This window comes from Cynocephalus volans, chromosome 4 (genome assembly GCF_027409185.1).
Source record: "Cynocephalus volans isolate mCynVol1 chromosome 4, mCynVol1.pri, whole genome shotgun sequence".
Classification (NCBI taxonomy): Eukaryota; Metazoa; Chordata; class Mammalia; order Dermoptera; family Cynocephalidae; genus Cynocephalus; species Cynocephalus volans.
In genome coordinates this window covers 117163262-117224209 of record NC_084463.1, presented here as the reverse complement: position 1 = coordinate 117224209, position 60948 = coordinate 117163262, and the positions used below count along the sequence as shown (strand labels likewise).

General features: G+C 37.8%; 2 protein-coding genes across 5 annotated transcripts; one reads left to right on the top strand and one right to left on the bottom strand.

The window, feature by feature from the left end:
• Positions 1-5125: 5125 nt before the first annotated feature.
• On the bottom strand, positions 5126-45314 carry NUCB2 (nucleobindin 2). 4 transcript variants are annotated; one of them, XM_063094406.1, is made up of 14 exons: positions 45208-45314; positions 41555-41710; positions 25325-25468; positions 24669-24776; positions 20979-21105; positions 16215-16318; positions 15122-15307; positions 14835-14925; positions 14222-14280; positions 14028-14120; positions 10541-10630; positions 6035-6205; positions 5663-5735; positions 5126-5233 (listed from the first exon to the last, which is right to left on the bottom strand). In XM_063094406.1, the coding sequence occupies exons 3-14, from the start codon at positions 25466-25468 to the stop codon at positions 5226-5228; spliced, it is 1254 nt and encodes a 417-aa protein (XP_062950476.1). In that variant the 5' UTR covers positions 41555-41710; positions 45208-45314; the 3' UTR covers positions 5126-5225. The 4 variants fall into 4 exon arrangements, with proteins under 4 accessions (XP_062950476.1, XP_062950478.1, XP_062950477.1 ...); XM_063094408.1 differs by having other exon boundaries at positions 5663-5732; XM_063094407.1 differs by lacking the exon at positions 45208-45314 and adding an exon at positions 43078-43151.
• Positions 8466-8786, top strand: LOC134376886 (large ribosomal subunit protein eL31-like). Its single transcript, XM_063095460.1, has one exon. It carries the CDS (start codon positions 8466-8468, stop codon positions 8784-8786), a length of 321 nt encoding a protein of 106 aa, XP_062951530.1.
• Positions 45315-60948: the final 15634 nt, after the last annotated feature.

The following is a 60948-nucleotide window of genomic DNA, read 5'->3' as shown; positions in this document are numbered from 1 at the left end:
ACAAGGTGAGTCACCAGCAGAGACAAAGAAAAGAAGAGGTTGTCTCTCTCCACAAAGCCCATTTCAGAGTGACAGAAGACGCATCTGCTCTATGATAATATTGGGGGACTTGATCACACCTCTTGGCATTGGAGAGATCATCTAGGCAACAAATTAACACAGTAACCATTACTCTTTCAGAAGGAGAGAAGTAATCTAGGGTAACTAGAGGGGGGAGGAGGGAGGGAAAGGGGGAAGGGGAGAGATCGGACAAGGGGCATAAAGAATAATTACAATTTGTAACAATATATATGCTAGTAATATTGATTTAAAAAAAATAAAAATAAAAATGCATTTTGGATTATTAGGAAAAAAAAAAAGAAAAAGTAAACTTTGTATTTTACTTAATACACCTTACTCTCCCAATTCCAACAAAAACAAATGAATTTAAAAAGCATTAAGTTGAGGCACCAAGTGGTTAAGGGTGAAGGTGGACTTCTCTAGCAGTTTCTTCAGAGGATAAAAATCTTGCACGAAAACGATGAAGCTCATCATTTAATTCTGGCTCTCCTTCAATTTCTTGTTAAGGGCACTGCACAGCTGTAAAACAAAGATTAAAACTTATGCACTAACTGGAACTGAGCTTGTCAAAATTTCACCCTAAGGAAAATAGATTTCTTATCCCCTTTTTTATTAGTTAGGCTATTTTTTAAATCACATTATCACAAAACATTAAAATTTTCTTTACATTTTTCCTTATGTGAAAAACAGATATGCATTTAGGCTTATAGTAATGCAAATCTGTTTAATTAGCATAAAAATAATGCTGTTGTAAACACATCTTGGTAAAAAAAAATGTACAGCCATGTCTCAGAGGATTTTTTTACCACTTCTAAATTGCAGTTTTCTTTAATGACAGTTCAGTATTCCAGAGAACCATCATCATTTAAAATCTAATTTTAATTATATACTAAAGCATACTATAAAATTTACATGCTTCATGAAAATTCGTATGTGAAACAAAACTCCAAATTATTAATACATACCACTAAGTCAGCTAAACCAAAGACAATTTAATATCTAAAGAAATATGAAGAAGAATGGTATAAATTAAAAACAGGATAAATACTTCATAAGAGAGCTTAAATGAATACTGTTTGCAACTTTCTCAGAAATATTATTCACTCATACATGCCCAGTGCTCATAAGAACTGGAATTCCTTGAGTCCATAAATACAAGGATACTTCAAAAAGTTTGTGGAGAAATAGAACTAAAAGATAATACAAATCTTTCCATGACCATTTTGAAGTACTCTTTTAATTTTAGGGTTAACAATTCTTTTTTGAATAATATAAATTATAATAAATTTGCTGAAAACTGTGAGATATTTCTACATTAATATCCATCCATTTGGATTAAAAAAGCTTTTCAAGAAATTGCTCTAAGTTCTCCTCTAACTACTTTCAGATTTAACCCCAGTTCACCATCTAAAAAGGTTTACCTAAGAAAATGCCTATCTTATTGGTTTCTGGTCACAGAAGTCATCAACAAAAGGATATTCCAAACCATTTTTCTACAGTGCCTACAATTTAAACAAGAGATAGGAATTCTACTCCATCTCTAAAGAAATATAGCACTATCACTGTGTTGAGTGGTTCCTGTGAGTTTTTTTTTTTTTTTTTTTTAAGCTGTATATAAGGAAAACTTTTCTAAATTGCTTTATTTAACTTTGGGATCTCTGGAAAAAAAATTTTTTGAAGTGTGTTTGAAGGAATATGCAGTGATTTTTAAAATTTTATAAAATAAGGGCTAAGTTTTAAAAATTATTAATGTAAAGAGAAACAACATAAAATTATGAGGTACTAGGATGGACTGGTTCGCTCAACAGCTTTTAACATGCATTCCTGTAACACAGAGGTTGAAAAATTAAACACTCTATTTCCCACCCTCCCTTGCAGCTAGGGTTCCAGATATGATTGGTCCGATCAGTCAGATGTACTCACCTGAGACATTTACTCAGTTATACGGAAAGAGAGGCAGGACATGAGGTATCCATTTTCGCCAGCACAAAGTATGGCAGAGGTGCTGTGGCTCTAGAGCTGGCAACTGTTTACGGCTTCCTATTGCAGCAGGCAGCTTCCTGATTGTTCCAAAAGTAGCAGCTCCTTTGGCAGCCCCCTCTTGTGATGTAGTTCTTTGAAGCTCAGCCTGGGTCTGTTTCTTCAGCCCTCCCAAAGATTCTGTAAGCTATATATACTCCTTAATCAATTCCTTTCTGTTCAATAGCTAAAGATTCTGTTACCTACAATCAAGAATCCTGACCTATACAAAATTTGGTAGCTAGAAGTAAGGTGCAGCAAGTAAAACTAAATACGGGTTTGGCTCAGTAGAAGAGGTAGGGCTTTGGGCAGTGAGACCTCCCACCAACTACAATTAAGATATCAGAGAAAGTGGTGGTAGAACTCCAGAATGCTAGCATGTGTTGGCTGCTCTTGTCTCTTTCAGCAAAGACCTACAAGAAAAATGTGACTCAGGCTATGGTTAACAAGTCCGCAGAGATGCAAAGGAAATAGCTCTGCTGATGAAATTGCTCTCTATCTACAACATAAATTGACAAAGCCCCAAATCTGGAACACTGAAGAACTGAGAAAGTCAACCGCTACTGTACTCCAAACAGACAGTTATAAGCAAAGGCTCTGAGGAAGCTGCTAAAGCTTCTTCAACCTTCTTCAAGAACCTTTCCTAAATTCTTTTCTGTCAACTAATATGAGCCATTCCAGGAGAAAAGACCAGATTAAGATTGTTGCCATCCCATCTGAGCCTACAGTTTGAAAGGGTCTCAAGTAGGTACCATTCATTTAAGACCCAAGGAGATGAAGTGAGCACAGAGGCCAGCAAGCAAATGTCTCTGACTGTGGTCACTCATGGGAATGATTAAAGAAAACAGACCAGAAATTTACTCAGTTTTTAGGGAAACATTTGGCCAAAAAACAAAACAAAAACAAACAAAATCCCAAACCTGGCCTGCAATACCCTATAGCTGTTAACTATCTAAAACAATGCCCAAGCCCACAATAACAGGAAGTGAACTGCTAAGGTTGTCCAGCATCCAAGAAGAGCATACTCTCCAATGCCCATTCAGATGTGTCTTGAAAATTAGTGGGCAATAAAAACCTCCTAAAGGGCAAAGCCAAGGGCCCCTGAGGATATTAGATAAGGAAATTCCTCTCAGAAAGGTGAATTAAGGGGCCGACCCTGTGGCTCACTTGGGAGAGTGCGGCGCTGGGAGCACAGCGGCACTCCTGCCGCGGGTTCGGATCCTATATAGGGATGGCCGGTTCACTCACTGGCTGAGCGCGATCACAAAAAAAAAAAAAAAAAAAAAAAAGAAAGGTGAATTAAGGATTGGCTGATGGGCAAGCCAAGGAATATACTCATGGACTATAGCAGAGAGATTACTATTTTTGCCAAGCAGTATTTTTTATTGCTATAGATCAGTGACCATGTGCTGTTTCCAATTCTCAATTTTCCTAAAAGTTCAATTTTATTGCAGTTTTCCTGCACCTATGCATTATGCATCTGATGCTCTTGGGGCAGAAAACTTGCCTTTTGGTTTATAGGTGGCCAGAACACAAGAAGCTACATCCTGACCTGATGGAGGAATCTATACCCAGATATCATGGTCTTTGAGCTCATATGCAACAATGAATTAGATTTTTTGGTGATTTTTCTTTGGGATAGAAGCACTTGAGTACTTTCTGTCTCATAAGAAGAATGTACATAGAGATTTAGGTAGCCAACAAGGCTGATTTGAGTTAAAACTGAAAGTTGCCTACCAAACATTCCAACTTCCCTTCTCCCTTAGTAAAAGAATCCTAGCTTTGGGGCTGGCTGGTTAGCTCAAGTGGTTAGCGTACGGTATTATAACGCCAAGGTCAAGGGTTCAAATCCCTGTATTGGCTAATTAAAAAGAATCTTAACCCTTAGCTGGTCCTATTGCCCCATGCATTTCTCAGCATGGTGCAGCTAGGTACAGCCAGGTGATTCAGTTCTGGCCAGTTAGATCAAGTGTTGCTGGTTCTTCTAAAAAATTGCTTCAAGGAATCTAATTCAACTGGAGAAAGTCATCTTTCTTGCCCTTCTCCACTGCCTCCCGCAGCAATCTTAGACAGTGAGAGTGAGGTAACTTGATAAAAATCATGCACTGAAGATAGCAGAGTACAAAGACAGAAATCTGGATACCACCTACTTCTAGATTTCTTTTATATAAAAGGGAAAAACTCCTATTTAGTTAGTGGTTTACACTGTTATCTTTGGTTTTTCTGTTATATGTAGCAGAATCTAATCTTAAGTGATAAAGTATAGAGCAAAACTATGAATGAAAAATGACCTGAAGTGGTAACAAAAGCTATTCAGTTGGGCCAGCCTGTGGCTCACTTGGGAGAGTGTGGCTGATAACACCTAGGCCACGGGTTCGGATCCCATATAGGGATGGCCAGTTAGCTCAGGTGCCAACAACACCAAGTCAAGGGTTAAGATCCCCTTACCGAGGGTCAGCCCGTGGCTCACTTGGGAGAGTGTGGTGCTGATAACACCAAGGCCACGGGTTCAGATCCCTATATAGGGATGGCCGGTTAGCTCACTTGGGAGAGCGTGGTGATGACAACACCAAGTTAAGGGTTAAGATCCCCTTACCGGTCATCTTTTAAAAAAAAAGCTATTCAGTTGAAGAAGAATTTCTAGCAGTTAAGGTTGCAAAAAGTAGGAAAAAGTTACCATGAAACACTGGGGAATACTTTGGCCTTTTCAGAAGAATTGTTAATATCTAAAAGGCATTTATTGAGAGAGGGGATGATAAGCACCCATAAAATTGTATCTATTACTATGAGTAAGTAAGAGCAATTTATTTTAAAAGCAATAGGCAGAGCTTTCTCACTTAAATAGTTACTGATAGTTTCATTAAATTATGGCATAAGGCTACTAAATTAAATCACTAAAGGAGAGCAAAGAAAAAAGAAGGGAGATATGAATGTGAGAGCAGATAGTAAGTTTGTTTTCTTCCTGGTTCTGGTAGACTTCAATCCTTAAATATCTGTGTCCAAAATAATAGGTTCTCATTTTAAAGGTATCTACCTTTATTCCAAATATGCTTTAAAATATTTATTGAGCAGAGAAAAAGAAAGGGAGATAAAAAGATGAAATAGATGTTAACAGTTTTCTTCCAAGTTCTGGTGAACTTCAGGCTTTAAATGTCTGTCAAAAAAAAAAACCAAAACACCTCTCATTCTAATGGTATCTTCCTTTATTCTGAGTGTTCCTTTATATACAGATATATCTAGCATTTGTTTTTAAAATATGCTTAACTAATCATAGATTACGATTAAAAAAAAATACGTTCTCTGGTAAGATCAATATAATTGATTAGAAAGAATTATGAATAATGTTGAAATAAATCATTTCAACATAAATATGGTTATTGAGTTATACAGCATTTAAAATATGCTGATACTTAAAAATTTTGGAGGCCTTTTCATTTTTCTATAATGCAAATTGCTCTGTCTTTACAACTATATAGAAAATAACATAAATCTTAATGATTTGAAATTATACTTGTAATAAATGTCTATTTCAATTTGTACAATGGTTTATTTCCCTAAACAAAGAAACAAACAAAATACATACGTGGCTCGAACTTCAACTCTCCAGTTGGCCCTGATGGAGAAATTCCTTGTTGTAATTTTTTTTGTTCCATCTGCTGTACAACATGTCAATGAAAAAAGAAAGTCTTGAAAGAAAGTACTATATTATTTGATTTTCTCTCATATGTGTGACCTTTGACAAAGCACAAAAAACTGACTGAAAATCGTTTTCCAAAACAAAGATATTCAAGCTCTTAAAATTTAGATTAACATTCCACAAAGCAGTTTTAAAAATACTAACATTTAAAATGCTAATAGCTAATAATACTTTGAAATATTATACAACAAAAACACAGACTTTCAGCAAAGCACCTAAGATCCTTTTTAATGCCATAATCTTTTTATGAAATACTACCTGATGATACTCCAGCTTCTGAGCCTCAAGTTGGTCATGCTGACGTTGTAGCTCTTCTTTCTGTTTCTGAAGCTCATCTGCCTTCTTCTTAAGTTCATTTTCTTGTAAAGCGATAATATTTTCATATTCTCTTAGTTCTTCCTCTGTGAAGAACTGTTGCTGATCCAATGTCTAAAAGAAACAAAATCAGGAAAGAATAATCTAAGAAATATGACAATAAGGTACGAGCTTTAAATTTTTAAACTTTTAAATTCTCTAATTAAGAAAGTACAAAAGAGTATCTATAATATTATACCTTTTGGGTAAGAAAAAAGGGCAAATAAAAATATATGTATATTGATATACTCATTTGACCAAAAGGAAAAACATGAAGGAAAACCCAGAGACTAATGAGATTAGTTACTAAGAACAAAGAGAGAATATAGGAAGGGAAAAAAACTTCTGGAAATAAACCTTTCTTCTATAGATTCAATTTTTGGAAACATGTTAATGTTTCACAGACTCACAGACAGAAAATAAATAAAATCCACAAGGACAGGAAAACCCCAAAACTTGACCACAAAAGCATAAGCAAATAAATAATACTTTTATTTTAAATGAATAAGATAACCCACAGAAAGAAGAAGGGGGAAAAATAGTTATCCCAAGTAACTTCTGATCACACTACATGCCCTCGGGTTAAAAACAACAACAAAAAAATCTAAACAAATACTAAACTCTTATTTTGCAGAGGCATGGATTAGCAATTAGATTTCTGAAACTCTACATTCTAGAATTGAGCAAATAAGTGGAATATTTCTATGGAAAATGGTTTAGGTTTCACATGAAATACAGAAAGAGCAAAAGATAGAATGTTGTGTTGAAATTGGAGGTGCTGGATTGAAATAGGGTATAGTGTAAACTCATGAGTATTCATCATATTGATAGCTAGATATACAGAAATGAATATAAATGTGTATAGGTGTGTATATGTATGTGTGTATGTGTGCATTTTTATGTGTGTGTGTGTGTGTGTGTGTGTGTGTGTATACATATATGTATACTGTATTTTTTAAATCCCCAGCTCTGTCATCTGACAAGGCCTTGGAAATAGTGACACTCCAGTAGCAGGGAGCACATCCAGTGCCCAAATCTTGTCTGTAACATCAGTCCCCACTTAAAGGAATCAGGGCTCCTCAGAAAAATGGTTATACTAAAAGTAAGCAAGTCCTCCTAAAATGATAGGGACATATCAGAAGGGCACAAAAGCCAGTTTGAAGAAGCTCCCACTGGCCAAGTCTGGGACAATTTGGGCATGGAATACTCATAAATAATAACAGTAAGGATTAGAGTTTACTGAATAAAATAAAAAGCCATGAGTCTACACTAACATAAATAGAGAGGTAGGGGGAAGAGAGAGCTTTTCCTTACAGTAGAAAGCCAAGTAATAAATGTAGGAGGAATGATGAGAGATTAGAGAATCACCATTTGTCAAACATCACAGCACCACATGAATCTGGCCAGAAACATCAGCAGATGCTAAAACTAGTAGATAATGAGACATTTACATGTATAACCCACAGGATACTTTTTTTTAGAGTGCATTCATTTTTTATTGGTGGAAATGTAAACTGGTACAATTCTTTTGAAAAGCACTTTTGCAAAATATATCAAGTGCCTTAAAAATATTCCCTTGGTCCCGGGAATGCCACACTGAGAATCTATCCTATAAAATAACCCTAAACACATAAAAAGCTTTATATAAAAATATATTTATAGCAACATTTTCTTTTTTAAATAACAGTAAAAGACTGGAAATAATTTAAGTGCCTAACTCTGAGAAAACGGTTTCATACCTCCACAGCTATTAAAATAATGCTTACAAATATGTGGAAATACTTTTTAGATGATTCATAGTGAATTTTTAAAAAGCTGACTTCTGATTCTGGCTGTATGGTGGATTAGACAATATACTTTTTAAATTACACAGGTAAAACAGTAACTTCACAGTGGGGAAATCTGGTAGACACCACCTTAAACAAATGATCAGAGTTAGCATTGCCAGTTTTGGGAACCACCAATAGCATGTGTCTCCTGATAAGATACACTAAGCATCCCTCTTGTGGTACTCAAGGGACATTCTACAACATAACTGGTCTGTAGTCTTTAAAAACGCCAATGCCAGGAAACACAAACAAAGATTCAGGAATTGTTTCAGATTAAAGAAGACTAGAAAGACATTACACCTGAATTCAACGTATGATCTTGGGTTTTCTTTTGTTATAAAGGACATTATTGGGAAAATTGACAAAATCTCAATAAAATCTAGAGGTTGGAGAAGAGTTCTGTGTGTATTGTATTGATAACTGTACTGTGATTATTTATGTAAGACAAATCCTGTTTTCAAGAAATATATACTCAAGTCTCTTCCTTTTTAACTTGGGCCTGCAGGATGGCTCCTGCAAAGAGGGGTGGCAAGAAGAAAAAGGGCCATTCTGCCATCAACGAGATGGTGACCCGAGAATACACCATCAATATTCACAAGGATATCCATGGAGTGGTTTTCAAGAAGCATGCACCTCAGGCACTCAAAGAGATCCGGAAATATGCCATGAAGAAGATGGGGACTCCAGATGTGCGCATTGATACCAGGCTCAGCAAAGCTGTCTGGGCCAAAGGAATAAGTAACGTCCCATACCATATATCCATGTGCCGTTTGTTGTCCAGAAAACGTAATGAGGATGAAGATTCACCAAACAAGCTCTATACTTAGGTTAACTATGTACCTGTTACCACTTTCAAAAATCTGCAGGCAGTGTGGATGAGAACTAAGTGCTGATTGTCAAATAAAGTTAGAAAACCAAAAAAAAAAAAAAAGAAAGAAAAGAAAAGAAATACATACTCAAGTATCTAAGGTTAAAATAGCATCACATGCAATTTACTCTTAAGCAACTCAAAAATTTATATATATGAGGGGTCTTCAAAAAGCTGATGGAAAGATTCATATGATCTTTCAATTCCATTTTTCGACAAACTTTTTCAAGTACCCTCACACATATATATACATATATAACATATGTTATACACATACACAGAGATTAAAAAGAGAGAGAAGGAAAAAAGAAAGAAAGATAAAGCAAATGTAGTAAAATGGGAGATCTGAGTGAAGGGTATTCAGGAATTCCTTGTCTATTCTTGCAACTCTTTGGTAAATCTGAAATCATGTCGAAATTTTAAAAGTGTATAATTATCTATTGATCTTCTAGGTTACCAGATATACTAAAGGGAATGTATATTCAAATAATCTTAGCATTCTTATTCTCCAAAGTCCAGAAATATTTCAAACGTTAGACAACAACTCTGAACAAAGAGAGGCTGACTTCTCTGATCTCAAACTAAAGCAACCAACTGTCCGAATTTGCCCCAAACTGTCCAGTTTTACCAATGAAAAGTTCCACATCCTGGGAAACCCTTCAGTTCCAGGTAAAACAGAACAGCTGGTCACCCTATCTCTAACTATTTTCTGGACAATTAAAAATCTAATTTAAATGGTAATCTTTTTATTTTTAATGTAGGAAAAGACAATATTCTTTCTTCAATCTATTTTGGTTGGTACTTCTCAACTATTCTTTTAAAATTGTGCATGTACTCATTTATACACAGTTGGCTGTGGTATAAATTGGTTTACCTTTTGGGAGCAACTTGGCAAGATATATTAAGAAACTAAAAAAGTGTTCATAAACCTTGAGAATAGTTCTATTCCTGGGAATTAATTCCAGGGAAATCATCATAGACTGTCCAAAAATGTATGAACAATAGTCATTATAGTGTAACTTGTTATAGTAAAATGTTGGAATTTATCCAAAATGTCTAAATCTGGAGGAATGGTTATATAAATTATGTTACAACCATACAACTGCATGTTAAGTAATCATTTTAAAATTTTAAATCATGTTAAGAAGTGATATTGGAAAACATTCATAAAATATTGCTAAATTAAAAAGCAGTATTTCATGAGCATACAAAGTAATTTACATAGTATAAAGCCATTTTAAAAAATACATAAATATGAATATATGTATACATAAATTAAAAATGAAACAATACACTGTTTACATACCATATGCTATATATGTATATACTATACATATATATAAACTGCATCCTATTCCAAACTGACACAGTCCAATGCATAATTTAAGTGTCTACCCCCTGGTGGTAGAATTATAGGTAACTACTAATTTAATCTTTAAATGTGTCTGTATTTCTAATTTTCAATAATGAATGCTATTTTATACTTTAAAAAAGTGCAAATTTTAGAAGACTTATAATTATATGCAGCGTGATTACAAATGAGATCAATTGCCACAAACTTTCCAAGAAATCAAGTTCATTATTTTAGAGTGACATTTTATATAAAAAACCAAGATGGTAAGACCCTACATGCAATCATAATGTGGAATAAGGAGAATAGATTGATGTAGAATTTCTTGAAACATACATCCCATTTGAAGTAGGTTCTATTACCTCCCAGCTATCTGGCTCCAAGAATTCTTTTTTTTCTGTAGCTTTCAAAAACTCCTCCAGAGTTACCAATCGGTCTTTGTTAGTATCAACCTAATTGAAAGAAAATGTATATGAAATATAAAATAAATCTTTCTCATATTATTTAGACACTAACAACTGTCTCCTAACAGGTGCTAGCTACTACATACACACACAGCAATTAGGAATAGCCTAACATCCATAGAAACTGGAGGTAAAAAAAAGAAACACAAAACACTCAACTTTATACTAAATCAGAAAATAGATATCTTTCTCTTCTACATAATTCAAACTTGAAAATACAAGATATCTATATACCTAATGCTCCAAAGATCCCCAAGTGTGAGTCAGCTGAGCTGACTGGTTCGGCTGGTATTGTCTTCCTTTCTCACCACACTATGTACAATACCACTTGAAGCCAAGTGCTTGGGCAAGAAAAATAATCATACTAGAAATAGGATTGTTTTAGCCAAGAGTAAAGGAGTTTAAATTAAAATGCTCTCAACGTTTTTTCTTAAAAACAAACAAATAAATCAGAACTAAAGTTGACAACCTCTCCAAATCCTCTTCAAAGCCTCTTACAGACTGTGGCAAATTCATTTAGAAAGGTGAACTCTATAATGGCCAGAGAAATCCAGTTGATACTTGGGATGCCAGCAATCAACAGAGATCCAACCTCAGCATTAACAGCGCAAACATTCAGGTGAAAATCACTGAAGCAAGTCAGTAGGCTTCAGTTACCTTGCACATGATGTCTGTATCTGAGTTTTTTGCTTAGAGGGAGAAGGGGCAGGGCAAGGACTGGAGAGAAAGGCAAGTATTTCAATTAGGGTGGTCATGGAGATCTCTCTGAAGAGTGGACATGTGAGCACAGACCTGGTGGAAGTGAGACCATGATCTAAAGGAGGAGTTTCTCGGGAAGAAAAAACATTAAATTCAAATGCCCTAAAGTGGGAACAAGCTTGATGAAAGGTAAACACCAAGAAGACCAGTATGGCCAGAGTAGAGTTAGACAGAGTCACAGGACATGGAGGCAAAGAGCAAGGCAAGGGTTAAATCATGTCATGGTCTTTTGGACATAGGAGGCATTTGGGATCATATTCTAAGTGAAATGGCAAGCACCACTGAAGTATTCTGAGCAAGACAGCAATATGACCTGATTGATGCTTTGAAGAGATTACTCTGCCTGCTGTATTGAGAAGTGACTACAATAGGTAAGGAGTGGAAACAGAGATACCAGTTAGGAGATGTGCTTGGACTCGACTGGTAGTAGTAGAAGTGGTTGAATTTTGGATTTGTTTCAAAGGTAGATCAAACAGGACAACAAGATGAATCGTGACTCACTGGCTGAAATGAAGAAGGCTGAGAGGGGGAATGGACTGGATCTGGACAAGAGGTGTATTAAAAATGCAAGGGGAAATGTCGAACAGATACAAGCCTGGCTCTCAGGGAAAGGAGAGAGCTGGAGGTAAAAATTTTGAATTTGCCAGTACATAGAGCATATACAAAGACATGGGACTCCAAAATATCACCTAACGAAAGAATGAAGATAGAAAGGAGAACACGGCCAAGGGATAGGCCCAGGGCACTGCAACATTAGAACACAGGAAGAGGAAGAACAGCCAGAAGAGACTAAAAAGAAAGAATGAGTGAAGTATGAGGAAACCAAGGAGGTGGGTTCTCCAAGCCAAGTGAAGAAAGCATTTCAAGAAAGAGAGAGGTAGCAACTGTATCAAATGCTGCTAAGAAGTCAAGTGAGATGAGACCATGGAATGTGACAAGATAGAGGTCATCTGACAGAAGGAGTTTCAGTGAAATGGTGGAGGCTACTGCATGTTCAACACAGATTAAAGAGAAAATGAAAGGTGAGGAATAACAGAAAGAGGAGGAATAGACAACTCTATAGAACAGTTTTGCTGTGAAGGGGAGCAGAGAAATGCAGCAGTAACTAAAGGTTTGGTTTCGTTTTTAAGGTTGAAGACATTAGATCACGTTTGTCTCCTAATGGGAATGATCCAGTACAGTGGGGAAAAGTGATGCATGAGAGCGTGGGAATAACAGCAGGAACGAAGTCCTTCACCAGGAGAAACTGAATGGGACCTAATGCTCAAGGGCAGGAGAAGGCCTTCAAAAGGAACAGCAACCGTTTAGCCACTGTTAACAGAAAGCAAGGCAAGGTAAATGGATACAGATGCATATTGACTGGTAGATTTGGTAGTGGGAAGATGAAGTAATTCTCTCGATCACTTCTATTTTCTCAGTAAAATGAGAGGCAAGGGCACATAAAAGGGAGGAAAGAGAAGTGTCTTGAAGGCTGAAGAAGAGGGGAGAATATGTGAGACTGTCAGAGTCCAGGAGTGGGGAAATGAATGGACCAGGGGAATACAGTAGAATTGCCAAGCAGAGGGCCTCCTAGTGATTTGTACTCATAAGACTGAAGTTACCAGTCTTACGAGAGACCAGTTAGCATGCTCCCATGTTCATCTTCAGCCACATTCCACTGCTCCAATATAGCAGGATACAACAGGGGTATGCACTTAGTAGTTAGTACAAATAATGTACTTGGGTAATCATCATTCTGTTTGCAAAGGGCCTCATCTATTACATATTTAACTAGTAATATGCATCATCATTTGCCTGGAATCTAAGAGGAGAAGAAAAACTAGTTGAACAAACCATACTGAAAAAAATAGTCAGCTGCTTTGAAAAGGACAGAAATTAAAGTTTTAGGATTCTGATAGTTTGGGTTATTATTCCCAACTATTGCTCCCTCCTGTAATAGAATTTTACAACCCTGCCCAGTGTCACGTGACTTGCTGAAACATTCTATGGCAGGTATACATCCCCTCCTCATCGATCTGGGACTTGACAGGGACATACTTCAGCCAATGGGATATAAATGGACGTGAAGCTTGCCACAGCCATTACATGGTTTGGCCAGGGGTCTCTTATGTCCCTGACAGAGACTGCTCCTGCCCCGGAATGGAAAGACATGTAGAGCCAAGCCCAGCCATGGCCAAACCAGCCCAACCCAGCCCAGCCCTGCTACACCTAGCTGCAGTCAAACCTGAAAGCTCATGTTATGTGAACAATAAATAAATATTTGTTGTTATATGCCATTAAAGTACTGCGGTTTTGGAATTTTCTTATTAAAAGCTAACATAGGGTTTTAAAATATCAAATATCAAACTTCATTATTTTTCACTACCAAAAAAAGGTTTTATAGTGATATGTAGCAGCATTTTAATCTTTTAAAATATTTTAAAGTAGTTAAAAATTATTTTATTTATACTAAAGGCATCTAGTATAACATTCTAGATTAAAAATTAAATACTTATTCTAATTAAATTAATCAGATACTCAATCTACTAATTACTTATTCTGTATATTTATTTTCCATCTTATGGTAAGATTTACTGCAAGCATTTGAATAATCCATAGAAATAACATATAAACTTTTAAAACATACCTCATTCATTACATGTTCCCTCATTCTAAGCCTTTCTTCCTCCATTTCTACCATATCATCCTCCTCATTTTTGGGGTCATATACTTTCTCCAACTAAAAAGAAAATTTTGAAACTGACATGAAAGAAAAGAAGGTAATAGAAGCAAAAAAAAGAGAAAGAACAAGAATGCTGAGTACTCAATAAATTCATTTACCTCTTTAGTAAATAGGGCTTCTAATTCTTGTTCATCCAGGAATCCATCATTATTGACATCTAAAGTTTAAAAGTTACAAATGCAAAACTGATTTTTAATACCTTAGAAAATAAGTAATCAACATACAATTATTTACAAATGGTTTGCAAAAGTAGTACTGACATAAAGCATCAACATGCTGCAGAAAAGGGTTTCTTCTTTTCTATGGAGCTTCAGATCAGCCCAACTGATAACAATTCTGTATTTATAATTCATAATTATTTCTTAGAAAAACACATCTTAACCAATTTTTTCCAAATAAAGTAAAGCAATATGGTATAAAAGTATACGGCCTATTAGATAAAACCTAGCTAGTCACAGAATTACCTTCAGTTTACAGAAAGGCTTGCAATAAGTCATATAATGATTCAAGAGTAACAGCAGGTATAAAGGCACAGCTACTGACCTAAAATATTTTATACTGCAAATCAGCAATAAAGACTATCATATTACACCTTATAGCTGTAAATCTACTGTCAACAGGACTCAATAGCAGAAATCAATTAAAAGTAAAGCAAACACAACTTTTTTCAAATAGCAGATATAAATATTAATATTTGTATCAAATTATTACCATGTAATATGAAAAATGTCTTGGGGTCAAAGTCATTAGGATCCAATCCATCAGTCTCTTCCCATACCTCTTTTAGTTGATCTTTGCTTCCCTGTGAACCAATTTTAAACAATTGCTCAAACAAAATATAATCTATGTGTATAGACTCAAAATAAAATACAAATTTGAGGAACTTTGCAGAATTAAGAATTAAGATTTAAGTACTAATAACTTATGATAAAATTCTGCTATCTGGTGCAATGAAGTATCTTCACCTAAATATGGTTTCATTAAGCCACACTCCTTACTGGATGATTAACTTTGGGGTGATTTTCATGCTTTTTCTTCATTTCTTCAAATTTAGATTCTTCTTCTCTTCTCTTTTCTTCATTCAGTGTTTTTAAATATTCTCTCCTTTCGTGTTCCTTCATCATTTCATATCTTTTAAACTCTTCATGTCGAGTCTTGTCATAGTGTTCCAGATCACTTGTTGCCTAGAATGCAATAATGCATTTAAATTAAATAAAGGGCTGCCTGGTTACTCAGGTGGTTAAGTGCAGCCTTGTAACACCAAGGTCAAGGGTTCAGATCCCCATACCAGGCAGCCACAAAAAATAAATAATAAATAAAAATATGTTTGAAAAATAAACAAAGCCATTCTTGAATATAGCACGCTCTATACAAGAAGGCAAAAAAAATTTTTTTTATTCTACCATTTTTAACTCTACCATTTTTTTAATTCTAACATTTTATTTTAGTCATTATTACCAGAGGTGTAGGTATTCAAAGAAACTAAAAGTTCAAAGCTAGCTTTGACTTTATGAAGTTCCCCATAAGCAAGTAATAAATAAATCGATTTTAAAAAGAAGGATAAGACTGTATCAAATCTGTACAGTATAAAAAACTAGAATGGTTTCTAACAATTTAACTGAATCTAATAACTGCCAGGCCAGAACATCTACTCTGGTAACTCCATTCATTAGAGAGGTCCTCTCAATATGAGAGGTCAACAAACTATTATCTAAAATCCCTTAGGCCAGATGTGTTTCAGAATTTTCTAAATTTTAAAAAGAGAATATGATACATATCAAAGAGATTAGTATTTCTTTAGCAAAATCTATAAACACATTAAGTAGGCTAAATTAAACTATAAACAGCATTACTATAATTGGTTAGTTCAGGCCAGGTTTCAGTTTTTACAGCTTTTTTTGAAATTGTCAACAAGGAATTGTAGACCTGTACATCTATATTAATATCTGTACTAATAAGAGTTAAGCTACCTTCCATTAAAGATATTCTAGAGAGTATATGAAAGTTATATTTCTGCTTCATTGCATTTGCCTGTCAAATTTTAAAACCTCAAAGGCACAATAAAGACAACACTTCCAGAATTATTCTTACCGCTTTGATTAGCATATCTAAATCTGTGGATTCAAACTTGTCAGGATTCAGGTGATTCAGGTGATCAAATTGCTTTAGAAGAGCTTGATGGTCCATGCCTATATCTGAAAGAAAATGAGAAAACTGTAAAAGATAAATTACTAGACTAGAAACATTAATATAAATGATAAAAGAGAAAAAAATTCATGGTTATTCCTGTAGTATTTTATAAAAAAATTCAAAGTTTTAGAATAAGGGCTCATATTGACTTTTAGAATATTGCACATATTGTTATTCTAGTCAAAGGTAATGTCCTTGAATCTAGAATGAAATTTAATTTAATATAAACATTTTAATGTTATATCTAGAAATACTAGTTGACTATCAGTATAATTAATAGCAAAAACCTTTTTTCATTATCTTAAAAATATAAAATATCCTACTTTTAATTAGATAAACTCTAATACAGTGCCCTCATCAAAGGTCTACATAGAATTTCTAAAAAGAATTGATCTAAAATTTACATGAAGGAATTCTTTGTATGCTGTTCCAATGAATCCTTTATGAAACAATAAACATTTATTCAGGTAAATTCATTTGAATTATGATTTATTTTTAAAGAAACATCAATTGTTTTTCTTTGAAAAAAAATTTTAAAAACAAGCTACAATTTACTATAGTTGAATGGGTGAAATGATTCTGTATTATTTCAGTTGTTTATTACACAATTGAGCAAAATGGGTACATGTGTTAATGTTGTTAGAAATTATAATTTTCACTTAGGAAGAAGGAATATACAAGTGTGTGATGGTGGAAGTCTGTGGTGAGAGAGGGGAATTAACACTACGTGTGTTAACTCAGGATTTGTAAAATACGTACATGTAACATATATATGCACGTTTCACGTATATATGCATTTGTACATATGTACGTGTGTGTGCATGTGTATGTATGTGTATAAATATACTTGCATGTGCATGTGTATGTATATGTATAAATGTATATATTTCCTAGATCTGTCCAGTGAAAGTGCCAAGAGGCAAGGACCAACCCTAGTGCCAGCCCTTGATCTATAATATCATTTGTCGCTAAAAAGAACCAGGTCTCCTCAGAGAAATGGCTGATTCCAGGGCTGGGGCAGGGTAGTTTTAACATGAGCCTGGAACATATTGTTATGCCAGCAAGTAAAGAACTACTAAATTTACTTCAACCAAGCTTTCACTGAATTCTTAGTATAGCACTGTACTAGGAGTTTTGATTAAGAAGAAAAGATCTGTTATAAAACTTAGCCCTAAAGGGTATGACCAGACAGTGAAATATATGAAAAGGGACTTAATCTCATTCAATATAAAAGAAATACACATTGAAACTGCACTATTATACCATCTAACAGAATTGCAAAACTTCTTAAGTTTGATGACGCTAGCAAGGCTGTGAGGAATTATTGCTGGTACATATAGTGATACAATGACTATGGAGGTAAATGTGTCAATATCTATCAAAATTATAAAGGCATATATTTTTTGATTTAGCAATTTCACCAAGGGGAAGTCATCCTACAGATAATCTTATATGGATACACAGTGATATACATACAAGATTGTCCACTAGAAATAACCCAAATGTCCATCAGCAGGGCCTGGTTAAATAAATTATGGTATATCCATATAATAGAATTCTATGCAGCTATAAAAAAAATAAAGATGGTGTCTGTTTACTAATACAGAAAGACCTTCAAAATATATTATTAAAGGAAAAACACAATGCAGAAAATGTGTATTGTATGCCATACTTTGTAAACAAAGAGATGGAAAATAAGAACTTTTATTTGTATTTGCTTGCACTGTATAAGAATAAGAAACTCAAGAAGGATGGTGTTAGAGGACATTGGGAACTGAGAGGGTACAAAAATATCAGGTAGATTTTTCTCTATACTTCCTTTTACTTTCTAGTTTTAAACCATGTGAATGTATTGCCTACTATAAAAGTTACACCAACAGAAAATAAGGCCCATTAAGCCCTTCTTCAAATTATCAGAAATTTCAATTCATAAATTCTGAGTCAATGAGAAAATATTCACAGGTTTTTTAAGTTATATCAGCCTGTTTTCTTTAGATAATGAAATTCAGCACCTATCTTGGAATAAAGAAAATACTGTACTGTGAAAATCGAGGGGATGGAGGTTGGGTGAGGGGAAAGAAATCTCCGAGCATCTTAGGCCTGGCTTTAAGGATGGAATTACCTTGTATGTCTGACTACCTCAAATAATATGGCATGAGCTCCATTTACCTCTTACTGACATCCTTAATTTCAGGATAAAGAGTATTTGGTAATCGTTTTCTAAGACTATTCACCAGCAGGGGGCTTAATGCTCTACACAAGCATTTCTCCAAATATGAAGCACTGACCAAAAGTGCATTTTTAAAAAGCAGATGACATTCTCAAAACCAGAATCTCTGGAGGCGAGATCCAGTAATTTGCATCTTTAACAAGCTTGCCAGGTGATCCTTATGTAATCTAAAGTTAAAGAACTGTAATTCCTGGGCTGGCTGGTTAGTTCATTTGGTTACAGTGTAGAGATCTAGGGTTCAATTCCTGTACCTGCCAAGATCCAGGGTTCAATACCTGTATCTGCCAAAACGAAAAGCAAACAAACAAAAAAAGAACTACTATTCCACTAAGAGCAAATGTTCAGATGTTTATTAGTGACAATGAAACAACCAGATAACCAGCCTATGGGTGCATGTCACAAGGACACAAAAACCAGCTTGAAGGGTCTCCCACTGCCATATCTGGCCCCTAGATTTTGATTCACAATTAGAAAGGCCATTCCAAGATAATAAAGGAAATTTACCTATGTTGTCACCTAGTACTTTTATGATTTTATTTTCTACACTTAAATATTGATTTATGTACACTTATTCTGATGTAGGATATGAGACATTAATCTAACTAGACCTTCTTCCAAATGGCTAGCCAGTTCTACAAACACTATTTAAAAATCTATCTTTATCCCATTAATAATGATACCACCTTTATTTTAAATTAAATTCCTTACATATTTAACTCTACAATTCTGGAATTTCTATTTTGTTCCTCTGGTCTTTCTACTTATATGCCAAAACCATATAGTTTTAGTGACTGAGGCTTAATGACATATTTTAATATATAATACCAAAAATTTAATATCTAATACATAGTCCTTTTTCATCATTCTTTTTCAGAGGTATCTAGTTCTTCTTGCTTGTTTCCTTTTTCATATGAACTTCAGAATTAACTTGAATAGTACCAGAAAAAAAAAAATATATATATATATATATATATTTTTGGATCATGTTAAATTTATAAATTAACCTGGAGAGAACTAATATGTTTATAATGTTCAGTCTTTGTATCAAAAAGATGTTATGTCTTACCATTTGTTCAACTCTACTTTTGTGTCCTTCAGGAGTTTTAAAAGTTTTTGTCTGTAAGTGTTGCACATTTCTTAGTTGGTTTATTCTAGATACTTTTTCTTTGCTGCTATTGTAAGTGAAGTCTTTTCCATTATAACTTCTAACTGCTGTTGTTTGTACATATAAAAAAATATTAATTTCTATAGATTAAGTTTTCCTTGCTGAATTTTCCTACTGTTTATAAGTTCCTCAGTTGATTATTTTAGGTGTTCCAAATATATAATCATGTCATCTGCAAATAAAGATGGTTTTATCGCCTTCTTTCCAATTATCTCCAATTTTTTTCATTTGTATAATTGTTTTAGCTAGTACCTTCAATGCTATGTTAGTTAGTAGTATTTATAGTGGGCATCATTGTCTTGTTTCTGATTTTAGTCAGAATAAATACTTGTGTTTCCCTACTAAATATGATATAGCTGAGTTGGATATAGCTGATCATGTTATAGAAGTATCTGGTGATTACTATTTTATTACTTTTCAAAATTAAGAATGAGTGTTAAATTTATCAAACGCATTTTCTATATATATATGGAGATAATCATATAGGCTATGAGATAACTTTCTTTGAATTTCAAAAATTCTACTTCATAGCTCTTTAATCTTCTCACAGTTGTAAATTAAAGAATACAGGATTCAAATATCTATTTCAATTTATCATTTGTCCTTTGACTTTGTGTATGACATATTCTGCTGCACCAAACTTTTAAAGTTTTTTTCTTCTTAGGTCTATTCATATGATGATTTATAGTATTAGATTTTCTAATACTAAGTCAATCTTGCATTCCTGAAATGAGTCCACTTGCTATGAGATAGTATTCTTTTGGAATACAACAATTTTGGTTTTGGCATAAATACATAACAAAAATGTGGAAGCTTTCCTTCTTTTCTATGCTCTGGAATAGTTTAAACAGAATTTACAGTATATTGGTTTATAATTAATGGTTTGATAGAATTATCTTATGAAATTGTCTGGACCTGTTGTTTTTTGTGGGGCAAGCTTTCTGAAAATTTTTCTATTCCATGTATGGAAATTATTCTAACTACATTTTCTTTCTCTGCTTTCTCTTGGTTTCCCTTGATGTTATTTTTTCTCTTTTAAATCTGTTGCTTAATTCATTACTTTTTATTCTTCCTTTTCACTGATATAATTATTTAAGGTTTTTAAATGATGTAAATATATTGCCTCTTCAAAACTTTAAATTAAATTTTAAAAATGAAAAGAAGCCAAATCAATACTAACATAAAATTTTGATTACAACATGTCATGTGCTAATATAGTGATCTTAACAACCAAATATTGAAATTTTCCTACCTTTTCTTTAGCACTTACCTTGAAGGGTATCCAATTTAGCTTTAATTAGCATTCTTAACCTTCCTACTTCTTGCCTTTTCAGTTCATCAAGTTTTGTCCTCACATGGTGACTTACTAAATCCAGCTCTTTGCTGAGCCTCCCACTCTGTTTACAAAATTAATAAATTAGTTTTATCTATTACATTCCATTTTGACCAGATGTAACATATTAAAAATAGGGCTATAACAAACTAGTGATAAATGCTTTTGACTAATTTAGATAAATTTAATATTATAAAAAGTATTTATTTCAAAAGAGATTCAGTTTGTAATTTTAAAATAAAAACCATATAATTTAGAAAAACATAATCAAAGCACGAAGGGGAAACTCAAAAAGTTGAATTGTAAAATGACACAACCCCTTTGAAAATCAGTTTTGGCAGTTCCTTAAAAAGTTAAACATAGAGTTACCATATGACCAGCAATTCCATTCCTAGATATTACCTAAGAGAATTGAACACATGTCAACACAATAACTTGAACATGAATGTTCATAGCAGTATTACTCATACTAGCCAAAAAAGTAGAAACAACCCAGATGTCCATCAACTGATGAATGGATAAACAAAATATAATATATGCATACAATGGAATATTATTTGGCCATAAAAAGGAACAAAATCCTGACATATTCTACAACACAGATGAACCTTAAAAACATTACGCTAAATGAAAAAAGCAAGACACAAAAGACATATTGTATGATTCCATTTATATGAAATATCCAAAAAAGGCAAATCCATAGAGATAGAAAGTAGATTAGTTATGGCTGGGGAGAGAGGGAAATTGGAAGTGAACACTTAATGGGTACAGGATTTCTCTTGGGGGCAATGAAAATGTTCTAAAATTAGCATGATGATTGCACAACTCTGTGAAGATACTAAAAACCACTGAATTGTACGCTTTAAGAGGGTGAATTTTATAATATTATAATATATAATTAAAATATATAATATAAATGTAATATATTATGTAATTATATGTATTATGGATTATAATTACATATAATATATTATAATTATAATATAATCCATATTCCATAAAAGTGGAGCATATTAATTATATCACAGAAGTTACTTTTTTTAAAAAAAAGTAACGTGGCCTCTCTAAGCATTAGTCATTCCATATATAAACAGCTTTTCAAAATTCATCTTTTTTAGGTAGTTTCCTTTGATTGCTTTTTTTCATAGATGGGTGATTAGCAGGAGAACTAGGAGAATATACTGTTATTTTAAAAAGCAGTATATTTGAAGGAGAGAACAATCATTAACAGATAAAACACTGGTTGCCAAAGTGTGGTCCCTAACTGGAAGTACCAGCATCACCTGAGAACTTTAGAAATGCAGGCCCTACACTTACTGAATCAGAAACTCTGGAGGTGGGGTCCAGAAATCTGTGTTTTTAACAAGCCATAAAATCTGAGAACTACTGAGATAAAATAAAGGAGTCCAATAAGAGGAGGAATAAAAGGTGTTCTGATACTCACTGGATTTGGCAATTGAGAAGTCAATGTCACTCTCCATGAAAGTATATTAACTTGAGCAGTGAGGGCAAAGGCATAATCTTTCAGGTAGGGAATGTTAGGGAAATGAAAAAATGTAGTATGATTCCCCTTGCATTCTTTTTTTTTTTTTTTTTTTTTTTTCATTTTTTGCCTAGGCAAGAGTCTTTGCTTGACTATTTGTGATGATACTGTTGGTTTGGGTTTTACTGTCTATTTTAACTCATTTCTTGTTCATTGAATAACTGTTTAACTTCATTTTGGTTTGCTTGGTTTTTTTTTTTTTAACCTCTTCACAGGGTAAAGGAATTGATTATGAAAGGAGGACAGTTATAAAAGTATTCCCTGCACCAAATCAGGAAGCTTACTGTCTACTTTTCCCTGGATATCTCTATATAGTACCTCCCATGATCCACGTTTTCTATGTTATCCGCAAATACAATGCTCTTAGTCCTAATTTCAGCTGGATAGGAGACATTGAGAGTTCTACATTAAATATCATTCACCCTAAAAAATCAGTTCCACAGGTCAAATTAATCCTTCAGAGGAAGAGCAAGATTATCCTCAAAGACAATTTGGGGCACTTGGCATAACACTGTTATCTTTTTCCCAGAACAGTGCATATCTTCCAAGTGGAGAGTTGTGAAATAAAAGCCATTCACAAGCTCCAATAGATCCCACACCTGATGTGAGTTGCTCTTTCAAAGGAGCCAATACTAGGGATGGGGGATATTAGACCTAGAATGATTCCTCCAAACACAGTTCTCTAATTCTGATTCTAGAAACAAGCAAGATAATTTTTTAGAAAGTTAAAAACAAATATACAAAAATTAACATAAGCAAATAAAACTATCCTAGGAGGCGTAACTGAAAGTTTAAAATTAATTGGAAATTTTTTTACTCACTGAGTCTAAGATAAACCCAACTAAACTGATTCACTTCCCTTCAAGGAAAGGCTTTGAAAGAATCTCTCATGTCAGATCTTCACAACTCCATTTCTTATTATGAATACTAGGGAGCTGTCTAGGGCTAGCACTATGTCTAATAGGGTTCTTAGGACAGAGGCAGATGGTTAAACCTCCCTTACTGATATAAGATAGAGCCCATTACCTCTTCTGTTAATCTGAATCTGATTAAAGTACCAGAACCTAACCTATTCTAAACCTTTGAATAGCTTCCTGCTGTCCTCAGATCATGATCCAAGCCCCTTAACATGACATATAAGGCCCTCTGTCATCTAGTCCATGACTCACCAAGCTCATCTTTTGGCCACTAATGGTATCCACTTCCCACTCTGGGTTCCAGCAACAGTTATTATTTCTGGCTTCCTATATACCTCTTGTCTCTGTACCCTTGTCCCACTGCCTACGATGCTTCCTAGTCCCTTTCCTCTCAGTTACATATTTAAGCTCTGGCATAATCTTTCCCAGGAAGAATGACTTCCCATCTTTCCCCCCTGCTTCATACTGGATATAAAAGGGTGAACAAAACTAATGCCATTTTGTGCCCTACCTGTCATATTGACTTCTATTTAACCTCATTCCTCTTCTTCACTGGATAATTACACCTTAATGTTAGGGCAAGCTGTAAAAGTAATATAGGACTCAGGCAGTGGATGATTTATTACAGCAGGTGGCATCAGTGGTCTTAGCACTAAAATCCCCTGCCTTATGGATCATAAGACACCTGGTAAATGATAACATCAACTTATTTTTCTTAACGTGTTTCATTAAAGTTACTTTTAGTAACAGAGCTTTTGCTATAAAACAACTTTCTCTAAATGCAGAGAGCTAAAGCTCTCATCTGCTAGCGTCTGATTCTTTGTTGCATGCAACTTTCCTGTGTGTTAAGTCACCCCCATTAATAAATATCTTTGTATATCTCTGAATGGACCTGTCCACTTCCTTCTTTGGTCTCAAAGTACTTCTCAATTTGGAAGGCATTATACTTTAATCCCCTCCTTGCACACTGGATTATGTGTCTGTCCTCTATAGCTCTACAATAATTATACATTCATCATATATCCATCATAGTAATCTATTTTGGTATGATTTTCCCTTGAGGGTTCCTTAAGGGCTGGGAATAAGTCTCATTTTTGTATCCCCAGTAGTTAGCTCAGTGTCTGGCATGCTCAAATGTTTCTCAAATAATTATTTAATTACATTTACCTTTATTTCTTCTATATCTGCTTTCTGGAGCTTTTCTCTGAAATGTTTGTCTGTTTCCAGCACATCAATCACTTGCTTGAGATATTCATCATAATAAAGTCCGGTATCCTTCAAATTAAGAAACAAACAGTAAAGCTTCTGAAAGTTCTTTCTTATCTGAATCCAAAGATCTCAATACTGAAAAACAATTTCTAATAAAATAGTATTGAGATATATCTACTTTGACAGTTTCGAAGTGAAAAAGTTATATTTCTCAAATACTTTTATATCAGAACCAATACCATGTTTTACTGTTACATAAAGTTAGGTTTCCTATACAGTTCAGATAATGAAGATTTAACCAATAATATTAATTTGTTTCTCCCCATTGTCATCTGTTCTCCTTTGAATATAACACAAGTGTTTTCTTGGCTGGTTATCTCTACATTGGAAATTATTAATTCTTCTATCTACTATCTAATATACTAACTACATTAAATAAACATTGTCTAAAAAAAAAAAAAATAAAATAAAATAAACATTGTCTAATGTTTTAACAGTATATGCTTGTTCAATACTTCTTTCACTGCTATTTCAGAAATAGTTCTTAAATGTCCAATTTTATAAGTAGTAAATATTAGCAATATTTTCGTTATAATTCCTCCCATTTCACTTACTGGTGCTTCTATCTTTGCACTTTCCACAGGCTGGATATTTTGTACTTTTGTCTTGTCTATGTCTATAGGCACAGCTTCAAGAGCAGTAAGTACACATGTAACCAAGAGAAAACAATATTGTAGTAGGATGGTCTTCCACCTCATCTGAAATAAAGGAAAAGTTATAGTAAAGTCCTGAAAAGATGTTTTAAAACTATACACATGCATCCCCAATGTCACATTAAAAATATATTTAATCTCAAGAGGTTTAATACAACAAAAAAATTCTAGGAAAGTAGTAAAAGTAGATTATAACTTATCAAAAACAATGCTTAAAACAGATCACTAAAAAAAAAATCAGGGAAGAAATGTTTTTCAGTCAAAATTAAAAAGACGGGAAACAAAATTTTAAAATTTGTTGCTTGTATAGTACCAGAAAACATTTGGATAATTACAAAAGTTTCAAATAAAGATGGTATTGAGGGACTCCCCCCAAAATTTTTTTAAATAGCCAAGATTAGGAAAGGAGAAAGTATGAAAAAACTATATTTTTTCTCAATTACAGTAGTAGGGAGCCAAAATTATTACTGTATATATTTTATTCAGCTTCAATCTAATCTTGAAAATAAATTGCTCTACGAACACCAGTTAACTAAAAGACAAATAACTAGCTACAAATATTCTCTTAACTTTATTATTGTATTATAGCCAATAGCCAGTTGCTAAAGATCTTGTTGGTCAATAAGTTTTCAAATAAATAGGTCAATGAAATATCAAATAGGATACTAATGGGGTTGAAACAAAAGAGGAACTGATACTGTTGGTCTCACAGCATTGCTCAAATTTTGTTTATTCAAACATTTTCCACTCCATAAGGATCTTAGTAGTTTCAGAAGGTTTACTACAAGAATTAGAATGAATAAAAATCTCATATTTAATTGATTTTACACATACAGACTTTTTGGTAGGGTTCAAGTCAAAAATAATGGCTTGACAATCCATCTGTAATGTGCATTATTTAACTTGGAGTCTCTCAAACTTAGCTAGCCATGGACTTTTTTTTTTCCAAGATAAAATGTTTTTACCCACAGAAAATAATTTGTAAAAGAATACATAACCTCATTTTCACCACAACCATAGGTTATACATAGGGCAGTGACGTATTTTACAAATGAAGAAATAAATAATTAAACCAATTCCTTACAGAGCATTGTTTTGTCATCAACAAAACCACTAAAATTCAAATTTCGGTGCTATTTCCATACCAGTTTTTCAGCATCTTTATTAAAATATACTTTACATGCCATAAAATTCACCCATTTAAGGTATAGGATTTGTCTAATCTGTAAAGATGCTACTCAAACTTTAGTTCTCAAATATGCAAGATCAAATCACCTGGGAGCTTGTCAGAAAAGCAAATTCTCAGGCTGTACCCAAGACCTCTGGGTTGGGGCCCAGGAATCTGTTTCAAAACTTTCCAGTGATTCTTATGTGTATTCAAGCCTGAGATCCACTCTTCTCCAGGATACTGGTTCCTCAAACATGACTGTTGTGAGTAAATGATGAAATGTTTGAGAGATGTTGGCTCAGTGACACTAAATAGGTTTTCATTTTTGCAAGACATTCAGAACTATTGATGGGCTACTGCACATTGTGAATCTCTAATAGGATGGTTTATTTTTCCATAAATTGTCTTTCCACTATAAATCAGCTTCTCTTTCCCACAATTTGTGCGTGCGTGCGTGCGTGCATGTGTGTGTGTGGTCAACGGGGATCTAAATCGTTGACTCTAACCTACTGAGCTAACCAGCCAGCCCTACAGTTATTTTTTATAACAAAGGTTTATTTCTTATTCATGCTTCATGCCCACACACACATGTAGGTGTGTGTTTTGTTTTTTGAGTTCTAATTCATGTCATAAAATTTCCCCTTTTAAATGGTACAATCTATTGTTTTTCAGTGTATTCACAAGGCTGTGCAATCATCATCATTATTTAATTTTAGAACATTTTCATCACCCCAGAAAGAAATCCTCTACCCATTAGCAGTTACTCACCATTCCCCTTTTCCCCCATCCCCTGGAAACCACTAATCTACTCTTTGTCTGTATACATTAGCCTATTCTGGACATTTCATATAAATGGAATCATACAATATGTAGACTTTTGTGTCTGGCTTTTTTTACTTAGCAGTATGTTTTCAAGGTTCAGCCATGTTATAACGTATCAATACTTCACTCCTTTTCACAGCTAAGTAGATATTTATTCCACTGTATGGCTATATCACGTTTGTTTATCCATTCATAAGTTGATGGACATTTGGGTTTTTTCTACTTTCAGGCTGTTATGAATAATGCTGCAGTGAATATTTGTGTTCAAGTTAATGTGTTAATGTTTTCAGTTCTTTTGGTTATACGCCCAGGAGTAGAATTGCTGGGTCAATTTGGTAACTCTACATTTAACTTTTCAAGGAACTCCGAACTGTTTTTCAAAGCAGCTGTACCATTTTACGTTCCCACCAGCAATACATGAGGGTTCTTATTTCTCACATTCTCCCATGTGTTACTGTCACTTCTGCTGCTCTCTCACTCTTCTGCCAAGTCTACCATAAATAAGTCAAGAGAGGAATGTGTTTGTACATATGAATGTGTGTATGTCCTGACTACATCTCAAAGTGACAAAGTCACAAAAAGCCTTTGGGAACATACTTTAAAATACTGACTGAATTGAAGGTTCTTAAACATTTAATTGATCTCCAGCCTTATTATAAATAACAACAGAAACGATCTAGCAAATGTCTGTAATGTATCAAGCAGTATGCTAAGCATTTTTTTTTTATATTAAATCACTTAAGTCTCATGATGACCCTGTGAAATAAATATTATTATGCTCATTTTAAAGTACAGGAAAGTGAGACACATCACTTAAAAAGCTTGATCTAGGTCACACAGCAATAAGTCACAGAGCTAGGGTTCAGAACTGAGAGTGACCAACTCCAAAGCCTATGTCTGCTTTTAAGTAGTGGTTCTCAAAGTGTGGTCCCCTGGCCAGCAGCATCAGCATCACCTGGGAATTGGTCAGAAATGCAGATTTTCAAGGCCTACTCCAGACCTTCCAAATCAGAGACTCTGGAGATGGGGTCCCCCACAATCTGTTTTAACAAGCCCTACAGATGATTCTGATGAATGCTAAAGTTTGAAAACCACCACCCTCGAACATACTGACTCACTTTGCATTATTACATAGCAATCTCATCTACAAGAAGAGACAAGAGAATGCCTACCTGAAAAGTAAATTTGGGGCTGGCCAGTTGGCCCAGTTGGTTATAGTGCGGTGTTATTACACCAAGGTCAAGGGTTCATATCCCCATAACAGCCAGCCAAAAAAAAAAAGAAAAAGTAAATTTGGATCCTTGGGAGTAAAAAAATGGGTTTTATACCTAAGAATAAGGCAGAATTAAATTTAGGTCTATATTCTAATTCCAGCTGTACCACTCACTTGCTATGTGATCACAAGTCAGTCGATTAACATTCTCCACTTCAGTTTTTTCATTTATAAAAATAAAGGAGAGCTGGCTGGTTAGCTCACTCACTCAGTAGACCGTGGTGCTGCTAACACCAAGATCAAGGGTTTGGCTCCTCATACCTGCCAGTCTCAAAAAAAAAAAAAAAAACCTAAAAATAAAAGAATTTTTTTTAAAAATAAGGGAATTTAGCTCGACCTCAGTATACTTTAAGCACTTAAGTTCTATTATCTACTTATTCTTTTCATTCATGCATAGATCTTTTCTGTTACCTAATAAGAAATACTAATAAAATTGCTTGTACTCACTCCAATTTAAGTTATACAACTTACAAATGCCTTTAAACAAAATATTGCTTATTCAGTCAGCTTAAAATTACATTGGTAGAGCAAATAGCAGGTCTGGGTGCCAAAATACAAAGATTAACAGTAACAACAACAAAAATCAAGCACCAAAGAAAGTTCCTATCTAGACGCAATAAAATGGGGTAAACTCTGTAAAACTAAAACTGCCATAAAAATAAAGAATAAACAAATAAATGAATACTCCCCCACGACCCCCAAAAATGAAGTAAAGCCAGAAAAGTTTCACACTCTGGAAACAGGGTGTGAAACATTATGCTAGTTAAACTCAGGCCTTGCTTTTGTGGAAGCAGCAACAACACTCCTCCTTGATTTTAAATTTAGAGATTATCAGACATGCATTTCATTCAAGCTGGATTTATTTTTAACTTTTTGCAGGAAAGAGACAATAAATCGTCAATACTGATGGATCTTGGACATGACCTGGGTCATCTTGGACGTGACTGGCACCATTTTACACACACTCAGCACAAAATGGCTGCCAGCCTTTCCCTTAGGAGAAACCTCGGGGTTTCTAAGAAATAGAAACTCCTCTACTTCTGCATGGGTGCAACCTTCCACCGGATTGCATTAGCCAGCCTTACCTTCCACACCAGCACCAAACCCTTCCCTGATTACATCAGCCTTCCTTACAGCCTATATAATAAGCCCTCCCACCCCGACACTGGCTGCTGCTCCATTTTGAGTGCAGCCCAGCAGATTCTTTTCCTTTAATAAAGCTCGATCAGTAGCCAGAGTTTCGGCTCACTTTCTTTCATTTTGGTGCCGAAACCCAGGAAGGGTCCTGGCCGGGACCTTCAGAGGATCCCCTCTCTTGGGTTGATTGGTCCCCCAGCCACCCTTCCCAGACCTGCCAAACTGGGTACTTCTGGGACTCTCTCCTTTTACCGTTTCAGTCCAACGCATCCAACATCAGCCTCAATTCAGGGTGAGTCAGTGGGTCTGTCCTATTTCTACAGGTTCCCCCAACTACTCTCTACTTCCCCAAGACCAGGCGCCTGGCCGAGGGAACCCCTCTCGTGCCCCCCAGGTATTGGAGGATGGTCCTCTAGCCAGTCAGTGGCTCCTCTCTTGAAAAGAAGGTGCACATCAACAAGGACACTCCTTGGTGTTACCATTCTTCTACTGGGACTGATCACCTCCTTTTTCACCCTCTAAATGGGATCCTCACAATTCAAACCTCCATGCTCTATGCCTCAGGGCTGTCTCCTGGCCAATTTCCTCCACGCTCTATGCCTCTGGGCTGTCTACAATCTCTTGGCCTCCAGGGAAATATTAAACACAAATGCCTCATTTTCTACTGCAATCAGTTTTGGCCTAAATACAAACTAGACAAAGGATCCCAGTGGCCAGAAAATGGCACTTTCGATTTGGATACTCTCAGAGACTCAGACAATTTTTGTCAGTGAAGCAGCAAAACCAAGGAGATTCCTTATGTTCAAGCCTTCTTCTATCTCCTATCGCATCCTTCTCTCTGTCAAAACTGTCCTATATCTCAAATTCTCCTAGCTCATGCCTGACCTCCCCCTCCAGACTCAGATCAATCTTTTGATCCATCAGACCACTCTGCTCCCCGACCATCTCCTTACGCTCCAGATGCTCCACCAGCCCCTTCACTTTTTCCCTCTCTGTCCTCAGCCACCTAACCCCTCTCCTTCTTCCCCTTCGTTGGGTGACAACCCCGTCTCAGCTCCAGCTCCTTTATACCCCTTCCATGAAGTGGCAGGGACAAAGGAATTGTACGGGTCCATATCCCCTTTTCTCTTTCCAATCTCTCCCAAATTGAAAAATGACTGGGATCTTTCCTGTCCAACCTGGAAACATATCTTAAGGAATTCAGATCTCTCACCCAGTCTTATGATCTCACCTGGCATGATATTTTTATGATTCTCACTACTATTTTGTCCCCCGAGGACAGGGAGGTCTGGATAATAGCCCAACAACAGGCAGATGCGGTACATGCTCAAAATAATAGGTGGCCTGTGGGAGCCATTGCCATCCCTCTCACAGACCCAAATTGGGACTACCAGGCTGGCCACAGGGACCAGGATCTCTGAGATATGATCACACACCTACTTCATGGCCTCCAAAAGGCTACTCACAAGTCAGTCAACTATGACAAGCTTAGAGAAATCACACAGAGATCCACTGAAAATCCCAGAAAGTTCCTAACCCGCCTCTCTGAGGCTTTACATGAATATACATGTACAGACCCAAACTCCCCTGCAGGTATGGCCCTCTTACACTCTCATTTCATTACCCAATCATCCCCTGATATTTGAAAAAAACTAAAAAAACTTGAGGATGGTCCAAATACAACCCAACAAGAACTCCTCAACGCAGCTTTCAAGGTTTTTAACAACAGGGAGGAGGAGGAGAAGAAGGATAGATACAAAAGAGATCAGGCCAAATATCAGCTCCTGGCTAATGCTATCTGGGGATCACACACTCCAAAGCTGGCTGCCTCTGTGGGCAAGCCACCCAGGAACTGCTTCAAATGTGGTCAACCGGGCCACTGGGTATGGGCCCTGTCCTCACTGCAAACAGCCAGATCACTGGGGGGTTGACTGTTCCATTTGCCAGAGAAGGAGTGGCCCAGTCCCTAACCCTCAGCCTTTGGCTTCACGGCCATCCTTACTGTTACGTCTTGGATTCTCCCAAGTGGAGGACTGATGATGCCCAGGTCCTGAGGCCCCCATGGAGATCACCATGCGTGAGCCCAGGGTAACTCTCCTCGTAGCAGGTAAATCGATCTCTTTTGTCATTGATACAGGGGCCACTTACTCTATCCTTTCTGAATATGGAGGACCAACAACCCCATCCTCTATCACTATAACAGGGGTCATGGGATCAGAATACCATCCATGGATCACTCAAACCCTTTCCTGCTCCCTACATCACATCCAATTTGCACACAAATTTTTAATAATGCTTCAATGCCCAGCCCCCTTACTGGGACAGGACATCCTTTCCAAATTCAAAGCTACCCTTACCCCAAACACTTTAACTCCAGCTACAATACTCCTGTTACAGGCTGCACCCAGACCTGGCCCCTGAGGCTTCCACCTTCCTCTTCCCCTCAGACAAGGTTAATCCCGTAGTATGGGACGCTTCTTCTCCCTCCATTGCTATGCACCATTTCCCTATCCTTGTTAAGTTGAGGAACCCCTCTTTGTTCCCTAATGTCCCACAATACCCCATCACTAACAAACAACACCTTATAGGCTTAAAACCCATCATACACAAACTCCTTTCTTCTCATCTCTTACAGCCTACTCACTCGCCTTTTAATACACCCATCCTTCCGGTTTATAATCCTAATGGCTCATAGCGTTTAGTTCAAGATCTCAGGGCCATTCATGCAGCCGTTTTACCCATAACCCCAATTGTTTCTAACCCCTATACTCTTCTATCCACAATCCCAACAACAACCCACTTCTTCTCTGTACTTGACCTCAAAGATGCCTTTTTTTCTATCCCCTTACACCCTTTCTGTCAAAACCTGTTCGCCTTCACTTGGACTGATCCTGATACGCATTGTTCCCAACAACTCACCTGGACAGTACTACCTCAGGGGTTTCGGGATAGCCCCTACTTCTTTGGCCAGGCCTTAGCTCAAGACTTATCTGAACTTCCTCCAACCTGTAGCACTTTAATACAATATGCAGATGATCTCCTTCTTTGTAGCCCCTCCTATGAGGATTCACAGGCTCATACTGTTACTTTCCTTAATTTCCTGGCCTCCAGGGAATATCAAGTATTCCCCAACAAGGCCCAAATTGCCTCACCTTCAGTCACCTATATGGGAGTCCACCTCACCCCATAACAAGGGAGATAATGGTAGATCGCAAAAGTTTAACTTCTGAACTACCAACTCCTACCACAAAGAGTGAAATTCTCTCTTTCCTGGGGCTTGCAGGATATCTCCACATGTGGATTCCCAACTTTGGTGTGTTAGCAAAACCACTTTATGAGGCAGCTAAGGGGGACCCCACAATTCCCTTAGACCCCACAAAGCCTGTTCATTCCTCTTTCCAGTGGCTGAAAGCCGCTTTCCTTACAGCCCCAGCTCTTTCTCTTCCAACTTATCCTATCCATTTGTCTTATACATCAGTAAAACCCAGGGATTGGCAGTTGGGGTTTTGGAACAAGAGGCAGGAGATATCTTCTCCCCTGTTGCATACCTTTCCAAACAATTGGACACCACAGATCAAGGATGGGCTCCCTGTTTACAGGCCTTGGTGGCAGCTGCCCTTTGAGCACGAGAGAGCTCTAAACTAACTTTTGGACAACAAACAACCATTTGTTCCCCCCATCATCTTCAAGACCTTCTCAGCCATGAGGCCATGTCAATTCTCTCCCCTTCCCGCCTACAACTTATCCACCTTACCTTCACTGATGTCCTCCCTACCACACAAACGGAGCAAATCCTTTTAGATTTCCATAATTCAGTTCACATAGGCTATGAACACCTACTACGCCTTCTTTAGCCCTTATATTACTCTCCCCACATGGCCAAGTTACTTAAACAAATCACTCAAAATTGTCCTTTGTGTACTCATTGCTCCAGTCAAGTTGGCCTCCAAGTTCAGTCCTTTCCCACCACCAGGCCAGAGGATACACTCCTGGCCAGGACTGGCAAATTGACTTTACTCACATGCCTTCCTACAAAAGGCCATGCTATCTTCTAACCTTAGTAGATACCTTTTCAGGTTGGATTGAGGCTTTTCCCTGCACTTAGAAGGATGCTACAGCAGTAACGCATGCTCTCACCTCAGAAATCAACCCTCGTTTTGGCTTGCCCACCAGCCTCCAGTCTGATAACAGCCCGGCATTCATTTCAAAGATTACACAATTCACAGCACAGGCCTTACATATCAAATGGGACTTACATATACCATACCGGCCTCAGTCATCAGGCAAAGTATGAAAAGCCAATCACCTCATAGAAACACCCCTCATCAAGCTGTCCATGGAACTTCACCTCCCTTGGACCCAACTTCTCCCTCTAGCACTCACTCACCTGCGAGCTGCCCCCGCAAACCCACTGGCCTCAGCCTCTTCAAACTTATGTCTGGTAGACCCTTCACTCTCACACCTCTCCCTTCCAGCTCATCGCCTTTAGGCCAGTATCTCCCTATTCTCTTACTTATTAGGGATCTTCTTCGGGAACAGGCCAACCTCCTATTACCTCATCCCTTCCCCACCACACCCTCAGACTTTAAACTGAGCCTGGAACAGCAAATGTATATTAAAACCCGAATCCCAAAGCCCCTCTCACCATGTTGGGAAGGGCCTTATACAGTACTTCTCACCACCCCCACGGCAGTAAAGGTACTAGGAAAGGCCCCTTGGTATCACTTATCCTTGGTAAACTAGCACCTGAGACTTTACCCAAAGAATCTGTAACACCAAGCCAGAGGGGTCCCTCTGCTCAACCCCCAACCCAACATCTCCTCACACGTCGTCCATTTTAGGATTCATAAAACTGAAAATCTCTAGGACCTCCACTCTTCCCCCAATCCCAGAAGAAGGATAATCTTTCCCCTGGCGATTATCCTCTCACTCCTGCAGGCCCGCTTCATGTCCTTCACACAGGAGCTGCTCCAAGACTGGTCCCGACCTGTCACCTCCAGTGTTGAAGACATCCTTGAATGGGTAACTGAATTAGCCTGGCAGGTCACCCTCTGCGATCATACCCCTGATGAGGTTACCCTCTACTCCTTCCTACTACGCACCCTCTCAACCTCTCAGCCCCTGAACACTTGCCTTTTCTCTTCCTCCTGCTTCTTTTCCTAACAGAGACATATGCCACACCCTGTTCACAATGTATAACGAAGGTCTTGATGGGTGGAAGGACACTTTCCAACCTCCCAGGTCAGCCACCCCGAATCCTTGGGGAAACCCTACAGGACACATTCACGTCCCTGACATATGTTCCCACAACATGCTGTGACTGACAACTGCCACATCATATTCTTATGGGGGTAAAAGCTACCGGATAGCTCTTTCCAAAGGGATTCTGCTGGAGTCCAGTCCTCCCCCCCCCACTCGCCCACAAAAACATTTCTGCTTCACCCAAACCACTCACCTAGACTATAGCAATGAGAGAGGACTTCAGGACAAAACACATCGGACCCCTAACCATGATGGGACTTATCCTTCTTCTTGGTCCCTGCCTCTTTCAGTGTTTCTCTAATTTCTTACAGGAATGTATGCAGGCCTTCACCAACCAAAAGGTCGCCAAATTGTTCCTGGGAGGAGGACATCAGCCCCTGAGAAACGTTGACCCTTCCCCAGAAGAATACAGCTTCCCCACACAAAACCAATACCCTGCCACCTAATTGTTTTATTTTTTTCATATCTTCACCCATCTCCAGCAGGAAGTACCTTCAGAAGAATGAGACCTTTGCCCCCTTTCCCTTCTCCCTTATACTTAAAAGGCAGGAATGATAGATCTTGGACATAACCGGCACCATCTTGGACATGACTGATGCCATTTTACACATACTTCGCACAAAATGGTTGCCAGCCTTTCCCTTAGGAGAAATCTCGTGGTTTCTGAGAAATAGAAACTCCTCTACTTCTGCATGGGGGCAACCTTCCACCTGATTGCATCATCCAGCCTTACTTTCCCCACCAGCACTAAACCCCTCCCTGATTACGGCAGCCTTCCTTACAGCCTATATAAGCCTTCCCACCCCGACACCGGCTGCTGCTCTCCATTTTGAGTGCAGCCCAGCAGATTCTTTTCCTTTAATAAAGCTTGATCGGTACCCAGCGTTTCAGCTCACTTTCTTTCAAATACCATTTTAAAACCTAAAACTGTTTCACTTTTTGATAATTTTAGAGGACAAAGACTGAGACTTTTAAAGAAAAACCTGTTCGTTTTAAAATCAAATACAAGGGCTAGCCAGTTAGCTCACTTGGTTAAAGCATGGTGCTGGTAACACCAAGGTCAAAGGTTCCAATCCCCTTACTGGCCAACCACCAAAAAAAATAAATAAATAATTTTTTAAAATGTTTTTTAATCAAATACAAGGGTACTTCAAAAAGTTTGTGGAAAAAAGAGATAATACTAATCTCTCCATGAACTTTTTGAAAACTCCTTGTCAGCCCTCCATGGGCCCCACGTCTGTGGATTTAATCAACTGTTAATCAAAACTATCTGCAAAAAAGGGCCAGCCTGTGGCTCACTCACGAGAGTGTGGTGCTGACAACACCAAGGCCACGGGTTCGGATCCCTGTATAGGGATGGCCGGTTAGCTCACTTGGGAGAGCGTGGTGCTAACGACATCAAGCCAAGGGTTAAGAACCCCTTACTGGTCATCTTTTAAAAAAATAAAAATAAAATTTTTAAAAATCTGCAAAAAAAGATAATTTGTGTTTGTACTGAATATGTACAGACTTTTTATCTTTTCATTATTCCCTAAATTGAGTATAAGAGAGTGTAACAACTATTGAATAGTTACTCTATATTAGGTATTATAAGTAATCTAAAGATGATTTAAAATATATGGGACAATGTTCAGAGGTTATATACAAATACTATGCCATTTTATATCAGGGACTTGAGCATCCATGAATTTTGGTATCACCAAGACGTCCTGGAACCAATCCTCCACGGATACCAAAGGATAACTATACAATAGAACTGATTAAAAAATACAACCAGAATCAAGAGGACAAGGACACATATAATATGATTCAATTTACATGGTGTGTCTAAAATAGTTAAGTCCATAGAGAAAGAAAGTAGATTAGTGGTCACCTAGGGCTATTGGTAGGGGGAAAGGAAAATGAGAAATAAGTGCTAATGGATACAGGATTTCTTTTGAGAGTGATGAAAATATTCTAAAATTAGATAGTGGAGATGGTTGCAGAACTCTATGAATATACTAAAAACCAGGGAATTATACATTCTTAAAAGGTGAACTTTATGATATGTGAATATTTCAATCTTTAAAAAAGGAATAAAAATAGAGCAATAAATCCAAGGTTACAAAATAAAATGTGAGGATGAAAAAAGAGAACAAATATAATTTACAAACCATCATTAATCTTCTACACTAGCCATGCTTTATAATTTTTCATAATTATCCAATTTTCTATATTCTTAATGATTTTTGTCTGCTTGTTCTACCATTACTAGAAAAATATGTGAAAATCTTACATTATGATTTTTTCCTTGTAAGTCTGTCAATTTTTATTTAAATATTAGTGTATATAAATTTAAGAATTTCTAGATTTCTGGTAGATTTAATCTTTTATCACATTTGAGTGACTTTTATATTACAACTGGCCTGAAGGTCTATTTCTTTTGGTACTAATATAGCTAAATGAATTTTCTCTTGATTAGGGTGTGAATATACATATACATGTATACGCACACACATACATATTGTTTTTTTCTCAAGACTGACAAACTCAGTCTTCTAACTGGAGTATTTTCTCTGTTTACATTTAATTAAATTATTGCTACTGCACTTAATCAATTCTAAGATGAACAATTCAGAAATCAGGGAGTGTCTTTCAATTAATGGAATACTAAATTGTGATTGGACAAGTGGCAACAGCAACACAGTCTTTACTACCTGCACATGCACGAACTTTATTATATTTATTCTTTTTCTTTTTTTTTTTTTTTTTTTTTTTGCTGGCTGGTACAGGGATGGAACCCAGACATTTGGTACTATCAGCACCTTGCAACTTTGTTATACTTATTCTTACTGTCATCACTTTAGATTGAGTTTTTGTATTGTTGGTACTTATTAATTTAAATATCTTCAAAAAGATTAAGCTATGATTTGGCATTAAAATGAAAAGTTATTTTGTAAGCATAGAAATGAAGCAGCTGATACTAGCAAAGCAAATATTTGATGTTAGAGATATAATAGCAACTTTACTTTTTCTTATAAAGGAAAAACTAAGTGCTTCACCTGACTTTAGACAAGAAGATACTTGCAAGTAGACAGAACCATTTTGTTACTAAGAAGGAACACAATTACCTATCAGCAGCCAAACAATGCAAATGAAAGCAGCGTAAACTGACAATGCCTACAATAAACAAAAAAATTTCAAGGAATATGAGGCTGATTTGACAAATTCATGCGTTATTAAGGCCAGTATCAATTTTTCAGAAACTTCCTACTAATACTGAACAACAACTACATAAATTTTAGCAATGTGTAACTTAGGGAAGAACAAAGCTGATGTTAGTCAATAAGAAATACAAAATCCTAACGTTCTTTTATATGCCTCAAAATATACATTAATGCTAAAAGTTCTAAAGAAATTGATATAAGAGAACGTTAGAAATTAGCATATCATTGCAACACTACTGTAAATGCCTATGGCCAAGAGTTGCTGCCATATTAAATTTTAAACTACAAAATGATTTCCCAAAGATGTTATTGTATGCATTTGTTAAAACAGAGGAGAGGGTGGATGGTGGAAGGGTAGCTAAATGTGATTTGAATGTTGAAGAGCCCTATATAAACTGCCAAGCACATTAGTTTAGTTCCCGATGCATTCTGAGACTGTGGCTGATTAGCTCACTTGGCTAGGGTGTGGTGCTGGTAACACCAAGGTGAAAAACAAAACAAAAGATTATAAAATGAGTGTCAGAGCTTGGAAGAAAATCCTAAGCAAAGGGGCTTCAAGAAAATCACCCTCCCTCTCCCCAGTAGAGAGAATGTTGTGTGGGAAAACAAGGACATTGACAATTAAGAAAGTGTTTCAAAAGATTCAGACTATGAATGTGAAGTCTTAGAAATACCTTAACCAATTTATTTCACTTTTAATTTCTTTAGGTGTACACAAAAATAATATGAGAAAAGTCTTTGTCTAAATTAATCTAAAAAAGTTCTTCCGGTAAACATAAAATGGATTGTATGTGACAAAGCACAGTATCTTGCTTACCTGGCAGCACTTTTCTATATGGCATACAATGGTGTGTCTTATACTCCATGAAATACAGTCAACTCATGTCTTGAGTTTTAAATCTACCACTTTCTTTAGGACTTTCTATATATCCTGCCTCTTTAATATGTACTTCCTCTCCTTTCCTGCCTTTTTTAAATTTGTTTTTAATTGATGGAGAACATCTTAAATATACTTTTTCCCCTCTACTAGTTTCTAATCTTTTAGTGTTTATTCCAGACATAACTAGGACAATTAACATAAACATTTACTCTACTCCTTAACAAGGCTTTGATAAATGCCAAGTGTTATCATCACAAAAGAAATGGGAAGTGTTCTAGCACATTAGGTAGAAAAGTAATAACACGAAAATCTCTTTAAGTACCAAGATAATGTCAAATGCATCAGAAATAGGTTTACAGATTTTCATTGACTGGAAAATATACAAATATCCAAACGAAAGAGAGATGAGTGACAAGGAGAGGTGATGGGAAGAACGGAGGACTAACCTACTTTTCTTCCATTATCAGGTCGGTAATAATGACCTTCTCCTTTCCTTTATCACCCTCTTCTTCTGTAAGAAAGCTACAGACCTAAAGAGGAAACCCTAGGCTGAAATAGTAGACTGATCCAAACCAGGACAGGCTAATAATTTACTCTCTAAAGCAGGATGATGTGAAATTCTAAATCAGGAAGTCATCTTGCTAATCAGCATGGAAAGCATTGATCACAAAGATATCAGAGCCTCAGGCAAAATTACAAAGTAAGCAGAGTCCTTCAGCTTCTCCAAATATTCAGTAGATACAAAATAATTTCCCTAATTTCCAAATCCTAAAAAGAAGCTTATCTTTCTTTCCTTGTTTCCACCAAGTCAAAGTTCCCGTTCATACACAGAGGCAGATTTCTTAGCTATTGATTCATACCAGTAGTTATGCATATTGTGTACTTGTTGCACGTGTGTGTAATGGTTTTGTGTTGGTTGTGGAGTAAGATACCCTGGAAGTGGTTAAAAAGAATGTTCTTAGGTAAGAGGGATAAAAAGAGTAGAGAAAACTGAAATTAGTCTCTCTCTTTCCTTGTAAATAGTCACTGTTCCTCCCTCATTTATCATTTTCTCCCTCCCTCAACTCTCTTCTTTTGCTCCTCTTCTTTCTCAACTTAAGGAATGTTTTCTTTAATCTGTTGTATGTATTTATCGAGTAAACAAATATTTATGCATTAAGTACCCACTACATACCAGATATTATGCTGGAAGACAAAAGTAGGTGAGATGGACATGGTCCCCACCCTCACAGAATTTCAATCTAGTGAGGAAGGCAGGCTATGAAATAAGCAATTGCAATTTGAAAAAATCTGCTTACAATACAATGCACAGCATGATCATTTTTCTATTAGTTAAAAAAATTTTAAAGACATTAAAATGGTACTCAGCAATTAGACATTTTCAATCAGGTGACTTAGAATGTTAAACATCTCTTAAAAACAAAATTAGACTTTTTATAGTCCTGATTACTTTACTTGGAGTTGGTGGTTCCAGATTGGAAAAAAATAAATTGTAACACTAGTACAAAATAATTACCATACTTTGTGCTTATATGATCAAGAAAAATGCAAAAACTTATAAAAATACAAATAATTTGTACTGCGCTAGCCATATAGCCCACTTAGTTAGAGGGTGGTGCTGATAACCCCAAGGTCAAGGATTCAGATCTCCATACTGGCCAGCTGCCAAAAAAAAAAAAAGAAGATAGAAAGGCTTCTATAATGAATCATGGAATAAAAGTAAAGACAGAAACACAATTTATTAGATGAAGGCTATTTCCTTCTGTAGGCAATGGTCAGGCTTAAAGCTCTGCCATGGCAAGTTACTGAAGTTTCTACAAGTGATTATCATTGGCTTACAGATCTCAGAGATGAAAGATGTAATGATCCATACTGTGGCAGACACTTTTATTTGCCTGCCAATATCCAAATATTTTTTTCCTCCTCAGTAACAAAAGCCTGATTTTGAGGGTAACCATGTATCCAGCTACATTTCCCTGCTTCCTTGTAGCCTGAGCTTTGGTTCAGGAAGTCTACTTAAAGGGAAAGGATGCATCTTTGCCTTTACTTGCTGCATGGAACTTGGCTGTGATGGTTAGAGCTCTAGCAGCTATCTTGGACTATGAGAACAAAGGCCACACCTTTGGCATGGCAGATCATAGAATTGGAAGAAACTAAGGTCTCTAATGATTTTATGAAGCCACTATACCTGTACTAGACTGCCTAATTCAAGAATTATTTTATATGAGAAAATAAATATTGTGTGTTTAACACACTATGAAGTCTGTTTTTGTTGGGTTTTTTTGTGTGTGTGCTTTGTTAATGGTGGTTGTGGAATTAGTTTTTGTTCTCTCTCTCTTTTTTTTTTTTTGCAACCAAATGCAAGTCTTAACTGAGCACTTACCTTCAGACAGGTAAAGAATTTTTCTCTCCTTTTTACAGATGAAGCAGCTGAGATCCAGAGAGGTAAGATGGCTTGCACAATATCAAATTAGTGAAGAGGTGGGTCTTGGCTCCTGGCCCAGTGATTTTTTTACTAAAACCTTACTCTTATCAGGTTCTAAACGTAAAAAAATGAAATAAAAAGATACATTAAATATAAACAACGTTAGCTTTATTATAGTGGTAATGGCACATGATAGTGTATGCATTTGTCATAGTACGAAAAGAAAAAGTATCAAATTTTTATGATGTGGAAGGAGACTAAATTATATCATATTCCAGTAGATAAGGGAGAGAGATATACAAAATAAACAGAATCAAAGACCAGAATAAACAAAAACATTAATTTATTATGCCCAAGTTTTACCATATTGCTCCCCACCTAAATAACTAAGAAGAATTCAGATTAAAATTTTATTTTTGTCAGCAGTGAGATTTCAAGATATACCATAATTTTTCCTATTAAATCTTTAACTAGAATCTTTCTTTATTCTTACCACCACTTAAAAAAACAAAATTAACCTTGTTCCCAGTCTGTCATAATGATCAGGAGTAAGATGAAACATCTCAAATTCTTTTTTAAAATCCCACTACCTAACTGTAAAGATGCAAGGCAATTAGCTCGTGTTCAAACTCATTGGTGAGCATAATAAATTATTTCAAAGTAGTCTGTAAAGAAAATAAGCAAATATTTTCAAATTTTAAAAACACACATATTTCTTTTTTTTATGGTATATTTAACATAAAGTCATCAATGCAGAAGAGTGATCACTGCATGTTCTATTTTGGAAAGGTATATGACTTTTATAACACAACATGGGAAAAAATAAACAGCAAAACCTCAGATTGAATCCTAATTTCTCCCATTTATCTGCAAGCTACTTGCCTCTCTGAGTTTTGATTTTCATACCTATAAAATTGAACAAATTCTTCTTCATAGGTTTGTTGATGGGATGAAAATAAGAATGAATACAAAGTAACTAGCATAGTGCATGACAATATTAAATGCTCAATAAATATTAATGCCCCTCTTGTCTTGAAAACGAAATATAAGTATATATATGAAAATCCGTTCTGTAAACACCCAAAGTTATGGATCATAAAATGTGAGACCAGTATGACACACAACTTTTAAAAGTTGTTTTTGAGGAATAAATTTTTTTAAAAAGTCATTTTTGAATGTCCACATTAGAGCGCTCCTCTGAGCACTGCCAAAGCCAAAGCCCTGATGTAGCTACAGGTCAATGAGAGGAATACATCCAACAAGAAAGGAACATAATCTCTTCCTCCCAGTCATTAAAACAGAACTGCAGCAGAATATCCAGGTTTCTTTTTCCAAGGCACTGCCCCTGAGCCAACCTGAGTTACTTCTTACTGTCAATGTCATAATTCTGACAGTGAAAAGGGGTGGGTGGAGAAAAATAAATGGCTTCTCAGTTTCTCAATGGCAGCAGTGACAAGGGCAACAGGTAACATAGTGCTCACCTCCATTTTCCCCTTCAAATATGAGAGTCAAACAGAAAGTGAGGTGAAAAATAAAATATAAGGGCTGGCTGCTTAGCTCACTTGGAAGAGCCTGACACTGGTAACACCAAGGTCAATGGTTTGGATCCCCATATCAGCCAGCTGCCAAAGAAGAAAAAAAGAAAATCAGGTGTATGACCAGCTGAGCTGGACTCCAACACTTCCCTCATCAAGACATCAGTACAGATTTAGTGTTGCTGATGTGCATATCTTTAGAAAAGGATGCCAATCAAGGAAACCATTATACATATTCTTTTTTTCCAATCCTAACAATGGTTTGCAGTATCCTTGATAATAGGCTTAGGAAAAACAGACACTTTCTCATCTGTATCAATCAATAAACATACTTATTAAAAGTACAGTACATTATCTTCATTATTTACACATACTGTAGTTCAGATAACTAAAATACAATATGTCAAAAAGCTCTGCCAAAAATAAAAGCATGCAACTGCTCTCTCTATTTCCATTAGGTTGCTTTAGAATTTTGGAATTAGAGAATTCTGAAACCAAAAATGATCTTCAGAGGTGATCTAGTTCAGTCCCTACTTCTACAAAAGTTTATAAAATCACAAGGAAGTTAGCTGATTTTGCCAAGATCATTTGGTAGAGTCTGAATTAGAATCTGGCCATGTAATTCTAGTTAAGTATATTTTTCACCATACTGTGGGGTTTTTTTCTCTTTTTTTGGCAGCTGGCCAGTACAGGGATCTGAACCCACAGATCTCGGTGTTATAAGGCTGCACTTCAACCAACAGAGCTAACCAGCCAGCCCTTTGTTCCTAATCTAAACTTCCGTGGCTTTAATTTTGACGCTATTGACTGAGGAACATTCGTTGAAACATTTGTTTGCTCAACATTTGTTGAACTTGTTCAAGTTTTATAAAACTAGAACTCGCATTCACCTTAAATCAGGATAAATCCTGAGGCAATTTCTATAAGGAACAAGATGCAAGAAACTGGATATTACCGGAATCCAATTATTTAACAAAATCCAGCAGAAAAGGCCTTAAGAAACTAATATTCGATCCCTGTACCTAGCAACCACCAAAAAGAAAAAGAAAAAGAAAAAAAAAAAAAACCCCACAAATAAACAAATAATAGATAGTAAAAGATTGTATAGATTATCTGTTTCAAATCTAGTCATACCACTTTTAGCTAATTCCTTAATGCAACTATTTCATCAATTCTTTAAACTTTCCTATAGGGAAAGTCCACAATCTCCTTCAAATATTGACTATCATAAACATTTGCAATTAATCCCCTCCGCCCCTTTTTAACCAAGGCAATATATTGTTTAATGTTCATCCATGATGTTAACCATCCATTAGTGTTAAATCCATGAATTTAACAACCTTAATAAAAAGTACAAATGGTAGCACTTATTCATTGTGTAAAATGTATATTATCCAATTTAGGAGTTTGGTGAACGCTGAGAATTAAGAGCTTCTTTCCCCTAAAAGTCATAATAAAGATTAATTCTCTCCCCACCCCATGATATTGTAAAATAATTGTCATCTAAGACCGTTGCCAGCACCAACCACAATAACCACATTTGCTCAGAGTTACCACTTAGCAGGTGCAACAAGGAAGTACTATCTTTCTCGCCCCCTAAAACCGAAAGGGCTCATCTCGTACCTAATTTGTCAATTAAGGGAAAACGATACCACGACTAGCACGAACTTTCTCCTAAGTGTCAGAGGTTGCTGGCTTAACAGAACTGGCAGAAGGGCAGGATTCACAGGCCTAGCTTTGCTCCGCGGTGCTGGGGGAGGTGAGCGTCAACCCAAAATTGATGGGTGTACCCTCCTCGGCAGTGGGCCCTCCCTCGCCCACCGACCCGCCAAGACCGAGCTGGACACCGCCCGCGTCTCGGTCCTGCACCTACCCATGCCTACTCCCCGCCAAAAGTCCGCCTCCCTCATCGCCCCCGAAAAAAGCCTGGGTACCCGGCAGCTAGTAGAGCGGAGGAGGGACCCCTAGCCTCAGGCTCGAGCCGGGATCCTCCTCCCCACCCGTACCCGCCCACTGTGCGGCCCCTGCCATCGTCCTTGCCCTTACCCCAGGACCCGCCTTAGCCTCCGCACCCACCTCAAGGCCACCGGCTTTCCCTCGCCGGGTCTCGGTGCGCGAGGCTCCGCCTGCAGAATGCCTGTAGCGCACAGACCTGTTTCTCCAGCCCCTGGCCCACGGCTTTGCTGGGTCCCTCGGCTCACAGCGCGCGCCCGCCTCCCCGCTGCCATGGCGACAGCCCCCGCCCCCGGAAGCCGCTAATTGGTTCGGGTCGGGATCGCGGAGGGCGCCGATTGGTGGAGGCGGGGACGAGGCCGTGCCGACGAACTAAGAGGCGGGCAATGCCGGGCGCCAACGCGAAGGAGTTTAGTGGAGGTTGAGCCAGGAGGGACGTGGCGCTCTGCGACGCGGGCACCGAGGCCGCACCTCTTCCTTCCCTAGCTTTCCTGGAGAAGCCTGTGGAGCAGGGCTTGGGCGTGCGAGGTACGGTTCCGGGACCCAGACAGAACCCCAGGGATTGCCTCCTTCTTGGCCTCTGGCCCGCGCTTGCAGCGCCCACACGGGTCGGAAAAGGGCTATCAGGCCCGTTCTCGCTCACAGGCCTCGCTCGGATCTTACACCCCGTCCCTCCTCTTCGGAAGGAATCTTGCTCGTGTTTATAACTGCACCGCACCCCCGTTATGCTGGGCCCTCAGTCACTCGGGCTTCATTACATTTACCCCACCTTCTCTCACGCCCATCTGCAGACATGCCTCTTTTCTCTGCATACTCCCTCATAGAACTGGGACATCTACTCCAAACCCCTCATTTTAAAGATGAGGTTACTGAGGCTCAAAGATGTACGTGACTCACGGGATAGAGAAGCTTTTGGAGCCTTGAGGCTGGCTGGTTTCGAAGCTTGAATCTGCCGATTAGTAGCTCCTCTCCGAGCTGTAGTTTTTTCACCTGAAAAATTGACATTGTATCTATCTTAGGTTGTTAATGAATATTAGATAAGACAACATTCCCCCCCAAAAAAACCCATACAGAATCTGCTGAATAGTATGTTAGTAATGGAAGCTTCTGTTATCAGGAAGTGCACCGACAAGGAGCCAGACTGATTCTGTTGCAAAATTGGATTCTACTTGCCCCTAACTAACCCATGACTCAGGGCAAGTTATTTAAGCGCTCTGGGCCTCGGTTTACTAGTCTGTAAAATGGGGATAATAATAGTACCCTCGTACTTATAGCATAGCAAATTAACAAAAATGTGACTGGTACATTCTAAGTGTTCAATAAACGTTAGTCATTCTCAGGCTAGTGGCTGAACTAGGACTATAACTCAGGTCTTTGGATTCCAAGACCAGTTGTCTACTCTTAAATACCTCTCATCCAAATACTTACACCAGTACCTCAAGGTTAAGCTCCTTTTTAGGTTCAAGAGAAGTGGATACTTGTCCATTTTCTTTAAGTCAAGATCTCACCTATCTACCTTATAGATAGCAAAGGCAGATGTAAGGAAAATAGTCATATTCACCTCTGATACATTGAAGAGTAAAGGCACTAGAGATAGGCAGGATATTTGGGAGGTTATGGTATAGGAGCACTAAATTTCAATTTGAAAAATGTCAAAAATATTACCTAAGTATTGATTATATATCGTAAATAACCATTATTAGTGTCAGAACAGGAAGTAGTACCACGTCCCGATACTATAGAAAATACTAGATTAGGAACACATTGAAGACAGCAACTACCTTGCACATTTCTATTACCTATTATCTAGCACAGGGACAAACACACAGTGCCTGAATCAGGTACTAAAATTTGGGATTGCCAGCCGCCAAAAAAAAAAAATTGGGGATAGACCCTTTAAGGGTAGGCCCTGAAAGACCTGGTAATAATCAATCTGGATTACTCAGAGTGATCCAAAGGAGATAAATAAAATCTGAAAAATGAGAAGATTGGATTAGTCCAAAAACATAATGAAAAGGATAATGAACACTAGCTTGGTGACTGAAATGATGACATTATTCTTAGCAAGATCCTGTGGTGGAGGAAAAAGACAAGGAAGACAGGGCAAACAATGATTAAACAAGATACAGGATTAGAAGAAAGAACTAAGGAAAATATTTCAGAATGTCATGTGCCGTAAAGCAGAGAACAGCAGCTCTTATAAAAATTGTTTTGTGGTAGGGAAAAATAGCAATGTTTATAGTAAGTCCTGGAAATATCCTATTGTCTGAGGGACTTATAAGGAAATGTCACTTTACTTGATAAGTAAAGCCCAAAACCTGGCTTATGGCATTAATGAAGAATCTTCAGATGGGAAGGAGGGCTAAAGAACATAGTCACTACATTCATTGTACAAGACAAAGAACACAGGTTTTGGAGTTAAAATTGGGCCCAAACCTGGCCTCACTGCTTATTACATATGCCTGGTCCTGAGTAAGTAACCTAACTCTAGGCCTGGTGCATTTTCTGGCAGATTAATTGTTCAACAAGTATCTAATAAGTGAACCTTTCTGAGAGGTAACATTTAGTGTTTAAGAACATGATCAATGAAGCCAGTCTGTCTGGATTAAAAACCCAGCTCCAACCATTTAACTAATATCCTACAGCAAGTTGCTTAACCACTCTCAGCACAGCCATAATAGTTCCAACCTCATAGGATTGTTATGAGGATTAAATGAGTTCATATTTGTGAAGCAGTTAGAGGGCGCCTGGCACAAAGTGCAGTATTAATGTTTAATAAAATACTGGTCTTAGTTTCTACATCTGTACCTGGGGATCATTATAATGAACTCACTATAAGGATTCAAATGACGTATGTAAAGTGCTAGAGAGGAAATTCTCAGTAGATTTTTCTCTCCTGCCCCCACTGTGGAATATACTATAAAGCATATGTACTTCACAGGGCCTGGTTTTCCAAAGCCGTGAAGTTTCAAATATTGACGTTGCAGAGGACTGGAAATTTTCCTCAGGCTATAAAGTCTCTGGTGTAAGGTAAAGATTTGTGGCATAGTAAGGTTGCTAGCTCAAGGACAGACAGGTTACTGCTTGATATGTGTACATACTGGAAAATTGCTGGAGGGAGAAGGAGTGTTTGCTAAGATCAAGCTGTTGTTGATAGGACCACTTAATTGTCTACTGGAATGTCATCTGGCTTGTTTCACTGAAAGTTACCAGCCTAATTGTTAAACTATAATCCCACCTATGTTCTCTTCCTGTAACTTCCTGGTCTGGAAAATAAATGCAGGAAGAGAACCCCACTTCGGGGTTAATTTCCCAAGGAAGGGATGCCTCTTGCTGGAGGTTCCCAGGAAGATTAACCACTTCGGGGTCTCTCACTGCTCAGAAGAGATGAGCTTTAAGTAATCCTCTGTGTCTCTGTCACCCAGGGGAAGTGGGGTGACAAATCTGTGGGGGGCAAAGCAACACAAAGCAACCCCCCCCCCCAATTCAGCCCTGTTACCTTGGAAACCCTGCCTGATCACTGCTGCCACTGCCTTCAATGGGCTATTGCTCACTTGGGCTAAGCAATTGATTCCTTGATTCCAAGGAAATTCTTTGATTTCCTTTGACTCAGCTGAAAAACTCAAAATGAGTTCACTGGAAATCGGGAGAAACTAAAAGGGAAACAACCCCAGAGAACCAGCTGATGTGAACTCTGGCCCATATTCCATGTCTTGGTACTCCAGGGGAAAAAAATGATGTCAAGGAGATTGGATTTTTCAATACTTCACTTTGTCGCCTTCTTACTTCATCTTCTAGGATCCCACAAAACATCAACTGGCCAATCAGTTAAGAAGGCAAGTTCTTCATTCAAAACAGGGGAGAGGGAGGCAGAATATTTACTCTGGAGAGACAATAAGTAGTTGTAAATGAGAAAATTCAATGGCAAACTCTACGTGGGAGCCATACCTACTGATTTTATTAAGGTCTATACCAGGGGTCAGCAAACTATGGCCCTCAGGCCAAATCAACCCACTGCCTGTTTTTGTAGGTAGTTTCATTGGAACACAGCCACACCCAACAGCCACACACATCATGTATTTGTTTTGTGTATGATCTCTTCTGCTTTTGTGCTACAATGGCAGAGTTGAATAGTTGTGAGAGACTGTATGGGTCTCAAAGCCAAAAATATTTACTACTTGGCTTTTTATGAAAAAAAAAAAAAAACCTAAAAATATTACTAACCTCTGATCTAGATAATCACCCAGAATCATATTTTCAGTACCCTCAGTGCAAAAAATTCTTCACTTTCATCAAATCCTCTAATCCATTGCTTCTCAGTCTTTCACGTGCCTACAAATCGCTTGAAGATCTTACCAAGATACACATTGTGATTCAGTAGGTCTACAAGGAAGTCTGAGATTCTGTATTTCTGACAAGCTCTGGGGTGTATCGATACTGCTGGTCCTGGATTAATTTGATCCTATTAGTTTTTATTATCAACTATCTCCTGTTATTTCCTCCCTCATTATTCAGCTTAACTTCTCTGGTTCATCAGTAGAACCACTCCCATTCGAACATCAACTCTCTTGCCTTTCTTTTCCTCTGTTGCTCTCACCTGACAAAAACCCAGCCTTGGATGAACCAAACATACACTTTCTCCTTGGCTGTACCAATGCACCTCTGCATTGCAGGAGAAAAATTATTAGACCCATGTCTCTAAATTCGTGGTCACCAACTTCATACAGGTTCTAACCACAGCCCAGCAATCTTCCAGCATTTCCCTGTCATTGCCTCTCCTATACCCTCAACGACAGCTCCGTACCTCTCCTAGCTCCTCAAATCTCCTATCCTTCCTTCCTTCTCATTTTCAGCAGGTGACCCTGAGTCAGCTTTGTTGAGAACCTCCTTGTGTCAGTTAAGTAACTCTTGTTTTAAAGCAGCATGTCTTAAGAGCAGCACTATTGACATTTGGGGCAAAATAAGTCTGTTGTGGGAATTGTCCTGTGCATTATAGGATGTTAGCAGCATCCCTTGTTTCTACCCATCAGATGCCACTAACTCCTCTCAGCAGTTGTGTCAACCAAAAACATCTCCAGACATTGCCAGATATCCATGGAGGAGTAAAATCTCCCCTAGCTGGGAACCACTGGTTTAAAGCAACAGAAACCGATTCCACCTAAGTTAAAGAAAAAGGGGATATATTGAGAGGATAATAGAGTAATCCATAGACAGACTTCGAGTAGGATAAGAATCCCAGGAGCAGAAGATCTTGGGCCTTCTTTCTAGAAGTTGTCATTAAGTTACTTTTGTCTTTGGGTATTTCTAATTAAGTTTCAAATTCTCAGTAGGAAGAATCTAAGTCCTGTTTAGGTCAGGTATTCTCTCCTATGGCCTGGGTAATAGAGTCTGTAACCAGAATCAAGTTAGGAAGAGATGTTCAGCAGAAAAAAGGAACAGCCATCACAATTCCCCCATATTCTGTATCTGTATTCAGCTAAAGCGACATAAAACCTGACTACAGAGTCTTCAATAAATTGGAGTTTACTTTTCAGTGATAAAAGTAAGTCTGGAGGTAGGCTCTTGTTGGCACTGGTTCAGCTGCTAAGCAGTTTCATCACAGCCTCTTTCATTCTTCAGCTCTGGCTTTTCATCTTTTAAGCTCAGTGATGCAGGTTGAAAGATGGCTATCATACCTCCTGACATCATGAACCATGACCACATTCAAAAATAGGAAACTCACAAGGGCAACGGGGGCTGGGGAGCAGGCAGCAAAAGGACTTTTATGTGAGAACTTCCCTCTCCTTTTGTCAGCAAAGAAGAAACTTTCCAGAAGCTCCACCACCACAACCACCACGGGCCCCAGCAAACAACCCTTAAGTTCCATTGACCAGAAGTAGGTTATATGACCATTCTCTTAGCTACGAGGTGTGATGGGAAAGTTAGTGCCTGGCCAAGGTGAATGCAGCAGTTGTGACTGGTCTAAGCTTAGACCAATCATGTTTAATACCCTGGATCTGGGCATGTCGCTACCCCTACACAAAACTTTGAGTTCTATTAACAAGAAAGAAGAGGCTCTAACTGTTAGTTAGGCAATAGCACAGTGTTTGCCACATCTTCTCATTATAAAATCCACACACATGATTCTGTATCTGTTTACTCTTTCCTCCCTTCTGTAACAAAAAAGGCAGTCTTTTTGTACTCGGAATTCCATTCTCCTCATCTCTTAAGGGCTTCATTACTTCATTTGGCTATTCCCTTTCTTTCCTATAAAATTAATCTTTTCCTGGCTGTAGAATCACACTTCAGGCATATAAACATGCTGTAGGAATATCTTCCATCTTTTAAAAATCCCTTCCATATGGATAAAGAGATGTGAAAAAGCAAGGCACGTACGATACTAATTATAGACTTAGTAATTTTACTGCAAAATTTTTTCAACTTTATGTTTAAAACTTTCATCATGTAATGTTGGAAATAAAATCTCTCCCTTGACCCCAAATCAACCTCCAAATTGTTTCCCTGCTTATTGTTGAAATTCATTGAAAAAGTTCCTTTCTCTACTTGCTCACCTCTCTTTTACTCTCCTTTTATGCCAGTCTGGCTTCCATCTCCTCTGGGACTGGTCACCTTCAATGGACAAGTCTCTGTCTTCAGCCTACTCAACTAACTGTTCAGCAACACTGTTTGCTGCTGACTTGTCTCTCCTTGAAACACTTTTGACACCACTCTTCTAGTTCTTTCTGCCTTTCTAGATACTCCTTTTCAGTCTCCTGAAAGGGGTCCAGTAGTGACCCTTTGTCCCCCCAGCCAACGTGACAACCCAAATTGCCTTCAAACAATCCACAGAGAAGTGATACTTCTCCAGGTTAAGAATCATCTAGACTCTCAAATACCATATGTATGCTAATTCTCAAATATCTCTGGCCCAAACACCTCTTATTTATTTGTGTGTTTGTTTGTTTATTTATTTATTTATTGGTGGCTGGCTAGTGTGGGGATCCAAACTCTTGACCTTGGTGTTATAACACCATGCTCTAACCAACTGAGCTGACCAGCCAGCCCTCTCATGTAATTTAGACTGCCTCTAACTACATTTCCATTTTGATGGCCTATTGTGGAAGCTCGATAGATATTAGATGAATGAATGATCTTACTATCTTAGCCCCTCTCATGCCCAAAACTAAATTCTTGATCTCTTTCTGACTGTTGTTTCCTGTGAGAGGCAGGGAGATGGGCTGCTCAAATCCCCCTTCAAGAAAGGACTGGCTGCCCAGCTGTAAGGAGTGTGGTTAGCTCACAGCTCAGCTGTTACCTGCTTCAGGGTTCACCTCAGGTTTACAGCCAAAGTCACACTCTTCTTGGGGTGTAGATTAAGTCGTACTCTTCCTGGGGAGGCTTTCAGCCAGTGAATGAGCAAGGTAGTAGTACATGGGTCTATCTAACTCAGAACTCCTCTAACTGGCAAGTTTTGCTTTGGAGCATCTCCTTTGGGCTGGCAGAGACTCTTTCAGGTTCATATTATCTGTGAACTCCTCCTACACAATTCTTCTTCTGTGTTTTTTCCATTTATAGGTAATATATCCTGATAAACCTTTTGCACACCTGATTCTCTCTCAGCCTCTGCTTCCCAGACAACCTGTTCAGCACACTGTGTCCACTCTCTGTCCTTCTCATTTCAGTAAATAGTATGCACCCAGTTGCTCAAGCTAAAACCATGAGTCATCTTTGTTTTTTTTCATACTACATATCTAATCCAGCAGGTTCTGTTGGTTTTACCTCTAGAATACATAAGCCACCTTCTCTCTCTCTCTCACTCTCTCTCTCTCCCTCCACACTGCTCTCTGTCCCCCCCCACACCCACACACACCAGTCCAACTCATCATCATTTCTCAATGGAATACTGCAGATAGCCTCCAAAGTAACATCCTCCTCCCACTTTGGCCCCCTGAAATCCATTCTCCACACAGCAGTTGGGGCAATTCTTTAAAACGTAGCACTACTCTACTTGAAAACAATAGCTTGTAATCTAAACTACTTCCTGTGTCTGTCAAGGCTCTGCATGATGTCTCCTGTCTTTCTGTCCAGCCTCATTTCTCACTACCCTGCTTCCCAATCACTATACTTTATCCATGTTGGTTTTTCTGTTCTTTAAAATCATTTGCACCTAAGGTCTTTGCCTAAGCTGTGCCCACTTCAGTAGACAACTATTCCACTTATACTTTGCATGGCTAAATCCTCCTCATTCATTAGAATTCAAGTGCCACCGCCTCAGAAAACCCACTGTGACCACTCAATCTAATTGGTTTTTGTCTGTCTAGACCATAAGATCCATGAGAATATATAGACCATGTTTGGTTTATTACCCAGAGCCTAGCACAGCATCTGATGCATATAGCAAGCAATTGATACATATTTATTGAATGAATAAATGAAAGAAAATCACCTAATTATCTTAGGTACTTATATTGTTGGGAGTTTTTTTTCTTATAGTGTTTTGGCAAAGGGATTTTATTTTTGTTTTTGTTTTTTTTCTTTAGAAAGAGAATGGAAACTGTATCCTGTGCCTGATGATATTACAGTAACATATAGGAGATAAGTATTAATAACAGTAAGTTGTAATATCAAAATCCATGTCAAAATCCATAATTTCAAGAGTCCCTTACTTAAAAATTAGACTACCCTTATCCAAAAAGTTTTATAATATCCTAAGGACAATAATCCTACTCCCTCTAGCAATCTTACAAAAAAAAAAAAAAAAAGAAAGAAAGAAAAGAAAAAGAATAATAAACTAGAAACAATACAGGAAGAAATCTAAAGGATATATTCCATGGATTACAAGAATTTAGTGAGATTAAATTTCAGTCATGCTGCAGTAAGGAACATTATCAAATAAATATTGTGTGCTGCATCCATAATTTTTGTTTTCTTCCAAGAAAAGACCTCAGAAAGAATGTGCAATGATCAGTTACATAAATCTTGTTTCTTAATCTTTGGATTTTTACTCCACGAAGTTAAAAGAAAAAGACAACCTCTCACTATCCTCAAGGAATAGACAGTATACCTACTGAGTAGTCTCTTCAGAGAACTCCTATAAATTTTCACTATGATAAAATTTGTCCTGAAGGACTGGCCATTAGCTCAGTTCGTTAGAGAGTGGTGCTGATAACACCAAGGTCCAGGGTTTGATCCTTGTACGCCAGCAAAATAAAAAAGAAAAAGTTGACCTGAAATACTTAGAAAACTGAGTATACACCTTTTACTCTAAAGTGATCTAAAATCACATATTTAAACATCCTTCTCTTTTATGATTCTTTTTTTTTTTTTTTTTTCCGTGACCGGCGCTCAGCCAGGGAGTGCACCGGTCATTCTTATATAGGATCCGAACCCGCGGCGGCAGGAGCGTCACCGCGTTGCTAGCGCAGCGCGCTACCGAGTGCGCCACGGGCTCAGCCCTTATGATTCTTTTTTAAAGCTTTATTAATGCAGACATTTTCTTGTGACATCATGAACTTGCCCAAACAACCTCATCCTTTCATGATGCCATACAGATTGTACCTTTCTGCTCCCCATCCCAGGTTGCAGTTCTGGTTTAACACATGTCACAGGGAGGTGATACAAAGAGATGTGCAAAGGATTGCGGCTGTATAGAGGAAAGAGTTGCCAAGTTGTTAAGGCAATTCATGATGCATAAAGGGTGTGGACAGGAAACCTTTAAGAGCGGAGGGGTACACCAAAGCCTGGGGTTTGATCCCTGTAGTGAGCAGCTTAAAAAAAAAAAATGAGTGGAGAAGTTTGTTACTATAGTTCATGATATCACAAGGAGAGGGGTAAAACTTGATGTCTTAAAGGGCTGAAATCACCAGTGGGTGATTCACACCAGGAAGGGAGTTGGGTCCATATTTGAAAAGTCAGTGATCAGTGATATCAAAGGGAATGGGACAATTATGCATTCCTTTGAGTATAAAAACATAGAAAAGTGCAAAATTTTAGGACGAAGATCACAGACTGCTGTCTAGGGTAGAATATGGCCTATAGACATGTCTGTTGGCCTGCACAAACAATAGTTTTTTGGTTTTTTCCCTCCCAATTAGTTATGAAATTTGGAATTTCCATAATAAAATTCAGGATTTTTGGCTTCCTGAAAATGTTGGAATTCTGACAACCTTACCCTGCATTCCTACATGGTAACAGCTGCCTGAAGCAAAGTAACAGCTTCCTTCTTTGGATGAGGCAGATGCTCTTAGTTAACCACAGTCCCTGCTTAGCCAGCTTTACTCATTAGCCAACTAGCACATGTAGACATTTAAGTTTGTGACTCTGGTTTGGGGAATTCCATATAACAAAGTGGTGAGGCAATGTTGGGAAATATGCTGTAGGAGGGGAAGGTAATCTATGACATAAGAAGGTATGCAGACCTTGGAAAATTTGTTATGACAAGGATAGAAGCAGTAGGATATTGATGTCCTGCCATTTTAAGCCCAAGCATATTCTGATCTTGCCACTCTGACCTCAGAGCATTTTGCTCCATTATGTTGAAGGAGTTAAGAATATGTCACCCCTTGGGCCAGCCCATGGCTCACTTGGGAGACTGTAGTGTTGCTTTGCCCCCCACGGATTTGTCACCCCACTTCCCCTGGGTGACAGAGCCACAGAGGATTACTCAAAGCCCATCTCTTCTGAGCAGTGAGAAGCCCCAAAGTGGTTAACTTCCCCAGAACCCTCAAGCAAGAGGCATTCCTTCCTTGGGAAATTAACCCTGAATTGGGGTTTTCTTCCTGCATTTATTCTTTAGCCCAGGAAGTTACAGTAAGAGACATAGGTGGGATTAAAGTTTTAACAAGTTTAAGAATGGAAGCTGGTAACATTCAGTAAAGACAAGTCAGATGACATTCCATTAAGGCAATTAAGTGGTCCACCAACAAAAGCTTGATCTTAGCAAACATTCCTTCTTGCAGCAATTTCCCAGTATCTTTACATATCAATCAGCAACTAGTCTGTCTTTGAGCCAGCAACCTTGCTGTGTTGGAATTCTTTATCTTACACAGAGATTTATAGCCCGAGGAAAATTTCCTGTCCTTTACAAGGTCAATATTTGAAACTACAAGGCTTTGGAAAACCAGGCCCTGTGAAGTACGTTTGCCTTATAGTATATTCCACAGTGTAGTACTGATAACACCATGGCCATGGGTTCGGAGCCCTATATAGGGATGGCCGGTTAGCTCACTTGGGAGAGCGTGGTGCTGACAACACCAAGTCAAGAGTTAAGATCCCCTTACCAGACATCTACATAAAAAAAAAGAATATGTCACCCCAAAATGTGCTGCTCTGCCATATTGACTATTGAATTAAAGGCACTTAAAAAAAAACCAAAAAAACCCAGCAGGTTAAGATCAGCAAGATCACTCTCACCTTCATTCTGTTTCTTAAAAGCAGTAGACTTTTAAGAATTCCCATGTGAAAGATGTTGTTCTTATAAAGCAACATACTTACTATCAAGAACAGAAAAAGTAGTCTGTATAAACAAACTTTGTTAAACTAACCCTTATCTTCTAATCATTTCTCTACCCAATTAACTATCCTAGTCCAAGCCCCTTTGCCACATCACATTTTCACAGTTTACTACTCTTTATCAATTCAGTATATAAGTGACATTGATTCTAACTGCTTTTTGGGGTCTTAATTTCCTTATGGGGGTCCTGTGCCATATAAAACTCCTATTAAATAAATTTGTATGCTTTTCTCCTGTTAATCTGTCTTATGTCCATTTAATTCCAGGGCCCAGTCAGGACCCTAAGAGGATGGAGGATGGAGTTTGCTGTCACTACAATGTATCCAAAGGGCTTTGCAATACATGCATTAATCAAAAAATTAAACTGGATCAATGGAATTTGATTCATAAAATATTTTCCAAGAAAACTCACTAAAATGATACTGATAACACCAAGGTCAAAGGTTTGGATCTCCATACTGGCCAGCCACCAAAAAAAAAAGAAAGAAAGAAAGAAAACTCACTGTAGTGCTCTTTTACGTGCCCATAATCTTGCCAACTGGGCCAATTGTCGAGCTAGGGCTGGGTCTGGAGCTCACAGACCCCTCTATCCCATTCACAGACTGAGTCACAAACCCTTCACATGCCAGGCTGGGTCACCAGACCCCTCACATGCAGGTCTATAAGCTAGGTAACTGGCAAACAGGTCCTTGGAAGCCATTGGCTGGAGAGCATGGCCAGGCAGAGTGGACACCCAAGGCAGATGCCAGCCAAGTTGCTGCGCTGCACATGCACACCAACTCCACACACACACACACACACACACACACACACACACACACACACACACACACACACACACACACACACACACACACACACACACACACACTTTGCTTACAAAGAATGCACCACACCACCCCCACCCGGGCCCAAGGCAAGGGGTCCTGATTAAACTATTCTATTTTCCCCAACACTCATCAAAACTGGCATAATTCTTATGTTTGTTAAATATTTTGGGGTCAGGTTTAGAACAAAACTGATTACTCCCAAGTGATATAAACCATGATATCTCCAAAAGATCCATAATACCACCAACTATTTGTCCCTGAAGCATCCTGTTCCCCTTACTACCTGCATGCCCTGCTTGGCCTGCTTCTTTTCTTGGAATGTCTTCTTGCACTAAACTCCTAGTTATTCTTCAAAGAACAGAGAGAAATCATTTCTCCTAACCATACCCTCCTAGCATTAAGAAACAACTCCTCCATTAGGCTCCCACAGAACGTTGAAGGTAACTTTATTATAGAATTTATCACATTGCAGTAGGTTTTGCTTTTTTTGTTTGTTTATTTGTCTGTCTGTTTTTAATCAACCTCCTTTAGTAGAATTAAAGATTGTGAGTTACTTAAAAGCAGTATTTTCGTGTCTCTGAGTCCTGACAACCTTAAGACATTTAGTAAAAGGCGAAAGATTTATACGATCTGAAGAGAAACCAGAGAGTAACATTTAGTAAATACTTATTGAGTGAATGGTCATAAGCAGGTATAGAAATCAACCAGGGCCATCATAGGACATGCAATTATTAATAAAAAGTTGCCATAAGGGGATGAAGCAAAATATGATGTCATGAGACAAAACTGTAAGAGCTCTGATGACACTAACCTGAAAGTATTGACTACAACAGGAAGAGGTACTGGGTCCTGTAAGCCTCAGCAATTACCACAGTGCCTGGAACATAGTAGGCCTACTTTAAATACTTGATGAGTAAATTAATGACTGAGTGAGTCTGGGAATGAGCTGGCATATTCTGGGATCTGGGCCATCCTAAACCAGTGTTAGATTCTGATCTGGGTATGGACTGCATAAAAGTACATTCTGTGTTGGGCCAATCTCTTAGTTGAGGTCAAGCGTAGCTGTCTATGTTGATACAACTCTGGGTGCCACATTGTATTGAAGTGGTACTGGGTGGGATTCTGACTGGACTGCAAACTGGTTTCTTTTTTTTTTTTCTTCTTCTTCTTCTTAAAAGATGACCGGTAAAGGGATCTTAACCCTTGACTTGGAATTGTCAGCACCACGCTCTCCCAAGTGAGCTAACCAGCCATCCTATGTAGGGGTCCGAACCCATGGCCTTGGTGTTATCGGCACCACACTCTCCCAAGAGAGCCACGGGCCAGCCCTCAAACTGGTTTCCGAATGATACTGATCTGAACTGAGCTGATAAGCTTGGACTGATCTTAACAGATGTTATCTTAAATATGGGTTCCAGTTTGAGCTGTAGACTGGTTTGGCATTTTTCTTGACTTTGGAATTAGTCCTTAACTACAGTCTTGAACTAGGTCAAACCACAGAATATGGCCACAATTCGAGGATAAAAGAACTAACCTAAGTAACTTTTAAAAATAGTACCTTAACATACATACACTTGGGCTAAAGACTAAAAGAACTATAAATAAATAATAAACTCTATTTAGTTGTTTTGGATTTTGCCAAGAAACATGTTAGTAATTCTGAACTACCTTTTGTTTATTCTAAGATGGAGAAAATTAGTAAATATATGTGGACAATTTCCAGATTTCTCACTGTCAGAAAAGAGTAAAAATATGGAAAGGATGAAGGCTAGAATGAATTGTAATGTATTGGATTGGAATTGGAGGAATCAGTATGAATTCATGGTTTTATAGAAATGGATGGATGGTTAATTAGTTGTCTGGGTCCTCTGAAAAGCAGACATTAAGACAGAATTAAATATGTAAGGAATTTATTAAGGGATATGTCCATGGGAGAAAAAATGGGTAAAGAGACAGAGAAGACTAGGGAAGTTGTCAGATTGCAATGCAAGTTGGACCCTGAGTGAAGGAGAGACAGAAAGAAGGAAGATTAGACAGAGGGCTTAGATCGCCATGCAGTTCTAAGGAAAGTTTGCCAGGCCATCAGGTAGCCCTCCAGCTGAAATCTCCATAAGAGAAGCACCAAGTCTTCAGGAAGGGGCTTATCTTAGTATTCCTGCTGTGATCAGTCATTGATGGGGGAAGCCCATGAGAAGCACGGCCTTGGCACAAACATAAGGATGAATTCAGCACAGCAGCTGGGGCCCGTGGTCAATTATACTCCACATAGTCAGAGACCTAAGAGGCATTTTCTTAGAGCTGCCATAGTCCACCTCTTGTACCATGCAGATCTACTTCTCTATATGCTGCATAGGTTCAGGGAGCACTTCCCAGTGGTGCCTGTGATATTGCGAAATATATATTTCGTCTTTGTAGGTGTCCTGGCATAGAACTCCTAAAATCCTTGGAATCTTCAAAGTGATAAGTGTCTTTTTATATGCTAATGAGTTCACTGATGGCTGGCAACTCCTATGTAGCTTCAGGATGGGGTTGCTGGTCACCAGAAAAACCAAGGCAGGATTAGAGGGTTGGGAGTTTCAGCCCCACTCCCCAAACTCTGGGAAGGGAAGAAGGAGCTGAATGTTAAGTTGATCACTAGTGGCCAATGATTTAATTAATCATGCCTACATAATGAAGCCTCCATAAAAACCCAATAGGACAGGATCCAGAAAGCTTCCAGATAGCTGAACACATGGAGATTCCTGCAGGGCAGGGCACCCCTTCCCTCATACCTTGCACTATGCATCTCTTCATCTGTATCCTTTGTCACATCCTGTATAACAAATTGGTAAATGTAAATAAGTGTTTCCCTGAGTTCTGTGAGCAGCTCTAGCAGATTAGTCGTACCCATCGAGGGGGTCACGGAAACACCGATTTTTAGCCAGTCAGAAGCAGAGGCAAAATGACCTGGGGGATTGTGGTGCTGACAACACCAAGTCAAGGGTTAAGATCCCCTTGTCAGTCATCTTTAAAAAAAAAAAAATGACCTGGGGCTTGCAACTGACATCAGAAGTGGGAAGCAGTCTTGTGGGATTGAGCTCTCAACCTGTGGGATCTGGCAGAACTGAACTGAGAGACACCTAGCTGGTGTTTGCTGCAGAATTGATAGATTGCTTGATGTGTGTGTGGGTAAGAACCTCCACACATCTGGTCACAAAGGTATTCTGTGTTGATTGTTGAATGAGAGAATAGGAAAAACACTTTGGTTTGTTTTTTTCCCCTATGTCCTCAGAGTGCCCATGAAGCTCTCCTCTTGAGAGATTAGCAGGAAGAACTATAGCACCCACTGCTGCAGGTGATCTCAAGGCCTCACCTGGCACTCCTCGTGTCCCTCCTCCACCATCCATTCTAAATTCCCCTCACACTCAGCTGCCACCTCAGCAGGTCTTTGTGGCTTACCTGGTGGTACAACCATCTTTATCTCTGAGGGGTCTGAATCTCTTGATAATTACAAACTTCTCAGTTCAAGTTTGCTGCATGTCACCATTTGTAGTTACAGTGGAG

Bases quoted from the DNA above. Each gene is read 5' to 3' on its own strand.
- LOC134376886 (XM_063095460.1), top strand. From the start codon at position 8,466: ATGGCTCCTGCAAAGAGGGGTGGCAAGAAGAAAAAGGGCCATTCTGCC.
- NUCB2 (XM_063094406.1), bottom strand. From the start codon at position 25,468: ATGAGGTGGAAGACCATCCTACTACAATATTGTTTTCTCTTGGTTACA. The intron at 16,319-20,978 runs GTAAGTGCTAAA...ATTTTCTTTCAG, and splicing joins TAAATTGGATACCCTTCAAG to ATATAGGCATGGACCATCAA. The intron at 10,631-14,027 runs GTATGTTTTAAA...TCTTTCAATTAG, and splicing joins GGGAACATGTAATGAATGAG to GTTGATACTAACAAAGACCG.